General features: G+C 44.7%; 1 protein-coding gene across 1 annotated transcript; it reads right to left on the bottom strand.

Moving 5' to 3' along the window:
* Positions 1-25666: 25666 nt before the first annotated feature.
* Positions 25667-49380, bottom strand: GFI1 (growth factor independent 1 transcriptional repressor). Its single transcript, XM_033151601.1, has 6 exons — positions 49114-49380; positions 48314-48511; positions 36252-36658; positions 34598-34735; positions 30375-30540; positions 25667-27280 (listed from the first exon to the last, which is right to left on the bottom strand). Exons 1-6 carry the CDS (start codon positions 49226-49228, stop codon positions 27102-27104), a joined length of 1203 nt encoding a protein of 400 aa, XP_033007492.1. The 5' UTR covers positions 49229-49380; the 3' UTR covers positions 25667-27101.
* Between the last annotated feature and the right edge of the window lie 12156 nt (positions 49381-61536).

Below are 61536 nucleotides of genomic sequence, written 5' to 3'. Positions count from 1 at the left end.
TATATGTTGGAAGACGCCCAGAGTGACGGGGACAATCCAGTCAGATGGCCAGGGTACAAATAATAGTAACAATAATAGCATTATTGTTGTTTTAAACATTGTGATATATCACCAACTAAACATCACAATGCACCCATTTATTGAAATGTCTGAAATAAGGATGGAACTATGTGGACGCGGGTGGGGCTGTGGGTTAAACCACAGAGCCTAGGGCTTGCCGATCGGAAGGTCAGCGGTTCGAATCCCCACGACTGGGTGAGCTCCCGTTGCTCGGTCCCAGCTCCTGCCCACCTAGCAGTTCGAAAGCACGGCAAAGTGCAAGTAGATAATTAGGTACCGCTCTGGTGGGAAGGTAAACAGTGTTTCCGTGCACTGCTCTGGTTCGCCAGAAGCGGCTTAGACATGCTGGCCACATGACCCAGAAGCTGTACGCCCGCTCCCTCAGCCAGTAAAGCGAGATGAGCGCCGCAACCCCAGAGTCGTCCGCGACTGGACCTAATGGTCAGGGATCCCTTTACCTTTATGTAGAGGCTAATGGGGTAAAGTCCAGGCAACTGCTACTGCTTAGGGGTTTAAAAATGGTAGATATTTAATTACCTTTAACATATTGTTAAAACTGCCATTTTATAATAAAGAGCAACTGGGCAGCAGGAATCATTAGAGAAGCGATGACCACCTTCACAACTTTTCCCACAGCACAATTTTTTACACAGTGCATGCACACACCGGGATTCAAGATATACTGCCATGTTGAATATTAAGAAACCGTTACCACAATGCGCACTTCAAGTCGATTTGAAACAATGTCGGGCCATTGGAGGCCATTGGCAATGCAAGAGAACGGTCCACACACACACACACACACACACACACACACACACTGAGGTGTGAACAGAGACAGGGTTCCAAATCCTGAGCGTGGTGTCACAGGGTGTGGTATCCTTGGCAGATTTTGAGACTTTTGGCATGAAGCTTGGGAGAGCTGAGAAAAGTCAGAGCAATCTTGGCTGCCTGGCCTGAAGGCAGGCTGGGAGATATGCCTTAGATTCCAGGGCTGCACTTCTGTGGGGGACAAGACCCTCTTGAGATGACCATGCTGTAAGATCCAGACTTCCTCCATCTGAATTCAGATGTAAATATGTGAATAAATTGTATTTCTTAAAGCTACGACAGACTCCGCAGCATGGTCATTTCTCCGAAGGAGCACAGACCCTGGTTGAGGAATTAGGGTGGCCAAAACAATATACAGTAGAACCTCTACTTACAACCATAATCTTTTCTGGAGGTCCGGTCATAACTAGAAACGTGCATAGGTAGAGGCACACTTTTCCATAGAAAGTAATGGAAAAGTAAATTGATCCGTTCTAGACGATGAAAAACACCCCCTAAAACAGCAATTTAACACGGAGTTTACCATCTAACGAGGCCATAGATCCATAAAATGAAGGCAATAATCAGCTCCGGGCTGCTGGAAAGGACTCTGTTCATATCTAGAGGAAAGCTCTTAAGTCAAAGCACCTACTGAAGGTCATAACTGGAATAGTACATAAGCAGAGCCGTACGTAAGTCGAGGTTCCACTGTAATGTCAGGTCAGTAACAGGTGAGTGTGGCTAGTCAAAAACTGGTTGCACAAGCCAAATTGGCCAGCCTGGTGGGCCGGGGGTTTCTCACACCTGGCCTAGACAACACTGTACTAGACTGATCAAAGACCTGTCTCAGTGTCCACAATAAATAGAAACTGTACAGACCACTGTGGTGCTAATTTAATAAAATGAGACGGCATCTGTGCAGAACAAGCCCAAAATGGAGACGAAACTGCCTATTTGTTTAGGGACAAGCATGCATTTCTCTTTACTCTAGAGTCAATGACACTTTGTCAGGCCTGACTGAGCTCCAGGAAGTTTGAGAAAAGGTTCAGATTTAACTATCAAATTCACAGCAAGATTTAGCCTCTAGCTTCCTATGAAAAATTCAATAAATAATAAGTCAACAGTGCGAGGGCAAAAAGGAGCCCCGCATCACCAGTCCTTTTCACACAGAGGCTTTGAAAACATTCCTTTTTGACACAGATGCATATTTTGAGGTCTTCATTACCCAGCTCTCCAGTAAAATAGCCATGGGCAAGAAGCACTTCATCTGCTCTTTACGCTAGTCTGGAATTCCCTAAAAAGCAGAGTGCGTATGAGGGAGAAACTTGGCCCCATAAATTTCTCTAAGGACACTATTTGAGACGCACACCTGCTTGAGAGTAGGCCCCACTACACTCATAGAGACTTGTGTCTGAGTAAACATGCACAAGACCATGTCTTAAACATCTTACAGAATATAGAGAAATCATTCCCCTGACAATGAACAGTGAATACTATTCAGGTTTGGGGGACTTCCTTTGCACCTACTGTTATGTAGTAAGAAACACAGAAAGCTGCCTTATTTGTCAGTCTAACCATTACACAAATCTGATGATGAGACTGCATTGGGGATACAGTGTACCGTTCTGGTTGCCTCACCTCAAAAACGATATTATGGAGCGGCCGGGGGAGGGGTCAGAAAAGAGCAACCAAAATGATCAAGGGGATGGAGCAACTCTGCTATGAGGAAAGGTTACAACAGTTGGGTTTTGTTTTGTTTTTTAGTTTAGAGAAAAGGCGAGTAAGAGGAGACACGATAGAGCAATTTTCACGGTTTTGAACGAAGTAAATCGCCCTCTCCTGTAACAATTGAACTCGGGAATATTCAGTGAAGCTGAATTGTTGGGAGGTTCAGGATAAGCAAGGAAGTACTTCTTCATACCATTTCCCAGTAAGCTTTAACCTTACTACAAGGCCACCACATATGATAAAAAGAACCTTCTTTCTCTTTACATTTCCAACCCTTGTTTGATTTAGATTTATACATTTTTGCCAGTTTACTCGGTGTTAGATACCAACGATATATTTTCATATAATTTTCTCTTAAACCATAACATGCTGTAAATTTTATATCTATATTCCACAATCATTCCCATGCTTCCATATCTATATTATGACCGATATCTATTGCCCAGTGTTTCATGGAGGATTTTACTTCCTCATCCTTTGTATCCCATTCCAATAATATTTTAGACAACACTTTTACATTACATTCCAACAGGTCTCCCTCCAGTTGTGATATTTGTTCCCCAAACCCTCGTATCCTATCTTTCTTAAATACTTCATTCAAATGGTGATATTGTAACCATGTTAATTTCCCAGATACAGTGGTGCCCCGCTAGACGAAAATAATTCGTTCTGCGAAAATTTTCGTCTAGCGGGGTTTTTCGTCTAGCGAAGCAGCAATGACAGCCGCGCTTTCGCTAGACAAAAAAAAAAAAGATGAAAAATTTTTGTCTTGTGAGGCAGCCCCATAGACAAATTCCTCTTGCGGGACAGCCTTCCGCTAGACGAATGCCTTCGTCTAGCGAGTTTTTCGTCTTGCGAGGCATTCGTCTAGCGGGGCACCACTGTAATTCCTTAAATTCTTTTAATTGGAAGTACTTCTTCATATAGAGGATTGCTAAACTATTCCCACATTTCACAGGGTTGGAATAGATGATCCTCAGGGTCCCTTCCAATTCACAATTCTATGGTATGTGATGTGGAACTCACTGCCACAAGATGTGGTGACGAACTCGGGTGGCATTAAAAGAGGATTAGACAAACTCATGGGGGATAAGGCTATCCACAGTGCATGCCTCTGAATACCAGCTGCTGGGAAACAGAAACAGGGAGAGTGTTGTTGCGCTCAGGTCCTGCATTTGGGGTTACCATAGGCGTCGGGTCAGTCACTGTGAGAACAGGATGCTGAAATAAATGTGGCTGGGGTCCAATTCAGTTGGCTCATCTTATGTAACCCAGTATGGCCAACTCTGCCAGTGGCTCTCCAAGAGATTTCTCATCACCTGCTACTGCCCCTAAATCATTTGTGTGCACGCAGCCAGGGTTGCTCATCCGCTGCTGCACATGAGGTCCTTGATTCCCCACTTCCCTGTCAGAGAAAACACCCTGTTCAAACTGCCAATTGCCCCTAGGATGCCAAATCCAAAGGGATGCATACTCTGTCCACTGGCTTAGGGCACTAAGGACCAGGGACACAGGTGGCGCTGTGGTCTAAACCACTGAGCACTCTTGGGCTTGCCGATCAGTAGGTTGGCAGTTCGAAGCCCCGCGACGGGGTGAGCTCGTGTTGCTCTGTCCCAGCTCCTGCCAACCTAGCAGTTCAAAAGCACACCAGTGCAAGCAGATAAATAGGTACCACTGCGGTGGGAAGGTAAACAGCATTTCCGTGTGCTCTGGCTTCTGTTACAGTGTCCCGTTGCGCCAGAAGTGGTTTAGTCGTGCTGGCCATATGACCCAGGAAGCTGTCTGTGGACAAATGCTGGCTCCCCCCGGCCTGAAAGCACGATGAGCACCGCAACCCTTTGACTGAACTTAACCGTCCTGGGGTCCTTTACCTTTACCTTTTTACTAAGAAAAAAAATAGAAAATTCTTTTCAGTAGCACCTTAGAGACCAACTGTGTTTGTTCTTGGTATGAGCTTTCGTGTGCATGCACACTTCTTCAGATACCAATGGCAGACCAACACGGCTACCCACCTGTAACTTTTTACTAAGGACCACTTCAAGACTGCTCCTACTACCTCCCTGGAAGAACTTCATGGCAGCTGCTCCAATGCCAGTTTTTGTCTTTATTAATGACTTGGATGAAGGAATGGAGGGGGATGCTCATCAAATTTGCAGATGGCACCAAACTGGGAGGGGTAGCTAATGCCGCAAAAGACAATCAGAATTCAAAATGACCTTAACAGATTGGAGACCTGGGCCCAAGCTAACAAAATGAATTTCTTTCTTTTTTTAAACATTTTATTAATTTTCCAATAAAAACCAGCCAATTAACATATCCATCTAATCATAATAATCCAATTAAAAACAATAAAATAAAATTAAAAACAACCAAATTACAATCAAATTATTAATTATTAATTTTTCTGGGACGCCCCATAGTCTGAACCTTGAAGCATCTCCAATATCTTCTTCCTGATTTGTTGTTATTCTCAAATTTTCCACATTCCGATCTTGACACTTTGTAGTTCATAGTTCTCCGTCCCTGGGTATGCGATTCTCAATCATGTCAGAAATCATAAATCTTTTCATCTACCAGGTACAGCTTTATTTGTATATATTCCAATGTCTGTTTGCCTGCACACCTTTTCCTGACTCCGTTCCATTCTTCCAGTCCAAGCTGTAGTCTAAATCTGTCCTCTGAAGTCCAAATCTATCCTTTGAAATTTAGCAACTGCCAAGTTATTTCAATCAGGGCTGTTATCCAAGCCTTAAGATTTATTGACAAAATAATTTCCACCTTGTTTCTTAGGCAAACTGTCTGCAATATTGCAATATAAATGAGCTGTATTCCACAAATATAAATAATTGGGCAATTGATCAGCTTTTCTGGAGACTACACAGTCCCCCCCCCCCCAGGCCCTAGAGCGGGGGCTGCTAGTCATCCATTAAGCCTTCTCTCTCACTCATAATGAAGAAATTCTGCAAACAGCTGTGCTATGTGTTGTCTCAAATTATTATCTCAAATCATTATAAAGTTAGCTAACAAAATGAATTTCAACAGGGATGAATGTTAAGGTTCTGCACTTAGGCAGGAAGGACCAGATGCACAAATATTAAATGGGGAACACCTTCCTTACATGCAGTACATGTCAAAAGGATCTAGGGGTCTTAGTGGACCACAAGCTTAACATGAGACAACAGTGTGATGCGGCAGCAAAAAAAGCTGTGTGGTGTAGTGGTTAAGAGTGGTAGACTCGTAATCTGGGGAACCGGGTTCGTGTCTCTGCTCCTCCACATGCAGCTGCTGGGTGACCTTGGGATAGTCACACTTCTCTGAAGTCTCTCAGCCCCACTCACCTCACAGAGTGTTTGTTGTGGGGGAGGAAGGGAAAGGGGAATGTTAACCGCTTTGAGACTCCTTCGGTTAGTGATAAAGCGGGATATCAAATCCAAACTCTTCTTCTTCTTCTAATGCTATTCTAGACTGCATCAAGTGTCCAGATCAAGGGAAGTAATAGTACCACTCTGCAGGCAGTAAGATCTCTGGCCCACTATCTGAGTGACCTGACGAACCCAATGCAAAGAAGAGCCTTTACACTTGCCCGCTTCCACTCCATTCCTACAGCATTCCTACAGGGTATATTTTCCAACACTCCTCCTGATCTTCGCCTTTGTCCGTGCAACAGGGGAAAGATAGAGGACTTTATTCACTTTTTCTTTCACTGCTCTTTATATGACTCAATAAGACCAAGGCTCTTCCTATTAATTCCCCCATCCATCGTCTTGGAAGATGACTGTATGAAATACTTATTGGTGGACGCCAACCCCATGGTTTCCCGCGGTGTGGCCATCTATATTTTGCAGGCCCTGAAACTCAGGGCCACCTCGATAGGTTAACTTTTTAAAGCCCTGGACTTTTGTAAATATTCTGAAATACCCATAGCCACATGATTTATTACTGCTTTTACCATATCTTGTTTCATCTACCATGATTTTATACCTGTTGTTTAGCAAATGTAGCTAACATATTTTGTATAACTGTGGCAGGTTTCTGCCTGAATTTTTTTTATGTGCTATGGCCAATTGGCTAACGCAATAAACTTTGATTTGTAATAGTACCACTCTATTCTGCCTTGGTCAGACCACACCCGGAACACTGTGTCTAATTCTAGGCATCACAATTTAAGAAGAATATTGACAAGCTGGAACATGTGCAGAGGAGGGTGACCAAGATGAAAAGCATTTGAAGGAGCTAGGTATGTTTAGCCTGGGAAAGAGGCGAATGAGAAGAGATATGATAGCCATCTTCAAATATCTCAAGGGCTGTCACATAGAAGAAGGAGCATGCTTGTTTTCTCCTGTTCTGGAGGGTAGGACTTGAACCAATGGCTTTAGGTTGCAAGAAAGGAGATTCCGGCTAAACTATGAAAAAACTTTCTGACAGTAAGAGCTGTTTGACAGTGGGGCAATCTCCATCGGGAGGTTGTAGACTCTCCTTCCTTGGAGGTTTTTAAGCAGAGGTTGGATGGCCATCTGTCATGGGTGCTTTAGCTGAGATTCCTGCATTGCAGGGGGTTGGACTAGATGACCCTTGTGGTCCCTTCCAACTCTACAGTTCTATGATTCTATGATTCCTCTTTTCTTTAGATTGGTATTTCTGACTATACATTCCTCAGTGGAACAGACCGCTTTCAAAGGTGGGCAGATTCTCTTTCATTAAGACATTCGTAAGCAGAGGCTGGGTAGACACCTGTGAGAAGTGTGTTACTTGCAATGAATGGAGGTTGGGCTAGGTGACCTTTGAGAAATCTTCCAACTCTACGAATCTGGCAGGTCCAAGGTGTGTCATTGTACTGGTGCTTCTTAAATGAGAATCTCTCTCTCTCTCTCTCTCTCTCTCTCTCTCTCTCTCTCTCTCTCTCTCTCTTAAAGCCACGGGCTTCAGGGGAAGTTGTGACCTTCCACACATAACACCCAGTAGGAAAGATATTGAGACATCTTCATCTATGGTGCAACACTCCTGATTTCAGCAGAATTGCAGTAGCAACTGTGTACTTGGCACATCCAACTGCAAGGAGCCTTTACATGGGAGACTGTGCTCACACCCATGTACACACAGGGGCAAGGGGGGGGGGGACTTGAACAGGAGAGACATTGATCCTAATGGCCTGGGTGAAGTTCCCGTTGCTCGGTCCCAGCTCCTGCCCACCTAGCAGTTCAAAAGCACATCAAAGTGCAAGTAGATAAATAGGGACCGCTCCAGTGGGAAGGTAAACGGCGTTTCCGTGCGCTGCTCTGGTTCGCCAGAAGCGGCTGTCATGCTGGCCACATGACCTGGAAGCTGTCTGCGGACAAACAGGGGCTCCCTCGGCCTATAGAGTGAGATGAGCGCCGCAACCCCAGAGTCGGACACGACTGGACCTGATGGTCAGGGGTCCCTTTAACGGGCAAAAGAAACAAGGGCTGCATCGTGCAGTTCAGCAAAATTAAGAGCACTGTACGGCAGGGAGAACTTGTGTCTTTCCAGGGATTGCTGGACTCAGCTCCCATCTGCCCCAAGGCAGCGTAGCCAAATGGTCAGAGTTAGAAGAGCAGCATCTCAGAGTTATAACAGCAGCTGCAGATTTCCCATCCCTGCTGTAATTACGCTCTTCCTTTATTCACAACGTAACATTCATTAACAACCCGGAGGGCTCCACATTTGCCAAGCTGCAACAAAACATGTCTCTCCCGTATCAGTCTCCACAGCCACAGCAGGTGCTGAAACCACCCATCAGTTTGACTTCACCCCCAAAGGCGCACTTCTCCATTGTCTCCCGAAACAGGCAGATGCCAACCATCAATATGAGAACACAGGAAGGGCTCTACAGGATCAGGCCACAGGCATTCTGGTCCATTATCCTGTTTTCACAGTGGCCAGATACCTATGGGAAGCCACGGCACTTTGACCACTTAGGATTCCCAGCAATTGGTAAACAGAGGCATAGTGCCTCTGACAGCCGAGGGAGAACATAGTGCAGGTAGTCATCAGCAACAATAGCCTTATCAATATTTTGTTTTGTTTTAATGGGAGGGCAAATTAGTTGCTTCTCTTGTCTGTCCTGAATCTTTGTCCATATTCAGCTTTACAGGACGGGCCTGAGCTGTAGTATTATGAGAGAGAGAGGAAAACTCCTATCTATCAACTTTCTCTATTAACTGTTCAGTAGTGCATACCTTGTTGTCTTTGTCCATGGAGTTAGACAGCACCCAGACAGCATCTTAAAAAGCAGAGACATCACCTTGCCGACAAAGGTCCGTATAGTTAAAGCTATGGTTTTCTCAGTAGTAATGTATGGAAGTGAGAGCTGGACCATAAAGAAGACTGATCACCGTAGAATTGATGATTTTGAATTATGGTGCTGGAGGAGACTCTTGGGAGTCCCATGGACTGCAAAAGATCAAACTTATCCATCCTTAAAGAAATCAGCCCTGAGTGCTCACTGGAAGGACAGATCCTGAAGTTGAGGCTCCAGTACTTTGGCCACCTCATGAGAAGAGAAGACTCCCTAGAAAAGACCCTGATGTTGGGAAAGATGGAGGGCACAAGGAGAAGGGGACAACAGAGGATGAGATGGTTGGACAGTGTTCTCGAAGCGACTAGCATGAGCTTGGCCAAACTGTGGGAGGCAGTGAAGGATAGGTGTGCCTGGCGTGCTCTGGTCCATGGGGTCACAAAGAGTTGGACACAACTGAACGACTGAACAACAACAAAGTGCATACCCTGCTGTGTTGTGTCAGTGTCACAAGTTGATCCGACGCACCGGCTGAGATTGAAACATGGCTTATTTAAACAACAACAACCCACCCTTACCCATGCTGGGTGCTATGTGTTCAGTGTCACATTAAACTGGGTCACTTAGTACCCTAGAACGGTACCCACCTGAGCCACAGAGCCCTAGGATGCTGATGGATGCATAGGAGCTGAAATCCCAATTTAAATGTGAAGCTGTTTGTAGAACATGCCACATGGCAAAGCAAATTTAGTGACGCACTGAAATCAGGCCATTGTGGCAATGTCACAAATGCTGGGGAAAGCCAATGCTGACAAATGTCAATAATTATCATACAAATCAAACGCGGCACAGATGTGGATGGAGGCTGCACAAGTTGCATGGAGAACTGGAGAACTTATCTGTCCTGCTACACATTCCAGCCACCCGCTATCCCGCCACCCGTTATCAAAAACCTACTTGGTATTAATGAATTCACTATCACGGAATCGTGTAAGTTCAAAGCCTTCAGAGGAGGAACCTGCACAGCAATTTTTGTACATATCATTTTGAGTCTGATCACATCAACTGTGACATCGACATCGACATCATCTTAAGATCAGGGTGTGTCAACTTGGTGACAAAATGCAAGCCTTTGTGAGATCATCACACTTTGATTGTTTTTGTTTTAATAAGAATGCAAATCACTTCACTTGTAAATCTGAAAGTGCAAAAATCTCTTTGGAAGATTGATCTGAATCCTCAGACTATGGCGTAACTTTCTCAAAGCTCTATTTGAACTGCTTGCCATTCATCAACCTCACCTGCAGCAACCTAGCTAAACCAAAGAACGTGGATTCAAGCCACTTGGTCCCCATTAATTTCAGTGAGATTCAATTGGCTTAAAGCCAAGTGCTCTGGTATTGCTGCATTGTGGGATTGGGCTCTGTGAAAGGACTATAATTCTTTGCCAGACCTTTGCCATGGATTATGGGGGTTAAGCCTCCTGGCATTGTTGTGTGACTGCTGTCTTTTAGAGCACTACATTAATGTAATGAGTTTCAAGCGTGAAGAAATGACCCAACTAATAAGATAGCGTAAATCCTTCTCTACAATGACTTTGTGTGTGTCATGCTTACAGCTGGGTCCACTCTTATCTTAGAGGAAAAGAAGAAAATCAAGAGCAGCAGTTCCCAATGGCACAGAAACTAGGAAGGAGAAATGACTGAGAAGATTGTCCGTTACTGATAAACCAATTGAAGTGGTTAGTAGAGGAGAATGTAGCAATCACCCTGCCTGCAACAGGCAAAAACTTCACTTTCTTTCAGGTTAACTGAGCATATGTGTTACAATAAAGCACCATATACCCAATTCTTTTATAATTCCATTTACACTACCAGTGTTGCTAAATCCACTTAAGTTGTGTAAATAAAATTGCTGGAGGTAATCAAATAGATTGTTACATAAAGAATAAAGTGGCAATCTAGATTTTCTTTTTTACAACATGACAGAGAACATGCATTTGAAGCCATATTATACAAACAAACTTCCATTCAGATTAGCCTAAATGACAGCTGAGGCTGTGAAAATCGCACCAGTCATAAATTGTTGTTGTTGTTGTTGTTCAGTCGTTCAGTCATGTCCGACTCTTCGTGACCCCATGGACCAGAGCACGCCAGGCACGCCTATCCTTCACTGCCTCTCGCAGTTTGGCCAAACTCATGTTAGTAGCTTCGAGAACACTGTCCAACCATCCCATCCTCTGTCGTCCCCTTCTCCTTGTGCCCTCCATCTTTCCATCTTTCCCAACATCAGGGTCATTCAAAAGCATCAATTCTTCGGCGATCAGCCTTCTTGATGGTCCAGCTCATAAATAAGGCGTGCCAATTGTTTCAGTGGCACTGGCTGTTTGCCTATCCATATTTTGATGTGCTTATGATAGTCAAGCACTTCTGACACCAATGAGCTGCTGACTTGATAGCAATGAATGTTCACAAACATTCCAAGTACTCAAAGGACAACATTTCAAAAGAGGTTAAAAACATTGTTTTGTGAGAGAACCATGGAACACATGCCTGTAACAAACTGAGACAGCAGAACACTGAGACATTCCTAATAGTTAATGTAGGCTAAATCCTATATCCACTTAATCTGTGCTCAACAAAACTTATTTCTGAGCAAAGGACTGTACTCTGAAGTTACTCTGAAGTTAAAACAACAACAACAACAACAACAACAACAACAACAACAACAACAACAACAACATTATCCCAAGTGGAATTGGCAACAAGAGGTGTTGAGGAAGAGGGCTGACTCCACTGCTAGGTCCTCTCTATTGGTGGAGTCTGGCAGATTTACCTGGCATCATGGTTTTTTAAACTGAAAACTTAGAATTGCCCAGTGGTAATTCTAAAGGGCACACAACCATAACACAACCGTGCATTTTTCCTGTTTGTGCATACATGTCTCCTTGTTTGGAGTCATACTCTGTGACATTTAGAAGTCTGCCCAGAGTGACAGAAAAATCTGCAGAACTGGAAAGTTCACACAGCACTCATGCAGAAGAGCCTTATAAATGTGGATTCTGTGGGTACAATGGCGGACCTACATTGGAGTTCATCAACATATGGAGGGCTAATGGTTTCCACTCCTGGTTTAGGAGATCTTAGACGTCATTTTATACTGATCCTTAAACTCTTGCTTGCAGCAGCACACTGAAACCAATTTGCACACGAAACTCTCTGCACATGCGAAACACGTTATTGATGAAGACAGGTGGGGCAAAAGGCTGAGTAAGTATGGAAAGGGGTTCTGTGTTCAAAAAGGTCTGAGAGACACAGGTCTAAGTGACCCAAGCCAAGAGCCAAGCATTACCCAGAGAGAGTTGCCATATGTCCTGAAGTTTCCGGACACATCTGGAAAACTTCAGCCGGCAGCCTGTCTGGGAAAATCTGGATTTATGGCAGCCCATGGCAGCTGTGTCATTGTTGCCGATTTTCCATTAAAATAGCTCAAAAACAGCATTTTTTGGTGCAATTTTGTCAAAAAAAAGCTCAACAACTTTGTCCCCCTCCCCCCCTCATAAAAAAGCTCTACAACAGGTTTTCACTTCCTGGTCCCAGGAACTCCAAGATTACATTTATTTAGTACATGCCTTGGCTGAGATCTAACTTTGATTGAAAGTTGGGAACAATCCGGTAATAGCCCTTTGACTTTCCTCGTAGCTCGAGATCTTCATAAAATGTCTCTACATTTCACGGGCAAATATTGACATTGCAATCCAACTGACTGAAAATGTTTGGTTTGCGCCAGATGTGTCGCGTGGTACATCTTGGAAACATTAGCTAAAGGAGTGATTTGGGAACATAAAACGTTGGGTGGGTATGTTGACTTTGCTGAACTGTTTGCATTATGTTCCTATCACGAGATGATGACATGAGAATTTTAACAATTAAAAATCTAAGCCAGGTATCTAATCTGCAGCACTTTAAAAGTCAACACATCCTCACAGTGGAAAGATACATTGTTTTCAAAAATTAAAACCTCCAAGGGGAAAAATCAGAATCCGTGTACAATGGTACCTCGACTTACGAAATTAATCCTTTCTGAAGGCGCGCTCGTAAGTCGAAATCTTCGTAAGTCGAAGGCGCCATCTCGGAACGGGAAAAAAATTCGGAAGTTGAAAAAAGCGCATTCAAATTTTCGTAAGTCGAGGTATCGTGCCGCCGCTTTCCCTTCGCAAGTCGAAAATTTCGGAAACAGCGGCCATTTTTTCACTTCCGGAGGTCATTCGGAGGTCGAAAAATATGGAAGTTGAGTCGCTTGTAAGTCGAGGTACCACTGTAGTTTGTTACGGGTGCTAAAAGTTGTTAGGAGACCCCTATTCCTTTCACAGAGCTAAAATTGCCAGAAATCTTAGGAAGAGGGATTGATTGTTCAACCCACACTGGAAAACGTAGCTTTCTGGAGGAAATAAGGATCTAACAACTCTCAGCATCCTTAACAAACTACACTTCCCAGGATTCTCTGGGGGAAGGCATGGCTGTTTAAAGTGGTATTATATAGATGGAGCCATAATTTAACACTGCTAAATGGATAATGTTCTCCACCACCTCTGAGGCCCAATTAAGGTGCCCAGGAAGGACCATGTAGCAATGAGAAAAATGGCTAGAGGGCTCAGAGATAAAACCAGGGGCAGCAGCTGCTGCTGCCCATCACCCTCTGCAACCTGGGACAGTTGTACCATTGTGTCTAATGGTAGGGACAACCCTGAACATAGAAGACTATTGAGGTAGTGAAGTGAGGAATCTAAATGTCACTGCTTCCAGTGATCAGTGCACCCCAATGAGCAATGTTCAGGCAAAGCTGGCTTTGAAATGTACATTCGTTTAAAACCTACAGTATAGCATGTGTTGATTGACCGACTGGCCAATTGGTTGATTGGTGTTGTCTCTGTGTTTTGCTTTGTTTTTGTAAATATTTTTTATTAAAGATTTTCTTGATTTACAAAGGTATGTGTAATGTCTCTCTCGTATTTTTCCCATGTTACATTTTTACAAATCAGTTTCGTTTGTTGAGACATTAGGAAGAAAAGGGGGGGAAGGAGTTGGGCGGGATGGGGAGATGGGTGGGTGTGGGTTGACGAGGTTTCTACTTTACTTAGTATATATGTAGGGTTTGGTGTCAGCGTTGTTTGTGCAGGTTCTCTGTTGTTCGCTTGTGCTCCTTTGGTGGTGGTGTTGTCACTGTGTTAGCAGATTTTTAAAATCGTGGCACGCTAACGAAACACGCAAACTTTTTAGAGTTGTTCATTCTTCAGCAAATAGAAACAGAGCTATAAGATCAGATACAAAAAAGCCACAAAGCCAACATTATCCCCGCCACATTGCTACAATGGCAGGATATGCTCCAGTCAGGGTTGCCATTTAGGGAGGGCAGGAAGCAGTCCCCCCCCCACCCAGAGGTGAGATCACCTGCGATTATTCTTCAGAAACACCCATATCTGGTTGGTAAGAGGCATAAGAAAGGAACCACAATAAATGCCATGACTTAAAATACATTGCTTATTTCCCCCACCCGCCCAATTTATCTTGAATTTAACCCCAATGTTATCTTGGAAGCTTTCTTTGAATCTTGGCACATCTGCTGTAATCTTTTCTTTCCCCCCTCTACAGCAGATTTTCTGGCCCTCCAGATTTTGTTGGACTATTGGACATGGTGGCTGAGTCCAATGGGAGTTGGGAGTCTGGGAACATCCAAAATACCACGGGTTCCTCATCCGTGCTCTACAGAAACTTTAAATGACATCCCTTGTGTAAGGCACAAGTGCCACAAACCCAGCAGCAGGTAAACAAGGAGCAAACAACCTCTCTGTACTTTTTTCTTTCTTTCGGAAGGGATGTTGAATGCATAGTTGGTTTCCATTTGCAGTGCTAAGCCTGCAAACGTTTTAGGCTTTAATTACGGAAATATAACTTAATCTTTTTAGCAATCCAGTATTTTATACCCAAGGACCATCCTATGTAGCACATTCCCTAAACGTTGAAGTTTCTGTTAATTCTGGAGAAAATATTCAAAATAAGAGCTTTCCAAGCCTAACAGTTGAATTAATTAGCATTGGAAGTAACAATATTATTTAATCATTTTTGCCTGCGATTCCTTAAGAGAGGGGGGGGGAATGCTCTTTTTTTTCTTGGCCTGAATTTTCCTTGTTAGCTGAGCCTGCAGAGACTGGGCTGTTCTCTTTCCTCACCGACACCTTTCTTTATTTCCTGTGTGATTTTCCATCCCATGCAATTTCTTTCTGTTGTGAGCCAATTTGCGGTGGCAAGGCAGTTTAGGTGTCCCAAACTGGAAGGGGCCCTCCTCAGCACTTCATTTCCTTACAGGTTTAGCAATCTCTAGATTGATTTTGTGGCCGGTAAAGATAGCGTGATTGCTCCGTTGTCCGTTTGTCACCTCTCCTTTGATTCCAGCCCAACGGTGATGTGTTCTAAGAACATGTATTTCCTCCATGGTTTCTTCCCCAATCCGAGTTGCATCACTATGCTTCAAAGAGGATGGGATGCAGCCGTTGCCCGTTGCCTTTCTGTTTTGCTGCCCTCGTGTCACCTTTTCTTCTAAACCCACTGGATTCTGTGCATTGCCCCTCTCCAGGGGTGGCTGAATCTGTCCGTTTTGGTTTCTCACAGGTTCTAAATTTTCCATTCCTAAACTCAGTTCTCCACATCACGTTACAGCTTTGGTTGTTTTTTTAAAATGGCTCTCATTTGCATTTTACCGTGAATTTCTCCTAACGATAAACCTTCTTCTGCAGTTTTGCCTAAAATGCACATTTTTGCAAAGTGACTTTCTCTAGCATGATGCATTTGTGTGTATTATTTTCACTAATAGATGCATTTGTACACTTTACCCTACCTAATTCACTCTTCAGTATATGCATTTTTGTACATATTACTTGACTGTAGTGTAGAACAATGTTGCAAAGTTCAGAGAAGTGCCAAATTCGAGAAATGGCTGTGTATTGGTTTGTTTATTGTTTCAGAAAGTGAATTTAGAAACATCATCTGCAAATGTGAACCGAATCAGATCTTTCCTCCATTCTTAGTCCTCACTGCTCTTTTTCTTTAGCTTTTGTCCACTGGCTTTATTATTGACCCACATTCCACCCAAATATGTATTAGCGCATTTCTCTGTTTTGTGAATGGTGTGGTGTGCTTTCATTTGGGCTTCTATCCTTTTGCCATTTTGAGTGTCCATTTGATGTGTCAGGTTTGAGAAACTCTTTCATAGAATGTGATTTACCGCATATGGCTGACAATTCCTCGTGACAGGTCTTCTTAAGACTCTTTCAGTGTCATCTACAAGTATAACATAAGCTAGGACACTTTTTAAAAGGCTGCTTATTTCTGCTCAAGCTGGAACTACTGAACTGGGTTAAGTGTAAAGCAATAATAATAATAATAATAATAATAATAATAATAATAATAATAATAATAATTTTGTTCCCCACCCATCTGGCTGGGTTTCCCCAGCCACTCTGGGTGGCTTCCAACAAAGATTAAAAATACTTTAAAATGTCACACATTAAAAACTTCCCTAAACAGGGCTGCCTTCAGATGTCTTCTAAACGTCAGGTAGTTGTTTATCTCTTTGACATCTGAAGGGAGGACGTTCCACATGGCGGGAGGCTGGTCCATTATGACAAACTTGAGTCCACCATCAGCCAGCACTACCTGCCTCGATTGCATCCTATGAATGGAGCCCAAGTAAGTCCTTCCTTTGATTTCACTGTGCATTACACATAACATCTGTTAGCTAGACCGAGGCCTCAATGCCCAACCAAGCCACTTTCTGAATTTTCGCAAACATCTGCACTCTTGACTATTAGGTGGGGAGGGTATGAAACAGTGTGTGGATTGGAAAAAAGTAGACATCTGGCTGAGAAAAAGAAATGAGGCAAATTTCCTTTACGGATACAGAATCCTCAGTTGCAGGTCAGTAGTTGCATTTCTACAAGACTCAGCAGCAGAATTGGGACCCAATGTACTCATCAGTGTGTACATCCTCAATTCCCCAAGTGTGTGTTTATATGTGGTCTAAACCACTGAGCCTCTTGGGCGATGGGGTGAGCTTGCGTTGCTCTGTCCCAGCTCCTGCCAACCTAGCACTTTGAAAGCACACCAGTGCAAGTAGATAACTAGGTACCACTGCAGCGGGAAGGTAAATGGCGTTTCTGTGCACTCTGGCTTCTGTCACAGTGTTTTGTTGTGCCAGAAGCGGTTTAGTTATGCTGGCCACATGACCCGGAAAGCTGTCTGTGGACAAACGCCGGCTCCCTCAGCCTGAAAGCAAGATGAGCCCATAGTCACCTTTGACTGGACTTAAACCATCCATGGGTCCTTTACCTTTACCTTACTTATAAATGCTATTAAAAGTCCTTCAAGTAAATACCTATGGAACTAGGAAGAGAATTTTAAAGGACTAGTTTGCAGAAAGGTTCCAGTGCTAGCTATCTTTAGTTGGGCAAATATTTTATTAGATTTTATTAGATTTATACACCACCCTTCGTCAAAAGATCTCAGGGCAGTTCACAAGATAAACAAATCCCATTTTGGATCCTTCCCATAACCTAGTCACACATGGAACCTGGGATCTCTTTTCCTAGGACATAGCCTGTCCTTAATTCAGCGTTGCGCGGACTATTCAGTTAGCACAGGTTCAACACCGTACATTAGGCCTGCATAACCTGTCAGCCACTAAGCCAAACACAGCCCACCGGCCAGTGGAGGCTGGTGCCCATTGAGACTGGTGGGGAAGAAGGCAGAAAGGCCAACAGAAAGTGAAGCCAGAGTCAATGACAGGCAGAGCCAACAAATCCTAGATTTGTCCCCATCCTCCTCTACAAGGAGCAACGCTGAGAGGCAGTGCCACTCCTGGGATTGGATGTAAATAAGGAGGCAGGCAAGTGTGGCTGGCTGGGGGCAGACTGAAGTTGGTGGGGCAGGGCCTCATTCACCGCAATGTACCAGCTTCCTGTGGGATGTAAAAGGACAGGGGCAGTCAAACCCAACTTCCTTATATGGAACTCTACAGTTGGGGGTGAACTCTACAGTTGGGAGCTTCCAACTGTAGTGTATATGCCGAGTCTCCATGTCGCTGGTCAGTTGTCGTGTCTATCTCTAAGACAGTTTAAAAGCAGCATTATTAAAATGCACCGTTGGCACTAGGCCAAAAGTAAAAAGAGGGACTTTCTCTCAAAAGGAGAAAGTCACCATATGTATGTTATTTAGTAACTTTTAAGCCTGCCTCTAGGATCCTTGTGTGACTAGATGATTACTTGTAAGTAAACGTTTTACACTTTACCAAAGACTGTGAAGTGTCTTATTGAAAGAGGGATAAAAAGGGGAAGACACCAGGACAATATTTTTAAGACTCTAGCGAGTCTATGCAAACTATCTGCTGCGCATATGAAGTAAAAAGGGAATGTTAGCTCTGCTGATATTATCGAGCTTGTAAACGCAAGTTGGGATAGGATATCTAAAACAATATATCCTCTCCCACATCCCTCAACATTCCCACACTTCCATGGGCACTAGCCATATATTGGGGGTTTACCTAGGCCCCCATAAATGTCCACCTCTTGACACCTGCCTAGAGCTGCAAAAACAGGGAGTTTTTCAAAGGAAGCTTGATGACTTGCACTCAGCGAGGTGAATCATAAGTTGTGTAGCACAGGTCTGGCCTGTGAATTGGCACCGCTAGGACAGGAAGTGCTAAACCAGCACATCCTCTGTTCTGGGTAAAAGGGGGGGGGACCACACCAGGACTTCACAGCTGGTTTTGGTGTCTGTACCATGCACAGGCACTGGGCACTGGAGAGTATGTGCCTGCATGATAGGGTAAGCCCGACTGAATTCAAGGTGTTTCTTCTGAATAAATATTCAAAGGACGAACACTGCACAATCATTTTAAGTATTTCATTCGGTGAGCTGGTGTGCTATACCTGATGGTAACCCTTCAGACGTCTCTCAGCTGGGAACATGACTAAGTTTGGATCTATTAAATTTTTATATAACATCTTATTGATTTTCCAAAAATAAAAAACAACAACAAAACAAATACAAAACAAAACAAATTGACTTCCCTCTAATCCCTTCCGTGGTTCTATTATTTATCAAGATACTGTACTGCATGTCCATTGTTAAATTTGTAACATATTTAAATCACCTGTTATCCATTCATCATAAAATTACAAGTAATCTTAAAACCCTGCTAATGTATTAACCTGCGTACATTGCTTCTGTATACATACAATAAGCAGCTTCCATTCTTCCACAGTTATCAAGAGAAGGCATTCAAGTCTGTAACGATTTGGAAACACTGGGCAATGGTATCCCATTCAGTAGATCAGCCAGTTAAAGGATTGCCACTTGAACAATGGAACTTCCCCTTCTACTCCCTCTACATTAAAAGTCTCATGCTCTACCAAATGAGCTATCCAACATAGCTGTTGTGGCAAACTAACGTAATAACACATGCTCCTGTGTTCACGCTAAACCGTGGTTTGGTTTAACGTGATGTGCGAAATCAGGCCTATATCTGACATGAAGACATAGTGGGCACCTGTAAAGGAAACCTTGTCGGTCACCTTAGATAATTGGATTTAGAACACATAGGAGTTGACTCCTAGGGGCCGAGGTCCCTTCACACACCCCTTATTATTATTATTATTAATTATTATTATTATTATTATTATTATTATTATTATTATTATTATTATTATTTTGAGAGAGGGCCAGCCCCCGCAAAAAAGCTGATGGACATGGCCATTCAATTGATGCATCTTGTGATTGATTATGTGAGTCAGGGCTTACCTGCCCACCCCTCCAATATTTTGTTCAATTTGGCAACCCTGTAACAAGAGTGTGGATAAAAGGCAGAGCAGGATGAGGGCACAGAAGTAGCAGTTAAGGTGAAAAATGGTCACTGACCAACATCAAAACCACACGTGTTGGGTGGTGTGTGTGTGTGTGTGTGTGTGTGTGTGTTTTTCTGTCATTTGTTCAGCTGCTTTGTGTGAATTTCAAACCATATATGAAGGGAATATTTCCTGCTGTCTTATTTCAAGTTCTGTATCTTGTGCATGCTACCCGGGGAGCAAAAGCGGAGATTGAAACCCAAACATTAACAGATCCTTTTAATTTCCAGGTGTTCTCCTTGCTTTTCTCTTGGTTGCGCAGAAGAAACTAATCATCAGAATGCTGGGGCAGTTGCCCAGTGAAATTGCTGCCTTTCTTATTTTTTTTTACTGAAAGATTTTATGGCCAACACTAAGTTAATCTTTGTCAGGCAATGGGCAGTAAATATCCCTGCTAGATGTGTGCCTGACGTTTTTTTTATAGATTCAGGCTTCCACAACCACCCCCAGCTTGGTATTTGCTCTCCTTGGCATTTATATGCATATAACGAACAGGTGTGATGATAAAGATTGATCAGATGAACTGGAGTCCAAACTAGATGAGATGCCAGGGGATGCAGGCTTATTTTCAAAAATAAAAAATGAAGAATGAAATGAATGTGCCTTTCCCCTGTGGCTGGGAAGCCAGCTGGGAGAGCCCAATTTTGACTTGGGGGGGGGGGTTCTGCACCCCCTCTCCCATGCTGCTGCTGGTCTTATCAGTTTCACAGCCCCCTGCAGGTGCGCTTCAGTAATAATAATAATAAAAAAACGCAACTGTTGGAAGGCTGATCACTGGCATCCAGGTGTCTCGGATAACCCGGGCAACCCAGCGCCAAGAGTGAAAGGCAAATTCTGGCCAACCACAGCGGTGTCCATTCAGCCACCACTTTATTTATCCCTTATATGGAAGGGAGTAGAAGCATGCCTTCAGGGACATGAGTGGGGCAGTGACTTAACTTCTGTTGCCTTTCTGCCCAACTACCAAGGCCAGTGGTTGAGGCAGTAGGGCCCATTAAGCAGCCTGGAACCTTGAGCACCTAAGTGCTTGGTAGCACTGGCCGAGAAGCTGCTCACCGTTTAAATATTCCCCCAGTGCCCTGGAATACCTGACAACAGTGTTGCTGCTGTGTCGTTTGGGGAAATTAAAATGGCAGGTAGCTTCCCACATCCAGCTGCTGTTGCCAAATGTGCCTGTGGCCAGGAGCTAGGGGCAAATCATGGCATATTGCTGCCTGCAGAAAGGTGAAGGTGCCGTGTACACATTTGGGAAGCTGACTGGAGCGGCGGTTGAATCTTACTCGAACTGTGGCTGTGTCCTCCATCGTATGGGAGGGCAGCAGGACAACCAATAGGGTGCAGGGCAAGTTGTATCCTCCTTGGAGCTACTCCCCACCCACTCCCTGAGGCCCCACTTCCTACTGGTTAAAGGTTGGGTGGACACTGGCCATGACAGTGGACAGGAGAGCACCAGTGTGGGCAAGGCCAGGACAGCGTCCCATCACAGGACATTTCTAGCCCTGCTCCAGAACCTGGAGCTGACCCAGAATGAGCCACATGCTTCGTATCAACAAACAGAAAATTTTTAACGCTAGCAATATAAAAAATTCCATTTTCTGTCAGGATCAAATGATAACATCATCAAGCAATGGGCGGTTTCTTTGTTGTCCGTTCTTTCCCTCTGCTCTTCTGTTCCTCCCCTTCCCCATCCCGTCTCGTGCATTTCAAATCAATCAGGTGAAATCCACCTTGTTCTCCTGTGCCCTGAATCATGATAGCTCAGCGCACTCGATAGGTAATTTAATCACTGTTGGCGTGAATGAACACAAGCTCAAATTAGCTCCTGAAAGGGTTAGTCTTTCTGAGATAGCTCTGCTTTTCCACTCTTGTGTGGCCACAGAGCTTCACCAACTGGCTAGCTGGAGGGGCCATAAAAAATTCAGTGAGAGACATAAAGGTGTGCACAGCCGGTTGTCTCCTCTTACCTTTTCCTTCAGTTACTCTGGCAGACAAAAGGTATGGAACCTGCTTCATGAATAATGAGCCACATAATATAGGCAATGCATTTTTAATGCAACCAAGTAATAACATTAAGGAAGATATTTGCAATCTTCAAATTTCACACTGTAACAGCCTCAATAATTTGTTCTGATTCCTACCTGCTTAGATTCTTACGATATTTCCCAGCACCATTTTTCACTGCAAAAAGGTTGTTTTTTTTTAAACAGCAGTTTTGCATGTGACTTTTTTTTCCCTGTCAGGGTGCAATAATACCGACTGCAGACATTCCTCCTGCTTAACCGCGACTGATATTTCAAAGTAGTTCTGTTGTGATTGAGGTTTTAACATTGGTTTTCTTGACTTGGTCTTATTGTGTTGCTGGGGTTTTCTTTTCGTTTTGTTTGTGAAACAACCTTGGTATTTCCACATGAAAGGGCAATACGTAAATTCTTTTAATAAACAATGAAAATAGAGACACTCACCTGCATTGCAAAGAGATGACCCAGTAAACTACATCCAAAAGAGGAAAAAGAAGTGAGCACGTGCCACAACTGCTTTGAAAGGTTGCCACATGAATTAGATTTTTAAAATGTCTCACATCATGGACTTTAATATTGGGAGACACAGGGAGAGTGTTGATCTGAATCCACACTAGGGATTTGGTGTGCTTAGGATTTTAATGCAAATCTGTTTCAAACTTTCCTAAACACTGTATGTGCCAAAACACAGCTACTCTGTGACAGCTGCACTTCTCTTAATTTTTTGATGTGGTTTTCCAACCAAATTAAGAGAGAGAGAGAGAGAGAGAGAGAGAGAGAGAGAGAGAGAGTGATAGGGGAAAGTGTGTATTGAAATGCATATACAGGTGAAACTCGAAAAATTAAAATATCGTGGAAAAGTCCATTTATGTAAGCAATTGTTTTCATTAGCTACTGGAGTATAATATATGAGATAGACTCATGACATGCAAAGCGAGATATGTGAAGCCTTTGTTTGTTATAATTGTGATGATTATGGCGTAATGCTGGTGAAAACCCCAAAGTTGAAATTGTTAATTTGGGGTTCTCATCAGCTGTACTCCATAATCATCACAATTATAACAAATAAAGACTTGACATATCTTGCTTTGCATGTCATGAGTCTATCTCATGTATTAGTTTCACCTTTTAAGTTGAATTACTGAAAGGAATGAAGCTTCCCACGATATTCTAATTTTTTGAGTTTCACCTGTATTCATGAAAATGATATATAAAATGCATTATGTTTGGGGAAATTGCTTGCAAAAAACGTGTCTTATCAGGCAGAAATGTATTAAAGATGTGTTTATTAAGATGAATCCTTTTTTAAAATGCTAATGGAATTTATATCAAAAGGCCGTCTTGTGCAGATAGGTGGAGAACTGGACACTGCAAAAATGAGAAATGGAAAATTGACAGATTTGTCCATCCTAAATCCATAAATTTTTCCATTAGGAGTGTGGCACATTCTGACAAATTATGTAGCCAGAGCTTGCAGACAACTGGAGGCTGTCATGTAGATAAGGACCTTTATTTAAACTTTTTTTTTTATCAGTAACAGTGTGAACACCAGTTTTCATCCCAAGCCCCTACAGAACAAGGCGGCCATAGTTCTCAAAAGGAGAACCATGTCATTTAGTGCCTTAGGACAACACAACTGGAAGTGCAGAATTAGATCAAGAAAGGATCAGGTGGTTTGAATAGGACAGGCATAGGCAAACTCGGCCCTCCAGCTGTTTTGGGACTACAATTCCCATCATCCCTGACCACTGGTCCTGTTAGCTAGGGATGATGGGAGTTGTTGTCCCGAAACCCCTGGAGGGCCGAGTTTGCCTATGCCTGGAATAGGATTTTGTTGCATTTTCCTTTGTGTTGACTATCCATACTGCCCTCCAAATGCAGGAAATCTGTGCTGGTTTAGTGGATATCCTGAGTGTAGAACTTCAAGACCTGGGAGCAGGAGTTATGTGTGTTCAAAGCCCCATGTATAGAAAAATCTTATGGTATGGCCCTCCTGAAAGTGTACTGTTTCAGAATGCCTAGCGAGGTGATGTGATTGAATATTTCACATCAGAAAAACTTATTTGCACTAATCTGTCATGGGGGACTAGAGGGCAGGCTAGACTTAGATCCCTGACAGGCTAGCTTTCCACAAGCGGGGCACATTGAAATATTCCATCTCCCACAGAACTCCCAGGCATTTTTTTTTTTTTTTACAAAACTGTATATCTTTGTTATTACAGAACTAGAAGTGATGCCTCCCTGGGCTTTCTTTTTCTCTCATGTGCCATGTCTTTTGGATTGTAAGTCTGAAGGCATGATCTGTCTTGATACCAATCTCTGTCCGCTGGTCTGCTTAGCACCTGATGTTGCGCAGTCCCCTGGTTACTACTTCACACATGATCTCCTGGCTATCTCAGGTTAACAGAACCCCATTTCAGCACTCCCAGCCTGATACCTTGGCAATCTATCACAGGGTTTCTCAAACTTGAGTCTCCAGCTGTTTTTTAGACTACAACTCCCATCATCCCTAGCTAGCAGAACCAGTGGTCAAGGATGATAGGAATTGTAGTCCAAAAACAGCTAGAGACCCAAGTTTGGGAAGCCCTGATCTATTATAAAAATGAACCGTGTCTCGAACGAGCAAAGTGGGACTATTCAGACTCTCCTAGTTAAATGGGTTTATTACACTAAATCAAGAATTGCTAATTATTAATCATGATTTTTTAAACAAAAACAAAAAGAAACGCCTGGAGGTTCTGCTAGGAATTAGTTGAGCTAGGCTGCAGATGGGCAACCAGATATTATTGGACTGCAGTTCCCATCTGTCCCGGTCAGCAGCGCCAATGGCCAGGGATGATGGGCATTATATTCCAGCTAAATCTGAGAGCCACAGTTCTGCATCCCTAAACTTGGCCGTCTCCTCTTACGTGTGATCAGTGATCACCCCCAGTCCTAAACAACTCAGCGTTCATTTCTCTGAGCTTTCCACATGCTAAGCCAAAGAAAGCCAAAAGTGTGGGTGTAAATCCAGCCCTTCTCCGAACCCTGTGCTTCTTTATGTCTCTTTTCTCGTTCTCAAAAAAATGTGTCACATCCTGGTAATATGCTGAAATAGCTTCCTTCGCATGCTCTCTAAGCCTGTATCATTGCCACGTAGGTTACATGCGCACAGCTTGCGGAGGAGATCAAAAGACTGCAACCCTACACCAATTTACCGGAGAGTAAGCCCCTACTGAAGCCAACGGGACTTGCTTCTGAATAGGTACGTATCGGGTTGCACCCTAGAAAAAGAATCTGCTTATCTATGATCCTGCTCAGCCGAGACCGCTCTGGCTGATTTTTTTTTTTTAATCATGTGGAATATAAACTCCTGTCAAGGCAGTGACTGCATTGTCGAGGAGGAGGACACCGCTGTGGGGGAATCAGATCATTTTGCAGTGCAGCTGTCCATACCTTTGTACTAAGTGGCACTATCTTGGTATATAGATAGATAGATAGATAGATAGATAGATAGATAGATAGATAGATAGATAGTATAGGGTATGTGGGGTCCACAGGCTGATAGGACTCCAACTCTGGCACTGATTTGACATGAATATGCCTGTCAAAGTGTGGCCTTAAAGAGACACCTTTTTGGCTGATTTGCACTTTGTCTTCCTCCCAGCTTCAGTGTTCTGTCTTGTTTTTTGTTTTTTTGTCTGATCGTACAGCAAGCTTTGTTAACTGATTTGCTGTAATTCCTACACCATTGGGGAAAAGAAGTCCATTGATTTGTGGACCTGATTTCCAAGTAAATTCATCTAGAATCGCACCTCTGGTTTGGTTAATACGTCCTGTTGAAATAAATACTGCTTCTGAGGATCCTCGGGACTTTATTAATTTAAAACATTATTCCAATAAATATGCATCAATGAACATAAGACACACTGTAAAATCTAAATAAAGGCATTTACAATCCTATCTATAAAGTAAAAAGAGTTTCTTCCCCCCACCCCTGCCCACAATGAGGTATGCACAGGATTAGTTAAGGCAAATTCATACTATACCAAACTGATTCTAATTTATGGGTCCTTCCAGGCACGAAACCATCTGAGAGCATATAACCTAAATATTCAGTCCAGAGTAACAGGAGCTCCTCAGCCATTTCTCACCTACTGGTTATCCAATCACAGAATGCCAATGACATTTAAAAGCAAAAAATCTGTCCTCGTCCCTTATTTCTGCCCTCTTCAACTCAAGGGCAAACTTCAACAATTTTTAATAATAAGGCTCTTCCAAACAGGTGCAAAGGAAAAGCCATACATGCAGCACACAAAAACCCAGGACATAAAGTAGGTAGACTGAAATTCTTGGATAGGAGCATTGTGTTGTCCTAAAAGTTGTAAAACCCTGGCATGATGGGATCTACTGGAGATTAACACTTGGCCTGGGTGTGCAACGAAGACTAAAACTTGGAGATGACATCTTGGTGAAACACAGCATGGAACATGTGGGGAATGCCAGACTCTGCACAACTTCTAAATGCTGACCTCCAACTTATTCAGGCATTCTCAACCAGGACTAGGCAAGGTTGGCTGGAGTAGCCAAGGGTCTCTTTCTCTCAGTTGGAAAAATGTATTGAGCCACACTCCCAAATTTGCAGCCTAGGACCAATTAGCTGGGAGCAATCCTAGGAAGCTGCCTAATAGGAGCTCTATAAACTCTGGAAAAGGCAGGGCCTTGAGGTCCCAGGTCCAAATAATCGATGAAAACCAGTCACAAGTTGTTAAACGGTAGAAAATCAAATACAGTCACTCTCTCTCTCCTTTGTCAAGCTGCTCAGTGTGTTGACCATGTAAACTCAGGTAGTTTAGATTTCCCAGATAAAAAATAACTTTCAGGAAATCAAGGGTTAGCTGGGAAATTCATTTTTAAAGGACTTTCTGGTTCATAGGCACCAGTAGCTTATGTATACAAAGACTTCGGGGGCTTTAAGGCGGTGGGGTGTGCATGTTATATTTCCAGTGTTTAATTTTAAAGGAAGAGACACGGGGGGGGGAGACTTCACCCCACCTTCCTTCAGCCTTGGCATTCCATTTTCATTCCAAGACCTTTCGGTGAAGTTCTACAAAATGCTGGCCAGTCTGCTCTGGCTTCCTGTTTAGTGAGAACATGGCAGGAAGTGGCCAGTCAAGAGAGGCGGGGGCAGGAAAAGGGCAGCCCACCAAGGGAGGGGGGAAAGTCTATTGTCATAGTGTTTTGGGGGTTTCCTGGGTACCCTCCCCCTCCCCGCCAAGATTCTGCATGGCTCTCATTTCAGACCATGTTGCGTCTCTCGGTGCCTCCGCAAATCCACTTTTCTCTGGAAGCCTTTGCCACACAGATCGCAGCCAAAGGGCTTGAAGCCAGTGTGCTTCCGACTATGGGTGATGAGATTGGAGCTCTGGCTGAAGGCTTTGCCACACACCTGGCACTTGTGGGGCTTCTCACCTGCGGATTACAAAAGGATGGGCACAAAGTTACAACAACGTAGCACCGTTAGAAAACCAGCTTGAAAAGTCCAATAGAAAATGTCACTCCCAGATATCCAATGATGGTGGGTGACTTGGAATAAATACTAAAGATAGCATAAGGCTGCCATACGTCCGGACATTACTGGGATTTCAAAAGGCGGACAACTGGGGGGGGGGTTCCCAAAAGGCAGCTCTTTTTCCTGGATCTTAGGCAAGTTAATTGGAGAATTGTGTTTTTGTAAATCATCATCATCATCATCATCAAACCCTCGACTCAACAAATTTGGGCTTTGTCTAAAAAAAGCTGAACAACTTTCGGGGTGCCCTGGTTTTTACTTTTTGAAATGTGGCAACCTTAGGATAGGATCCTTAAGATCCCTGTGCTAATTTTAATCACCCTAGTTTAGGACAAGTACCAGCCACTCTCTGACAAGGCACAACTGGAAGAAGGAGACAAGGGAGCCCTCACACTACCCTTTCAGGTAACTCAGAGCTTGGCAATGATGTCCGGGTTGAGAGGGTGCAGCTCCTAAACAGCCAGCTCAATGGGGATTTCAGCTCTCAGACTTAGGAAGCTATCCTTTCCTTCCCTGAAGCATCCTTGGCAAACTACTGACCAGGAAACCTTTGCAGGAGAAGATTTCCACCTTCTTCCCCTAAGCAGCTCGTTCTTAATTGCTCACCTCCTCTTCAGATGAAAAGAGCATTTCAGTAGCCCCAGTCTCAGTGCAGCTGGATTGTTCGTTTCTATTTCCAATTGCACAAATAATTTCCTCTCCCAAACATGCACACAGATAGTGGCCCTAGTTGCTCACTAAGCTTTGGAAAGTGGAAGAACCTGATTTAAAAATCCGGGCACTGCCCTCGTCCTAACCACAGACGGCCTTTTTTCTTTCACTGCCTCCTTCCCTGTCTCTGAAATGTTAATGGTCACGCTTCCTGGGGAAATAATTGTGCAGCCATTTGTTCACGTTGCGAGGTTTTGCTGAGGAGCATCTAGTTTTCCATCAACACACGCTCAAAATAAGTGGCATGATTAGCACACTTTGAAACTGTGACAAGCTATTGGTTTCTAAAAACCAATAAAAGTTCACAAAAATGGGGCAAGACATGGGTGGAGAATGGAGTTAGCAATGCGGAGATGGACAATATCAGTGACGCTCTTGCAATCAGATTGCACATGGAAACTCACAACAGCAATGACCACAAATTGCATTTTCCATGTTGTAATATGCGGCATTTTTTCACACTGGCCATACAGAATGACATAAAACTTTGAACCAAAAGACTCTCTCCTAACTGGGTGAATGGACATGAAAATGGCAATTTAAGCAAGTGCAAAGTCATGCAGAAATCCTTATTTCATATATCCGTCAATGGGATTTAAGCTGGCACTGATTGAAAAGAGATCTTGCATTTGTGGTGGGTGGCCGAATGAAAATGCCGATCCAGTGTGGTACTGCTGTGAAAAAGACAGATTCCATGTTGGGAATCATTAAGATACGATGGAACCACCTACACAATGCCCTTATACAAAACTATGGTGCAACCACCCTTATAATACAGTGCACAGCTGAATATTTTAGAGCTGGAAAAGAGCAGCCAAAATATCAGGGGGCTGGAGCAACTAGGAGAAACAGATTTGGGATTTTTTTAGCTTAGAAAAATTGTGAGTGATAGGGAAGACGGTGGACAGAGAGACCATTTACTCCCTCTCTCAAAAGTACCGGAATGAGGATTATCTGATGAAGCTAAATTGCTAAATAGTAAAGTTTGCTACCACAAGATGTAGTGCTGGACCAACGTAGACAGTCTTAATAAGGGATTAAGCGTATTCATGGTGAATAAGCCTCTCAATGTCCACTAGCCATAATGGTTAAGCATCGCGTCCAATAACTGAGGCAACATGCCTCTGACTATCAGTTGCCAAACAGCAAATGGCAGGAGAGGGCCTATTGCCCTCACCTCCTGCTTATGGGCTTTCCATAGTCATCTGGTTGGCCATTGTAGGAAACGGGTTGGACTCTATAGATCTCTGCAAATCTCTCCTTCTGTTTTTTTTTTGTATGGGGGGATAATACCTTTGTAATTTACTCTTGCTTCAGTGGATACAGAAGGCTGCTGGGTCAGAAGACATACCTACTGAGAAAAGCTCCATTTAAATCTGCAGCATGTTCTGTTTGTCTTTCTCCTAGCAGTTCCTCAGCTATTCAATTTGCGTTTTTCGTTTGTTTCCATGTTCCCCAGAAACTCAAGATCATTGAGCCTTGCCTACCACTGAAAATAGCCCTCAAACAGTTTGATTGGAAAAACTCAATAATACACAGGAGAGCTCCAGAGCAAGTATCAAGACTGACTGTTGGGATCTGCATCCTCCAACTTTCTGGCTGGGCCTACCATTAGGCTGAACGAAATGCGCTCATCAGGCAGCAAATGCTGGGGGGCAGGGATTGGTAGCGACATCAGCTGAATTCTATACACATGCAATGGGGAGGGCGCCATCTTGTTTCTTGCCTCAGGAGTGTGGGTAGAAACAACAGTACGAAGGGGAAATTGACATTCATTGCTCCAGTGCTTCCCCCTCCCTAAACATTTTGTGAATCTAAGTTTGGTCTCATTGAGGGGCAGTATTTCAATATGAGTAGGAAAATGAGAGTACCCCTAAACATTTTTTTCCAGAGGGGGGAAGCACTGCATTGCTCTGTCCAGTGGCTCTTTCTGCCCCTGGCATGTGGCCCTCAGAATGCTGCCTAGAAAGGAATGTGGTCCTCACGTTGAAAAACATTTGCCACCTCTGCTTTAAAGGAAGAGCTGAAGAGGGCTTGCATTCGTTTCTTGTCTTTCTAAAACTACTTGTACCTTGGAGAGACAAAATAAATCTGTCAACAAGTCCACCCTGCTTTCCCGGTGTCACTCTGGAGGAAACCAGCGGATAAAGATGTCCATTTATCCCAACAGCAGGGGGTGGGAGAGGTATCAGATAGATAGATAGATAGATAGATAGATAGATAGATAGATAGATAGATAGATAGATTCTGGGAAGCCAAGAGGGATGTAGTGATGATTCTCACCTGTATGGATGAAAGTGTGCTTCTTCATGTCGGATTTCTGGTGAAATCTCTTCCCACAGTACTGGCATGGATAAGGCCGGGTGTCTGAGTGGATGAGAAGATGGGTGGACAAAGTGGAGGACCTCTTGAAGCTCTTACCACAGATCTTACAATCAAAGCTCCGCTCCTGCCAAGAGAAAGCAGGACCTTCATGCAGATGCACCATCTTCTTCATTTAATGCATTTAGAACATCTGTTCATAACTATCCACTTACATAGAAGCAGCTTTCAAAGAAATCTGATAACTGATTTCCCCCCCCCCTTTGTTTAAGAAGATTTACGTACCGCTTAAAGGCGCTTATATAAAATAATATAAAATATTCACAAGGAAAAAACACGTTGGAATAATACAATTATCAAAATATAGATTAAAACCCAAAGTTCTGGAAGCAGCTATCCAATAATTAAAAAATACATTTATGGTTATTCTTGCCTAAACAAAACTCAGAATTATTCAAAATAATCCAGATGTACGATGGCCATTTGCCCTGTCACAAAATATAGATCCCATAGTGACTGCATTGGATGGGGGGGGGATGCCTGAAGTTGCCTCCTTCTTCAAACCTGGGACTTTACTTATATGTCATTATATTGAAATGTTCTGTTTTATCAAGTAATTTTTTTCCCCGAACCATGAAAACATCCCCAAACCACTCTGGAGATACTGAGAATTGAACCAGGGAACATCTGCTTGTGCTCCACAGGTTTTACATGTGTATTACAGAAAGAGTTACGGTACATTTTGTGATGAAAAGCCTTTACTTAATGTCCGTCCTTCCAGTTCCAGTTTAAAAAAGCACCTAGAGTTTTCAAGTAGGTGTCTTTTTGTCACCAGGGTCAAGAAAATCTATGTACATTTATTTCCCACTCGATCCACACCATACATTTAAAGTGCACCCAACACACATGATGACCCTCAAGAATCCAGGGAACCGTAGTTTCCCCCTCACAGAGCCAGAATCCCCGGAACTTTTGACAAACTACAGTTCCCAGGATTCTTTAGCGGAAGTCATACACTTTATTTTTTTTTTTTTTAATAAGAATTTATTGGCATTTTTCTATAACAACATATACCCACACCCACACCTACAATTAAACAAATGCAGAACACATAGAACAAATACAAACAGTGTCAAGTTTTCTTATTGCATCTTTCTAGAAAAAAAAAAAAAATTCTATTTCCATATCTTGACTGTTGACTTCCCCTGCCTTTTCACCTTCGAGTTTATATCCTAAATCTATTTTATAACCATTTCTCCTAAAAAAGAAAAAAGAAATTAAATTCAGTTGTATAATTACAGTCAATTATATCTTCAACGTTTTACTCAAAATACATCTCTACATCTTGATCTCAATCCTCTTATTCCATAAACTTAATCCACTTAAATTTACTTTACTTATACTCCACCTCGCTGATCTTCACAGCTCATTCGATCAAATCTATCTCTTCTATCCTTAAGATTGCTGCTAATAACATGATAACTAGAAATATCTCCTTTCATGTTCAAATAAAAAATATAACAGAAAATTGTTGACAGTATTCACCCTCCGATTTCAGTTTACCATATCAGGCCACCTTAAGTTTTACTTATTGCTTCACCCCACACCCCCTCTGTCCATTATTCTTCTCCTGGTGGTTTCAACCCTAAACTTCCATGTATCTTCCCTCTCCAAACGTCCACAGATCCAGGCACAGTCCAAACCTCTCCTTGCCACGAGTTCAGAGGTATCCATCTCATCATCTCTCAGCTTCTTCGGTTCTTTGTGACATTCCTTTTCTTCTTGTAAATACCTTAATTCTCTGTCCCTGGCCCCCGAGCTCACACCTCGGGGACTGGATATAAAAAATCTTGACATCGCCTTGGGGCTGCCACCCCCAGAAAGCGAATTTCTTCTCCGAAGTAGCTCACTCATCAATCCTCTCAGCTCCTTGGCAAGGCATTCTTCCAAAGTGTCAAAAGTTTTGAAAGCCTCCTCTGTGGGCAATTGGTTCCATTTCAGACCCCCACACAAGACTTTGACTTTTCTACAAAGCAGTTCCACCTTCAAGGCAGTGAGTCTCTGTTCATCCGTTAGTCCAGAGTTCAATACCAGTTCAAGGACGAAGCCCAACATACTGGCAGAGGAGGAGGAAGTGGGTGTCATATTTCTACTCCCCTCTTTGTTCGTCGCCATTTTCCTGAGCTGGAGCGCAAATACCGCAACTTTAAATGGAGATATTTTCCTCTAATTAGCTTCCCGAAAGAAAAATTTGCCAGTCTCATGTGTCAATTTTAAATACATTATAGCCAGTTCTGTAGCAGTAATCACTCAGATTGGTTAGATTCTTGAGCTCGAAGGGAGGGAGGCAGGCTGCCCTTCTCCTTCCCCCCGGATCGTCCCAAAAGCACGATTTCACTCAAATTCTTTACTCACGACCACCGGGTTCCTTTAGCTCCATTCTTCACAGGTAGAACTTAGACGCTCACCGCGGGCTCTGTCGCCGCATTTGCATCCCGGTTGGGGCATGTCCCCGAAGCCCGGCTCCGGTTGTCCCTTCACCCCCACTCCCCCTTTACAGGGGGAGCGAGGGAAGGGTTCGGAGCCTCCGCGGGCGCTGCCGGGGAGCCCAGGGTGCGGGACGCTCTTCCCGCACCCCAACCGGAGCCCCGCTTTGCGGTAGCGGGGCTCCTGACCCCCGGGATGGACAGGGCGCTTCGGACCCGAAGCAGCCCTCGACCACCCGGCGATTGCGTCGCCGCCGGAAGTCGGAAGTCATACACTTTAAATGTGTGTTGAATATGCTTTAAACTTATGGTTTAGATCTGCTGTCCCCCCCCCCAAAAAAAACTTCAACAGTGTTAAAGAAAGAGTGAAGCTTTTGAAGGGTGCATAATTTGGAATGGTTGGGGGACAATAACTCTAATGCATACCCACACATCCCACTCACACACGAAATCAAAATTCACTACAGCCAATCAAAGACAAACAACCACACCCTAGGCCACCCCCAACCTCTCTCACCACCAAAGAAATACAAGTGAATAGTAAAGAGAACACACGCAAGTGACGCTGACACAAAACCCCACACATACACTAAGTAGAATAGAAGCATTGCCACCTGACCCCACCCCACTCACCACTCTCCCCACCACCACCACCACTCTGCTCCTTTTCTTCCTAATGTAACACTAATGCAGGCTTCCTCAACCTCGGCCCTCCAGATGTTTTGAGACTACAATTCCCATCATCCCTGACCACTGGTCCTGCTAGCTAGGGATCATGGGAGTTGTAGGCCAAAAACATCTGGAGGGCCGAGGGTGAGGGAGCCTGCACTAATGTCTCACAACAAATGAAACTGATATGCAGGAAATGTAACTTGAAAAAAGAGACATTGCACATTCTTTTGTAAACCAAGAAATCTTTAATTAAAATACTATTTTTTAAAAAAGAACTCTAATGGCATGGCAGGAGCGGGGAGGGAAGAGAAATTTACTTAAGATTTAAACTTGGGTCTCCAGCTGTTTTTGGACTACAACTCCCATCATCCCCAGCCAGCAGAACCAATGGTCAAGGATGGTGGGAACTGTAGTCCAAAAACAGCTGGAGACCCAAGTTTGGGAAACTCTGATGTAGATAGTGAGACACTGAATAATTAATGGATGTACAGTGGTACCTTGGTTTAAGAACAGCTTAGTTTATGAACAACTTGGATTAAGAATGCTGCAAACCCAGAAGTAGGTGTTCTGGTTTGTGAACTTTGCCTTGGAATAAGAACATGTTTCGCTTCCTGTTGAGTGTGTTCCATTTGTAAATTGAGTCCCCTGCTGCTATGGGAAAGCACGCCTTGGTTTAAGAACGCTTTGGTTTAAGAACGGACTTCCGGAATGGATTAAGTTCACAAACCAAGGTACCACTGTAGGCTACATCCATTAATTCTTCATTGTCTGTATGACGTTCTCCTTCGATCACTGCCTTCCCACACTTTCCCCTCCCTCAATCCAGATTTCCTCGCACCCTCTCTTGTTTCAGAGTATCCCTGGTATGAATAAATCTGGACTGAGGGAGGGGAAAGTGTGGGGAGGAAGTGCTTTGGAGAAGAACATCAGAGAATTAACAGAGGTACAGAAAGCTGGCTCTTCACATTAAGCCACCGTGTGGATGAGCCCTCTCCAACCACTCGCCACCTCCCCTGGGGTTCTCACCTGTGAGTGCACAGCTTTATGCTGCTCCAGGCTAACTGCATGGCCAAATGTCTTGCCACACATTTCACAAGCAAAGGGCCTGGTGCCGCTGTGTGAACGACGAACATGCACCTCCAGGCCGTGGGGAGTGGAGAAGACCTGAGAAGCAGCGGGGAAGACAAAGAGAATTATGAAAAGTATCTGAAGAAGTGTGCATGCACACGAAAGCTCATACCAAGAACAAACTCAGTTGGTCTCTAAGGTGCTACTGGAAAGAATTTTCTATTTTGTTTCGACTATGGCAGACCAGCACGGCTACCCACCTGTAAAGAGAATTATGGTTCAGGAAGGGCTGAAGCTCACAGCAGGTCCTGAACCTAAGATATCAGAGCTGCTTAGGAGAGTGTTTCCCCCATGGAGGTACTGCCAATTAACATTACTGGGTATTGCTGCCATCAGGGTGGGGCAGGTGTCAATGGCCCCAGTCAGCAGAATGAGCAAGAGGGTTCGCAGCCACAGCTCATTTGAAACAAATGAGGCAATGCATGTTACCATCTAAAGAGCAGGGGCCCTCATAAGACAATTAAGTCCAGAGCCTAATATTACCTAGTTGCAGTGGTGTAGCATGGGTTACGAGTGCCTGGGGCCACATGGAGGGAAACGGATGAGGCACGCATGCACATTCAACTGCCTAATAGTGCCTGTGTCACCCAGATCGTAGCCACAGAAATAAGAAAAGAAGAGTCATTTCGCTGACCAGGGAGGTCACTTCCTGGTTCACATGGAGAAGCCTTTTTCAACAGAGCTCAGTGACAAAAGCGCACAGCTGTTTTGAGGCAGCACCAGGTGCTGAAATTTTACGCTCCTAACAATTTTGCATCCGGGGAAACTACCTCTGCGCCCCCCCCCAATGCTACACCACTGCCTAGTTGTGCCACTGTTACTTCAAGCTGAAATGCTGATCGACAAGTATGTAGTCTGCTGTAATAATCATTACTGTTTTGTCTATCTGTATATATCTATCCGATACTGCTTCATATGCAGTTTATGATTTTAGGTGTGTGTGTGTATGTGTGTGTGTGTGTGTGTGTGTGTGTGTGTGTGTGTATAACTATATATATTCATGTGTAGCAGGATTTTTTCATTGTCTAAGTTGATTGATGATTTAGAAATGCTACAAACAGCTTAGAGTGTCTGTGACAAAAGCAAAGATTAGAAATGTTACAAAAAAGGACAATTGTGAAGTCCAGCCAGACCTGCAAAATGCTATTTATTGGTCAGTGAAGTATACTATGTCTAGGATCAGAGACAGCAGGCCTCTGAATTTCAGTTGCTGGGGAACAACAGTGAAAGAGGGATTTTGCCGTCACGTCCTGTTTTGGGGCTTCCGAGAGGCATTGGGTTGGCCACTGTAGGAACCAGGATGTTGGGATCGTGGGCAAGAATCTACTTATGTTCGTAAGAGCTATCTGAACAATTAATATGCCATGGCTCTACCTTCCCCGTACAAGCTTCCTAGTCACACATCCTTAAATTAAGCAATAAAGAGGGACCTGTCTCTGCCCAAGCCTTCGGACCTCACCACCCCTAAATAACCCCCCCCAAAAGCTGGCTGAGTGGAGTAGGGTGGAACAGAGGAATACCACCAAAGGGGGGCATAGAATATGGTCCATACCTTGCTGCATTTGACACACTTGTAGGAACCAGTGCTGATTAACAGGGGGCGACAGAGGAGCTCTGATTCCAGTTTGATGCTACTTGCACTCTTCTCCTGTTGGATTCCAGGTGGGGCTTCCACGTAGATCCCAGAGGCTGCTGCTGGCCGCTCAAAGAGTCCAGAGGAGCCAAAGTCACCATAGAGTCCCAGCGCTGAGCTGCGCTCCGATCCATAGAGAGCGGCCTCAGATCCCCTCTCGCAGAAGAGACCAAGGGATGAGTTACGTTCCAGACCTGGGCAGGGCCTGTAGCTCTGTACCAAATGTCTCAGCTCAGAATTCCCAAGGCTACTCCAGGCATAGGGTTTCAAGGGCACCGAGAAGGGGGGGGCCTCATCCAAGGAAGGGCAGATGGAGCGCTCAGAGGCTGTCGAGACACAAATTGAGTGGAGGTAGTTAAACAGGGTTCACACAGAACATGCACTCGACCTCTTTGTTGTGTTAGCTCTTTAGTATATAGGGTGCTTCCAGGTGAGGGTCTTATCTTACAAATAGTTTGTGCAGATCCTGTTTCTCTTTGTTCATGATCAACATTAGTGTCTACATACTTCATTTTCTCCAGTCATGCTATTCACTGCTATACCACCACTTGACAGCTACACCATGGGGTGGAGCTTGATGGAATGTGTCCGGTCTGAGTTTCTTTGTTCCGTATTATTATTATTATTATTATTATTATTATTATTATTATTATTCTGCCCATCTGACTGGGTTACCCCAGCTACTCTGGGAAGCTTCCAACAAATTAATATGCAGTAAGACACCAAACATTAAAAACTTCCCTACACAGGGCTGCCTTCAGATGTCTTCTAAAAGTCAGGTAATTGTTTATTTCCTTGGCATCTAATGGGAGGGTGTTCTACAGGGCAGGTGCAACTACCGAGAAGGCCCTCCTGTCTGGTTCAATCACTTCTCTTCCATTCTTTTCCATATATGCTCCATATATATCACACATTTCCTCAGGGACCGCCTCTTTCTATATGAATCTACCCAGAACCTAAGATCATCTTCTGAGGCTCTCCTTCGTGTGCCTCCTCCTCAAGAGGTCTGGAGGGTGGCAACACGAGAACGGGCCTCCTCTGTGGTGGCTCCCCGTCTGTGGAATGCTCTCCCCAGGGAAGTTCGCCTGGCGCCTTCATTATACACCTTTAGGCACCAGGCAAAAACGTTCCTTTTTAACCAGGCCTTTGATTGATTTGATTGACAACCTATGTCCTTTTAAAATGTGGGGTTTTTTTGGGGGGGTGTTATTGCGTTTTTGTTTTTATTTTTATTACGTATTTTGTGGTTAGTGCTAAGAAGCTTCCATACCAGCAGTGGCTGCAGAGGCACAATGGGGTTTTTTTTACTCATCATATTTGCCATGGAAGAGGAATATCCAGATAAGACAAAGCAACATAAAGACATTTTGTTTGTGGCATCCTTGTGTGAACAGTGTAAAAAAACAACACCTGTGTGCATGAGCAGCACCCATTTCACACTGAATGTCACTAAGGGCTGCAGTTCATGTGAGACAGAGCTACTCCCTCCCTCTCATTCACCCACAGGTTGAAATAAGTTCAGATGTATTTGACCGAACAATAATACACTTCTGCTGTCATTAAGCCTAAAAGCTCTGTCGAAATTAACATGAAACAGTAAGGAAGCAAGCCCTCCTGGAGATAATAGAATAGACAATAACAAGAAGCTCTGCTAGTCAAGCATTTCAACAACAGCTTCATAACAGTCGGCTCATTTTAGAAACTACCGGAGTTTTTCACGGGTTTAGTGGCAACGGCTGCAAGGAACAGCCAAACGTTTTACATCTTCATTTTGCTCCGCACAAAGCTACTTTAAAATTCACACTCTTGCGCTGTCCAGTTCATAAACATTTGAGATTAAAAGGACAGTTCTTTGCGCTGATTTCTGGGACAAAACTAGGGAACGGTGAGGCCAATTCTGTCATTCATGAGTCTCATCTCAAACCTGTTTCCTTGCAAAAAATCATTCAGGAGTGAATCATTTCCCCCGTTTTTCAGTTATATGAGTGATTAGGAGCACAGCGCCACCATTTTGGAAAGAAAGAAAAAACATAACACAAGGCGCTGATCTCATTTTGGAGACAATCTAAGAATTTGCACAGTTGCAGATGCTTTCAACCACATCAGATTTATTTTGGTAATTCCGCCCCCCCTTTATAAACCGCCCTTCGCTAATAAAGATCACAGGGTGATTCACAATTAATCATAAAAACAAATGCAATAAATGTGTGTAGTCTGCTAACCCAGAAAAATGAAGTACAAGCCCAAGAATATAAACTCCTGGGAACAGGATGAGGGCAAGTAAGTCAAACCATTACTCTGACACCATGCAGAACGCCTTGGTAAACAAGTACATCTTTAGCTGGCAATGAAAACTCCATGTTGAAGATGACTGATGCACTTCCAGTAGAGGGAAGTTCCACAAATAGGGTGCTGCCACAGAGAAGCATAGAATCTTAGAGCTGGAAGGGGACCCAAAGGTCATCTAGTCCAACCCCCTCCAATGCAGGAATCTCAGCTAAAAGGCCCTGTCCCATCAGCGGGACCATGAGAACGGCCTCCCCATGTAGATCCCAAGGTCCAGGTTGGCAGATGAAGGGAGATGTTTTAGATACTGAAAACCTCTGGGAGAAAAAGGGATGCAACTTTCCAAATCAATGGCAACATTTGAAAATGCCAAGCTAGATTATAAGGTCTCAGGCAGTAAGGGAGAGAATACTTGCTCTTACAAAAATACCAGTAGTTATAGCTATATTAAAGTATGGTTTGCTTTTTAAAGATCTCCCTTATTTATGACCAGGTGACTCAAGAGTCAAACTTTTCCTAGACCACAACATTTTAAGCTGTAGGCGTGGCAAGGGGGTTGCATTTTTTTTCCCTTGGTTTGCCTTGAGGTTGAAAACAGCAGGTTGAAAACTAGAATGTCACTGAGGAAGGCAAGGTGCTCCTTCTCCTTGACATGCTAGTGTTCTACCTGCGGAAAATTTATTTGTAGGAGAAGGGTTCAAACATTCAGGCTTCCATCCCTTATGCATTTGTGTTTATAACCTTTACCAAATGGTCTCTGGGCAGCTTACAAATTACCTGGCAGGGAGACCCACTGATCTCAGGTGGCCTTACTTCTGAGTAGATGAGCCTAGTATTGCACTGCCACCCTCCCACCTGCAGCATCAGCCAAGGAAGCTTTGACCACTTGATGCTGATTTGGGGGGGGGGCATATTTGGATGCCTCCATTTTGCTTCTGAGGGACGCAGGTGGTGCTGTGGGTTAAACCACAGAGCCTAGGGCTTGCTGATCAGAAGGTCGGTGGCTCGAATCCCTGCGACGGGGTGAGCTCCCGTTGCTCAGTCCCTGCTCCTGCCAACCTAGCAGTTCGAAAGCACTACGTGCAAGTAGATAAATAGGTACCGCTCCGGCGGGAAGGTAAACGGCGTTTCCATGCACTGCTCTGGTTTGCTAGAAGTGGCTTAGTCATGCTAGCCACATGACCCGGAAGCTGTATGCCGGCTCCCTCGGCCAGTAAAGTGAGATGAGCGCTGCAACCCCATCTGCGACTGGACCTAACGGTCAGGGGTCCCTTTAGCTTTACCTTTTATTTTGCTTCTAGCGTTGAAGTCTTGCAAAAGTTCACTTGAATCATTTTAAATCCTAATCAGCCCAGTAATGGCATTGCCTGACTTATCTAGAGGTTCTTGCCCTGTGATTCCACAAGATCGTGTCTGCTGCATGATCAGTCTTAGTGAAATAAATGCATAGCAATTGTGGCACCAGATGCAGCTCTCTTCTTGTGCTTCTGTCACAGATAGATTATTCTTTCTAAGCCTCGAATGCTTCCTCCCCTAGATCAGTGGTTTTCAACCAGTGTGCCGTGGCACCCTTGGGTGTCTTGAATGATGGTCAGGGGTGCCGCAGGCAACACTGGTCTCTGTCCCTCTTTCCTTCCCTCCCTCCTCTGATGCCGTCTCACATCTCTGCCTCCCAAAGGCTTGCACAGCAGTTTGTTGCAACAGCCCTGGCTGCAAGCTCCCCAGACAAATAGTGCCTCTGGGGCTGGCCAGGGGCTGCTTCCTAGGCCCTTGTGGGGCAGTGGGAGGAGACACCTCTCTTTGGGGTAGGGGGGCAGCTCAGAGACCAGGGGCGGCAGCAGTAGTTGCCTGGAGGACTCCCAAGGAGAGGGGAGAGGAGAGGAGGCTGAGGGAACACTCCACAAGGGAGGGTGTTTGGAAAAGGGTGAGAGGCTGCCGGCTCTGCAGGCAAGAGGTGACACAACTGGGTTCCTGAGCCCCACAGGGGTGCTGCAGAAAGAATGGAGCTGGTCAAGGCAGCCATGGACTCAGAAAGGTTGAAAACCTCTGCTCTAGGTAGTACACCGATTACTACTCTGAAAGCCATGTGGAATTGCAGGCTATTACCAGCGCCTGTTGGCTCATGCGGCGTTGTTAGTGAATGCCTGTCCTGTTCTTATCTACAAAAAAAGCTTCTTCCACAGCAATAATTATGTACACACACATACACACACATACCACAACATAACATAACAGCAGTACCTCGGTTCCATAACTTGAATATGCAAGTATTGATTGGTTTGGGCAAAGTGCACACTGGGGTTATACTCGACTCCCCTCCCCCCATACACACACACACACACGATCAGTGCTTTTTAAAAATAATTAAATAAAAAGGGGAAAAGGTGCCAGTGCTCACTATAAAGTTATTACAGTAAATGCCCCACACTTGAAACATTTTTGGGGTGTGACGGTACTGCGTACCCTTGAGTACCCCCATAAGAAAGAAAGGGCACTGCCTGAGGTGATATTTTTAACCTAACTTGCGCCACTTCATGCCCTGTGTATTCCCTAGAAGTCGGACATATTTTTACATGGAAAGAAACCACACACAGTAAGAGATGTTTTTAACCTCAATAAATCAGAGGGACAGCTGTTCTGTAATGTTTCAAGCCCTGTCACGTTGCGACTTTATTTTATTTTGAACAGAGGGGTTTTATTGAAATGCCATTTTTGTTGGTTAGACCCTCCCAATTAAAATGTAAAAGAAGCTGGGAATATAATGCTACACATCGAAATACAGTGGTACCGCGGGTTACAGATGCTTCAGGTTACAGACGCTTCAGGTTACAGACTCCGCTAACCCAGAAATAGTACCTCGGGGTAAGAACTTTACCTCAGGATGAGAACAGAAATCGCACGGTGGCAGCGGGAGGCCCCATTAGCTAAAGTGGTACCTCAGGTTAAGAACAGTTTCAGGTTAATAACGGACCTCCAGAACAAATTCAGTTATTAACCCGAGGTACCACTGTATTTGGTGCCTAACCATGACCCAAACTCTGAATTTGAATACCAAAAGGTATTCATTATTAATAAATAAAAATAGTGTTTGTGGGAGGGGGCATTGTTGCTTTTTGTTTTGTTTTCTGTTTTATTTATTTGTGCTTTTATCCTGTATTTTTTATCTCGTGAATTTCACTGAGATTTTCAGATGAAGGGCGGAGTATAAATTTAATAAATAAATAATAAATAATAACTATTTCGTGCTAGCCTTACTTTTGAGTAGTTAGGTTGACATTAATAAATGTGACTAGCTTAGGTTCATTGATTTAAGTGGGTTTACCCTGCATAGGAAAAGGCGAACCACAGCCGAAAATATATATTTGTACTGTTACGGCCTTGAAGGTGTGAATACATTAAGGTTTTTGTTTCTGTTCATGCCTGCAATATGTTTTGAGTTAAAGGGAAAATACGCATTGGGGGTTATTACAGATTTCAGACACTACTCTTATATTATTAACAGTGGTCCAGTTTCATAAGTTTTACATGAAATGGAGTCAAATCAAATGTCATATGTTATCTGACTCCATTTCATGTAAAAAAATAAAAATGCTACATGTAAGAGATACATCTAATTGTGTTTTTAAATCCCCCAACACCTTGTAGTTCACATTATTAGCTAATTTTAGCAAGGTGCATATTTAAAGCACATGCACACACATAATAATCATAGGAAAAATACAAGATAAAATGTTGCAGTAGAAAACTCAGTTTACAAGAAACCATCAACTAACTCCTGAATTATTATTTATCAGACTGATAATCCAATAACAAGTAATAATCAACGGTTTAATAGAGAGGGGAATGAAGAAATGCAATTAAGTCCACTGAGAATAAAAATAATTGTAATAAGAAAAATGGCCGTAGCTTAATAATATTCTATCTGCCCCACTTTCTGCAAGTACAGGAAAGGGTAATAAAACAATTATAGAGGCAAAGAAAGAAAGAAAGAAAGAAAGAAAGAAAGAAAGAAAGAAAGAAAGAAAGAAAAACTTTAAGCAATGTCTTTAAAAGTGAATACAGTAGAGCAAAATTGAATCGAAAGGGAAAGGGGTATGAATTGATTGAGCCAGCAGGTTGTTGTTTTTTTTACATTTTTATTACAGCCTAAGGTTTGTGCTCTGCTTTGACAAAAACAATTTTGCAGTAGTGATATTTTTCTCACACTCAGGCACCCACTGGGTCCCATTTTGATCATTTGAGCATGGTGTGTGTGTGTGTGAGAGAGAGAGAGAGGGGGGGGGCTAAGCCCTTAGTGCCATTAGGTGAGTGTGTTTGGGCACTGGGATGCTCTTCCCCAATAAATCAGTACAATAAAAGCCAATCACTAGGCAGAAGGAGAAAGCCAACCCTCAGTGTCAGATTTGGGGGTATGGTTAAAGGAGTTAATTATTAAATTTACATCTAATAAGATAAATTACATTACATTTTTACCTCTACAGTGGGCACTGTTTGAGTATTTTGCCTGAAGAAACAACAATGTCTTACATCACCTCCAATTTTAAGAAGGTTATCATATGTACCTTCCTTTTTGGTTTATTATTATTATTATTATTATTATTATTAACATTTATTGCCCAGTCTTCTCCAGCAGGTTCCAGGGTGGGTTACAAGGATGTGAAATTCAGAATTAAAAACAGGTCAAGCAAAAGTCTAACACCCACCTTGGTGAGATGTCACACACACACACACACACACACACACACATTCCCCCAAGATCTGTTTTGTTGGGGGAAAACCAGAAGGCGGCAACTTTACTATTCTCAGCATTCACCACAGTGTCGCTTCATCGGTGGAAATGCTGTCAGCAATTTCCGTTTCTGAGCAAAACTGAAAACAAACACTACACAAAAAAAGTCCAAATGAACTGTTCTATCTTGTACTTTCTGTCAAATGGGCCAAAAGTTCAGCTTGATTTGCCAGCGCCATATGGACCAACGGCAAGCTGACTAGAAATATTGGATGATTTAGGAGGCAGCTCAAGCTTTGGGAATCTCATCATCAGGAGTACACCAGAGATATATTCTATCTCTGATCATGAGAGAGGTCTCTGATCACTGAGCGAGCAATGCAGCAAGGCTAGCTGCTGTCAGTCTGGATCTGGCAAGCAGTCAGACACTAAGAGAAACTATCTTCATCAATCATCATAAGTTTTGTAAACTCCTAATTCAGTCCTATTACTGTAAGCACGACTTTGGCCCCTTGCAACTGCTTTTGATATTCTCGAGGCTGGCCTTCTTGCTTTCAAAGGGCTCTTGAATGCTCTTGATGGATATTATTTTGGACAAGCAAGGATGCTAATTTTGTAGAAGTTGTACGAATACATCAGTGACATCCAGGCACATGACTAAACACATGAAGCCACAGAACTAGATTTACAGAGAAACTATATGTGGAGAATCAATGCATTGTGTGCAAGCCAATCAGATGGGTGGGGTGTTGCTGCTGCTGCTGCTGTTGTTAGCACACACATTTTCCTCCTAATTGTATGCCTTCAGTTCATTTGTCTTTACTTCTAGGATCACCTCATCGCATATATGCCCACTTAACTGCTTTGATCTGCAGAACTGGCACTGTTACAGGTAACACATAATATTTGTTAATTCACTCGTAAGAAATTTATCTTTTAGTGTGGCAGCTCCGAAACTTTGGAACTCCTTGCCTATTGACATCCGACTGGCATCTTCACTGTTCTCTTTTCGGCACTTGCTAAAAACATTTTAGGCAAGCTAGACATGTAGAAGTTGACCTGTGTTTTAGCAAGTTCTTTGCTGAACCGTTTATTTTATTTTGGGGTTGCTGGTTTCTTTAAAATTCTTGATTTTAACTTTGCCCTTTATTGACAATGTTAGTGTTTTACACTGCTTGGAGGTATTATTCACAATCAAGCAGTGTTTTGTTAAATAAAGACATGCAATGCCACCAAACTCTCGGGGTTGTTGTGAGGATAAAATTGGGGGCACCTGGAGGTCCTGGAAGGACAGGCAGGCTAAAAATGTAAGTATAGATTTCTAAATTGTATTTTAGTGGGAGACCGGAAGAAAGAGCTGAGTCTTCATTTTCCTCTTGTGGATCCCTGGAAGGATCTATTCCTTCGCGCCCTGAAAACAAACAGTAACTAATATCCATGGTGTGTTACTCATCCTTCCTTCTGAATAGCCATAAAAGATTTTCATAGCCTAGCAAGTAATATTTAAAAGTCTGGAAGGATAAAGTGAGGTGAGTATAACTCCATCATTATCGCTACACTATTCAGCTGTTCCTACCATCAGATTAAAACAATCATAGTTGTCAATAGGAATGTATATATGGATACATAAAGCATACACAAGAATGTGTATCTACATCTGTATATTACCCATCACAATCCTAGGCAAGATGACTGAGATTAATGAGAAATAAAGTCCACTGTGTTCAGAGGGGCTGAACCCCAAATAATAATAATAACAACAATAAAAACAACAATAATTATTATTTGTTTGTTTGTTTGTTTGTTTGTTTGTTTGTTTGCCACCCAGTCACTCTGGACAGCTTCCAACAACTTAAAACATCAAGAGCGAAGTAAAACATCAAACATTAAAAAGGTAAAGTGTGCAGAGGAGTCTAGTCTGAAACAGGGGCGTAGCAAGGGGGCGGGAGGGCGGTACGCCCTGGGTTCCATAATGGAGGGGGTGACAAATTATCAAGGAACATTTTTTTCGGGAAAATTAAAAAAAAATTGAAAATGCCTGCTCCGAAGGTCTTATCTTACTATACTAGGGATTATATAGCTATATATGAAATTTCATGCATATCGGTTAATATCTTGACCCTCCTCCACCAAAATAGCTGTTCACTTGGCTGTTTTCCTATGTCATGAAGGCTGGAATTTCAGTTCAGAGAACACTTACTGTTCCCAATCCTAACCTTGTGGAAAGCCATCTAATTAGACTTTAATTTGATTTTGAGATACTTTTAGGAGGTAATTTAATTATTGTTTGATTTTATACCAATGTTATGTATCTAATGTTAGCCACCCTGAGCCCGACTTTGGCTGGGGAGGGTGGGATATAAATAAAAGTTTTTTTTTATTACTTGTTATTATTCCTTTGTAAGAAAATATGAAATAATGTATAACCTTTTTTGCAGGGGGGGGAATCAATTGGGAGGGGGGTTGACAAGAAATTTTCCGCACCAGGTACCACCTGACATTCCCATGCCGGGGTGGGGGGTGACAAAAAGTTTTTTTGCCCCGGGTACCAATTTACTTTGCTACGCCCCTGGTCTGAAATCATGCTGTTGCACATTTATATCATAAGCTTAGACAGGCAGTGGAAGCTGGCACTATGTTCCTTTTGGTTGTGATTGCTTGAAGTGCCACAGAAATGTTGCAAACCGGAGTCCCTTGTTGTAGCCTATGAAACAGGTGGTGATTTTTGGGGGGTGGGGGTGGGGGGAGGAGATGCCTAAGCAGGCAGGCAACAGGCAAGATTCAGAAAACCTATCACCATTTCCTTTGCAACCTTCTCCTCGGAGGAACGAATCACTTTCTTTCCATTTCCTTGAACTCACGACCTGATCAAATTGCAACTACTTTGCAAACCAGGGGGTTGAGAAGGGGCATGGAGGGGCGCGTATTTTTAATATATATTTCCCTGTCTTTCTTTTATGCCTTTTTAATAATCATTTCCCCAGATATACAGCATAAGACATAGCATATTTTATCAATACATGTCAAGTGTCCTTGTCTTTCTTACCGCACAACTACAGTCATTTTAGGGAGAATTGTTCAGTAAGGATTTTGGAGGAAGCCTTCTGAGAGATAATAAAAACAAAACAGCAGTAGCACAATTTTTTTCTGCTTTCTCCCTGCTCCCATTCTCCACTTTTGACCTAGGAGTGATCTCCCTCTCTAGCTTTAAAGCCAACGCCTTTAAGCTACGGTTATTTTTATTTTGGGGGTTTTTTTAAAAAAAAAAAATCCGCTTTTATATGACTCCTTCTTTCCTAAAAGGAAAAGAAAAAAGATGCCAGCAAATTGTTCTAAATTGCTCGGGCTGTGTTTCTCAACGCGATCACGGCCGACTGACGCCAAGTGAAGAGTTCAGCTTCCTCTCGGGTCCGACCACATCAAAGGGAAAGGAGAAGCCAGCCAGAGGCTGCGCTGCTCTCGAGGAGAGTCCGTGCGCCCGGATCGAGTCCAGGGGGGCAGGGAGAGGAAGGAAGGGGCTCTTTTGAGAGAGAGAGAGAGAGAAAGAGAGAGAGAGAGAGAGAGAGAGAGAGAGAGAGAGAGAGAGAGAGAGAGAGAGAGAGAGAAAGAAAGAAAGAAAGAAAGAAAGAAAGAAAGAAAGAAAGAAAGAAAGAAAGAAAGAAAAGAGAGAGAGAGAAGAAAGAAAGAAAGAAAGAAAGAAAGAAGGTAGGTTCTACTAATTAGATGAAGACCCCCAATGCACATCGTCCTCTGTAAAGAGTAGTGCAGTTGGGGATTTTTTCACTACGGACTTCATCTGGTCTTAACGGGGATCCACTAACAGGGATGGTATATTTAAGGATCTGGTGACTTCTGTTTCAGTGTATCTGAAGAAGTGTGCATGCACACGAAAGCTCATACCGAGAACAAACTCAGTTGGTCTCTAAGGTGCTACTGGAAAGAATTTTCTATTTTGTTTCGAGGGATGGTATAACTTCGTTTTCTTGCCGCTCAGAGATTTTTTTAAAAAAAAAAAAAAATACCAAGCGGTTGATGATGATGATGATGATGATGATGATGATGATGTAAGGCTGCGTTTGGGGGCTCATTCCCCTGAGTGCGGCTCTGCACTTTTGCCCCGGGTGCCCGATCCTGAGCTCTGTCCCGATCCTTAATGCAGCCGCTAGGAGCATAGGACACAACTGCGCTTTTCTCCGCCCGCGAACTGGAGCGCAGAATTCGTTGCTAAGGATCCCTTACTCGTCATCCCCGCTTCCCTCGGGCAAAAAGAGCTCCCTACCGATACCGGGGCGGGTGGGGTGTGTTCTCCCCCATCCTCGACTAATCCAGATCGACTTCGCGCTCGTCCTGTGGCTACCATACCACCCCCTCCCACCTTGCCCTTTTCAAATATATTAAAAGAAAAATTACTCAGGTAGGCCTACTGTATATTGATTTCCGATGGGGAAATCCAGAGAGTCTCACACCTTTTATGCCTGAATAGCTGAATTTAAAAAAGGAAGAGTTTTCTTTCTTTTCTTCTTCTTTTTTAAGGGGACAATTTGGGTCAGCAAGAAGCGGGCTGTTCTGCGGTTCCTCCTGCCTTTTTTATTAAGAGGTAAAAACGCGCGTCTGAAATCGCGTCTCATTATTATTAACAATGCGCGCAAATCATCGAACGTCTGCAGGCAAAACAGGGTTTCTCTTTCCCCTATCATCACGGCAATGGTCGGAGATGCGGGACAGAGTGGGGGGTGGGGATTAAAATTTGAGACTAAGGGGAGAAATTTAAGGAGGGAAGATGGGGACACACACACACGGAAGTGGGCAGCTGAGATCTTTTACACACATCCCTGGGAGTAAAGCCTGCTAAACGCAACGAAACTGCCAGGACTGGACTCTAAAGCGAGGGCCATAAAACGCTCGGATCCTGTCCCAAAGCAGCCTAGAAACGCGTCCACCACCCAGCCCTTCCGGCAGCTCCTACCTGGGGAAACCGAGGGAGAAGGCGGCCTCCACAAATCCTCCAGCTCGGCGGCTCGGTCGCAGAGGCTGCCCTCGCAGCTGGGAGCCGACTCCGAGGTGCCGTCCGCCCCGTCGGGCAGCTGAGATTCCGGGGAGAAGCGGCCCTGCGAGGGCTCAGGTTCCGGGAGGCCCAGAGGCATCTGCCCTGGAACCTTAGTGTCTGCCAAGGAAGAAAGGGGGAGGAAGGAGAACGATCTCGTGAGAAGTCTGCTTTCCCGTGTACGCCCCGTCGCACAATCCCCATTTACAGGTGCCCGAAGAGAAAGCCAGCCAACTCAAATCCACTTTCCCCCTGTTAGATCAAAAGCGCAGCTACTTCCGTGATAACTACAGATAGATATATTTATCACGCAGTAGCTGCCCTTTTATTCCGCTTGTTCTACCTGTGAAAAAAAGTGGATTTGGGAGACGGGGTAGAGAAAAAGCGGATACTGTATTATTAAAACTATTCCTTAAGGCAATAAGATAAAAAGACACTAATCTAAACGAAAAACGCTTTAAAATAAGATAAAGACTTTTTTCATAATGCAGTAAGATAAAACACGTGATAACTATAGATATATATATGCCTGCGCATCAGGCGTCAAATGGAAAATCATCTCCATTTGCCTATAACTACCACCTCCGGCGACTCGGGTGTTCCGTCGAAAGTAAACCCTGACCCGCCCCTGCCCTCTGGGCGCCTCGGAGGGAAGCGGGTCCGACCGTCCGGTTCCGAGGCGCCCGAGGAATCCGGGCCAAAGAAACCGCTTTGGCTCTCACCTGCGCAGATCTGTGCCAGGACGCTCTCCAGGCTGAGGCTGTACTCCCCGTCGGGGGCTCGGGGCTGGTGGTAGCTGTGCGCCTTCTTGCTCTTCACCAGAAAGGACCTGGGCATGGTGCCTCGCGGGGTGGACGGTGCTCAGTCCTCCGTCTCCTCCTCCTCACGCCTCTCGGGCCACCAGTCCCCGCGGCGCGGGTTGCCTCGGCGCGTCCCGTCGAGCTGCGGCGGCGGCGGCTCTCTCCAAGTCGTCCCCAGTCCTGCGGGAAGTGCTCTGCGAAGAGGTCGGGCGAGCCATTGGTTACCAGGGAATATGCTGGAGGGGGCGGGAGAGGGAGGGAGGGGGGAGGGAGGAGCGTGGCTGACAGGCTGGATGCCTGCGACGGAAAGAGGACGCCTCTACCCTCCGCCAGGTGGCATTCGCGCAGGTGGTCAGACAGCCAGCTCACCTGTCAACCGCAGCAGCCCTGCTTTTTTCGAGGTGAACGCACGGGCTTCTCCCCGCTCCCATTTCATCCTCACACAAACCCTTCGAGAAAGGTGATGCTGAGAGAGAAGCGGGGGGCACCCCGTGAGCTTCCTGGTCCGAATTCCAACCCCGCTCCCCGGGTCCTGCTGCGGCACTCCAACCACTAAGTATTCTCTCCTACAGGTTGCGACTTGTTCCAGAAATCGACCGCGCGAGACAAAGGAAGTATGCTTTCTCCCTTCTGTTCTCCTCTCCCTCAATATTCATTCATTCATCCATTCATTCATTCATTCTCTGGCCTGGCCCCCGAAGGCTACTTCACATGTTAATGGGGAGAGGAGTGGGTGGGGCGTTATTGCGGGAGAGGGCCAAATTCTCCTCGCAAGGTTCAGAGGTTTCCTCTTGGACAAGCGCGCAAAAAGCCCAAGAGGCGGTGGCTGACGCAGATCTTCAAAGAAACAACCGCAAAGTTTGGATCCCCACCACTTATCTAAACTCTGCAGTACCCGATTCTCTGTCTCTGTCTCTGTCTCTCTCTCTTTGGGGGTGCAATCAGCGACCCAGCATTGGTTGTGGTTCGGGCGCGGTAAAAGCAAACTCTCTAGCAACGTGGCCGAGAAAAAGGGCTTAAACACCCCTATTCCTTTCTCACGATTAATCAAACAGATTTCCCTCTCCTTCCTTCCTTCCTCCCCCCCCCCCCACTCCTGTAACCAAGGCTCAGTCATCCCCAGAGCCCTGGCATTAATGGACTAACTTTGGTCCGCTCATTTCAAGAGGTAGATCTTGAAATGAAAGCCCCCTCTGCTTTTGGCCGAGAAAACAGGCCGAGGGAATCGCGCGGGCCCGTACCTGCCCGCGATCCTATTAGTCAAGCCCGCTCCGAAGCAAGTCTCGTTGTTTGTAATGCAATTTGCTCCCGGTGAGCCGCATAGAACCACAGAGTTGTAGAGCTGGAAGGGACCCTGAATGTCGTCTAGTCCAACCCTCTACAATGCAGGATTTCCCTCCCGACGTGGAACTCGAACCCAGGACCCTGATATTAAGTGTCTCATGCTCTACGTGTCTAGTTTAGCCTATCTCTCCTAAAACCAGCGCGGCCGCTGACACTGATTCGCCCAACAGGTCTCTGGTGAGACAAATCAGCTGGCCAAGAGGCTGTGAACATCTCTGCGCAAGAGCTTCCAGAGAACTGGTCGATATTTCTGAGGAGATCCAGAATTGTGTGGATTTTTTGGCGGGGGGGGGGGGCTCAATCCTTCCAATGAGGGGAGTAAAGCACCATGCGGGACAAAATGGGGAATATCTCCTCCGCATCTTTTAAGTTGTTGGGGAGTGTCGAGCTCCAAAGTTTGCGCCCTAGCTTTTAAATGCTGACCAAGTTTGTCTGGATCCAAACAATGGTCTCGTGGCCTTTGTCGCTCTGCAGGGCGAATTTCCAAATGCAGACCAGTGCAAGGCCATGATCCTCAGAGAGGTGAGCTCAGAATAGCAACCGAAGAGTCAAAATCCACCCTATGATACCTTAAAGACATCGCATTTATTGCGTGTCGTGAACTTTCCTGGGATGCAGCCCACGCAGGAGGGGTGACAACCCTAACAAACTAGACAGAGGGGATGAGGACGAATATTATATATTAGGAACAGTAGAAAAGGGATTGATCGCCTATCAATGAGTATTGTGATTGATCTGTTGAAAAACAACAACAACACCCGGAACACAGTCGCGAATACTGCCCTGCCAGCCGGATCTGCTACAAATTGCATATTATAAACTGCAGTTGGATTATATTGCTAAATGTACTAGAATAATTTTATTTATTGCACTCCAATCCTAAAGTGGGTACAGTTAACCTCCCCCTGGGATTTGCTTTCAAAAAGTGGAATTCAATGTAGCGTTGAACAGCTGTTGTATCGTAGACCTTAGTTCTAATTTATAGCAGAGTGAAGGGACGGAGGGAATCTGACGTTTAAAATGGATTTTTATTTTTGATTTTACAAAGGCAATGTCTACAAACAACATTTTATTGTGCCATAAATCTGTCTCCTCTCACACTTGCGGCTGTTCAGATTCCACCCAATAAATATGTTATCATGGTGTTCTCCAAATAGCTTCTTATGCTTCAACTATTTTATTGTAAGCCGCCCCGATAATTGTCTTGAAAGGTGGCGTATGAATCCTAATAGTAAATATGCAGACTTCATGGGCAAGATCCAGGCACAAACAACTAAACATTTTTAACATGCCATTTAGTCTAATGAAGGACACCTTGAATTCTCTTTTTAAAATCACTGTAAACTTTGGCTAGATCGTTTGACCGCCTTTTTCCTCTCTGGAGGCATAGTTATGCGAGTCAGTTAATTCCCATCATTAAAGCTGTGTTTCCAATGGTGACGTGTCCTTTCTTTAGCTGATTCTGCAGATTATTTTTGAATTGGGATTTCGTGTCGCTACTGAAGCCCCCAATGAGCCCCCCAGTTCGATCCCAACGCGCGTTAACTCGGAAGTAAGACTCACTGTTCCGTGGAGTTTTTGCTCCCGAGCTTGCATTTGAGAATGCAGGGTCAATCGTTCACGGGGGTGGGCTTTTTCTCCCCTTTCCAACTTCTACTGGTGGAAAAATATCCTTCTCTTTTGGCTGAAAATTAATGCGCAACCACCACCGCTCCCTCAACCAAAAATAAACGTGGGCTGCGTGATTTATTTATTTATGTTCCTCAGATAAGAAATAGTGATTGAAAGGGTAATAACTCATTGCTTCACCCAGTTTGCCTGCGGGTGAAACGCAAAATAGGTTGGCTGAAGGCTGCGGAGGAGTGACTTAAATTAGGATTTAGGGACCTTGGGGGAATATGAACCGTTAGAAGAACCTCGAGAAACGATTAAACTCTTTCTCTTTTTTTGGAGGGGGAGGGAACTGTAGAACAGTCGCGATTTTATTTTCTTGCAGGAACTGGCAGATACGCGGCGTGTACTTTATGGAAAACCAACCAGCATTTTGGTTATGTAGACCGGATGCCCGGGCAAAGTTTTTATTTCATGGGGCACCTAAATAAGGATTGAATCTGAAGCTAGGACGGGGAGGAGGTGCAGAGAGGCGGGGGAGAGTCCCCCCACCCCAAGTCAGCCTCGAATTCATCGAAACGTCACGCACTTTTTATTATCTCCGTGTCCTGTCCTGTTGAACAGGAGGGGTTTAAGAGAAATTGCTGGAGTTGAAAAGTTAGTTTAGTTTGAAGATAGCGGCAAAAATCTGGTCCCGCCTCCACGTCCCAGCAATTCGCCACTGCCCTGCTCCTGAGCATTTTCTGTCTAGTTTCGATTTTTTTTGTTTTAAGCAAATAAATGAACGTGTGTTGAGCCCGCACGGTGTCTATCCATATACAACCACTTTGTCTTTAGGGGGTTTGTGGCAGGTGGAATGAAATTGCAAGGGGCTGGACTAGGGGATCCCTTCCATAGCTGTCAACTTTTTTTCCTTTTTTTTAAGGGAAATTCCCTTATTCCCAATAGGATTCCTCGCAAGAAAATGAAAAAGTTGACAGCTATGAATTCCCTTCCAGTTATACTTTTCTATGAAATCCATAGACTAGACTTGGCCAGGGTCGCTGGATTCAAAGTGCCGAGCTCTCAGGGGTTCAGAAAAGCTGAACAGACTACAGTACAAGCGTCAGGAGCATAGTACAAACTTAGGCGCGTTTACCAGAGAACGAGTCTCATAAGGAAAACATGGTTGCATATTTCGATTATTATTATTTTTTACGCATTTGCATTGAGTGCATCCGGGCACGAACCGCGGGACTTCCCCTCTGCACAAATCCCACTGCAGGAGCTGGGTGATGCGCTTGCGGGATGCGCCCTTCCGCGGGTTTCTAAGAAAGGGTTTCTCCTTCCCAGGAAAAACAGTGATAAGAAAAAAAGCAGCCCTGACTGATTAGGCTACTACAAGATGCTGGATCTTGTGATCTGAATGCCTGAAGCAGGAGAAATGCTGGTCACTCTTATATATGTGCAGAGTCCCGAATAGGCTTTTGCAAATAATAAAAAATGGAGGATAATAACCTTTTGCCCACACGAATTATTTTAATATTTTTTTTAAATGTCCAGGCGGCCCATTCCGCTTGGGAAAGTCTGGCCTCCGGCACAGATCTAACTGGAACTGCGCGGGGTGCTGCCAAAGACACCAGTTATGCTAGATTGCACACCCCACCCCGCAAAAGTGCAATATTTGCAAACCATTGCCAGATTACAGGTAACGTGCTTTTGCGCGGCTCCCGTTCCTGCTCAAACTTTTAAACATGATTTTAGTTTTTAGCTTGGCTGGTCGTGATGTAAACACCAACGTTTACGCGCATACACATATGTAGTATGTGCGTGTGCGGAGTGGCTGCAAGCTTGCGCTTTTGGAAAGAGCTGGCCGCATCCTGTCCATTTCAAAAGGGAGGCATCAAAGGCAGCTGGGAGGCCGGATCTACGGGCTTTGTTGTTGTTGTTTCTGCTGCCGTTTTACTGCTGGTGGGAGAATTTCCCGGTCGCTTCACCTGCCTCTCCATTCATCCTTGAGAAGGAGACGCAGAAGCGGAAAGTGGGGACCGAAAATCAAAGCGCCTTGATAGATTGGTTGACTTATGTGCGCCAGCCTCCTCCTCCCTCGCCTTTGCCCTCTATTGATTCGTTGGAAGAAAAGCAGGAGCAGCGCCAGATTAGATATTTCCGAGAGAGAGAGAGAGAGAGAGAGAGCGCAATGTTTTTGGTAGGAAAATGGGGAGGGCAGGAGTGGCAGCTTGGCCCCACGACCGTGGGTGCCCGGGGCCGTGGGTGCCATGCAGCGTGCATGGCCCTGGCGCCGAAATTGGTGGGTGCCCGGCCCCTCCATGAGGAATTTTGTGGGTGCTCAGGCACCCAGGGCCCCGGCACCTATAGGGGAGGGGGTCTCGCGTGCGCCTTGGATTCCATTGTCTTTGAAGAGCCATTTCCAGCATAGCGCAGGGCTTTAACTATGCGGACAAAGGTCCGTATAGTTAAAGCTATGGTTTTCCCAGTACTGTAGTGATGTATGGAAGTGAGAGCTGGACCATAAAGAAGGCTGATCACAGAAGAAATGGTGCTTTTGAATTATGGTGCTGCGTGCTGGAGGAAACTCTTGAGAGTCCCATGAACTGCAAGAAGATCAAACCTATCCATTCTTAAGGAAAAACAACAACAACAAAAAATCCTTCCAGCAGCACTTTAGAGACCAACTAAGTTTGTTCTTGGTATGAGCTTTTGTGTGCATGCACACTTCTTCAGATACACTGAAACAGAAGTCACCAGACCCTTATATATAGTGAGAGAGTGGGGAGGGGTTATTACTCAGAAGGGTGGTGGGAATGGGTGATCGGCAGATAGGAATCAGCCCTGAGTGCTCACTGGAAGGACAGATCCTGAAGCTGAGGCTCCAATACTTTGGCCACCTCATGAGAAGAGAAGACTCCCTGGAAAAGACCCTGATGCTGGGAAAGATGGAGGGCACAAGGAGAAGGGGACAACAGAGGAGGAGATGGTTGGACAGTATTCTTGAAGCTACCAACATGAGTCTGACCAAACTGTGGAGGCAATGGAAGACAGGAGTGCCTGGCATGCTCTGGTCTATGGGGTCACGAAGAGTCGGACACGACTAAACAACAACAACAACAACAACAACAACAACAACAACAACAACAACAACAACAACATGCAGGGCTGGGAGGCTAATCCAATCCGTTGACAAAGCGTTTCACATCTTTTATCGGCTGTTCCGAGTGCGCTCGGGCCACCTAACCTTCCTTTTTGAATCACTGGTTCAACGGGAAGGCACGCATGAAGCTACAAGGGCGAACGCGAATGTGCCATAACGTGTGAACATCACCCGTGCCATATATATATACAGTACAGTGCGTGGAAATGATTAACACAAAACCTCATTCCCCAGGTTGTTGTCACTGAACCACCTTCGGCGCTGAGTAATTTGGGTCTGTGGTGAACCCCCCTCACCTCCCCCCCCTGCTGATAGGGAAGCCCCCGCCCCGCATCCTCACCCCCCGCCCTGCGGCTGGATTTCGGTTTTCAAACAAAAACAACTCCTTCTTGGTTCCCTCGTCCAGTTTCGCCATTGCACAAACCATCGTTTAAATGAAAGCAGCTCCCAGGGACAAAGTTGGGAGGGTTTGATAGGAGAAGCCTGGATACATTGGTGGGGGAAATGGCTTGGCCCTCTCCGGAGTTGTAATCCTTCTCTCTCTCTCTCTCTCTCCACACAGATACTGTGTGAAACACAGCAGCAAGCTGCTAACAGGAGTAAAGGACCCTCCTTTCTACAGCTTCACCGCTCTAAATCGCCCCCCTCAAAAAATAAAAAAATAAAAAACCATCGTCCGTCCCTAATTTTCTTAAATATACACAGACTTCACAGTCCCCTTAAACAGTGACCTGGGATTTTCTTCGGAATAAGGCAAACCAAGGACTGGTTGCTAAAGAAAAAACCCTGGAAGATGCGCATCTGGCGGTGACACGCGTTTGCTTGTAACGTGTGGCCAGTGGGAGGTGTATGTATGATGGGTCGGATTGGCGCGTGGCCGGAACACAGCTCCCTCCACTTTGCAAGCGCAGGGTGCTGTTGGAGCTTCCAACCACTTTAGGGTTTGGAATCCAGGAAGGCAATTCCTTTCATCGGGAGCCTGATTCGGAGTAAGGTGGGATTTGAAGTCTGGATGCTAGATTGGGGGGGGGGGGGTTTGGAGTAGAATGACCCTCGTGGTCCCTTCCAACTCTACACTTCTATGATTCCATGACTGGCAGAGTTTGCTGCCTTTCCCAAACTGCAAAAGCCTGCTCTAATATAGGAAGCTTCCTCTTGCTAGCGGCGTTGTCCGGGATCCCAGATGGGGGCTCCTCTCCCAGCCCTACCTGCCCCTGCCCCACCCAGACCCTGCCCCATCCCTCCCAAACAAACCCAGAAAGACAAAGAAACCAATGGAGAGAGCGGCAGTGGTGGCGATGCGCTCACCAGTTTCTCTCTCTCTCTCTCTACCCCCAACCACTAATTTACCCTCTTTCTTCGATGAGAAGGGCCGGGCCTGAAGCGTGACCTGGAAAAAAACACTCCCTCTGAGCAGCCTATGATATCTCAGAGCTGGTTGCGATCGTACAAGAACACGGGGTGGGGGGGAGAGAGAGGAGCGAGGTGCGGAATAGGAGCCACGCACTCTGCATATGCTCAGGAGCTAACAGCCACAAAGTTCCTAGGCTGCAAGCAGAACAGGCGCCGAGGCTGAGCTTACCAGCCCTTTTTTGGGGTGTGTGTGTGTGATGTCTCCACTTCCGGGAAGAAGCAGAGTCCGTTTCCCCCCGCTCACACGTGCGTGAAGGCAGCGACGCAAACACGAGTGGGTGGCGCGGAGCCGCCCCCCCCTTTCTTTGCGCTCCCGGGTTCAGAAGAAGGCGGAGAAGGTGAGTGAGTGAGAAGAAGAAGAAGAAGAAGAAGAAGAAGAAGAAGAAGAAGAAGAAGAAGAAGAAGAAGAAGAAGAGGCGCTTCACTTACCATGGAGAAAGGCGATGGAAGGAGATGGTTGCTGACTGCCTCTTGCTTGTCCTCGGGGACCTTCAATACACAGACCCCTTTTCTTCTTCCTCCTCCTCGTCGTCTCTGAAGAATCGGTGACTTGCGCTGGACCTTTTCTTTCTAAACACCCCTCTGAGCTCAGCCCCTGAAACCACAAATTCCACTTCCTGAGCGTTAGTGAGCCTGCTGCTGCTGCTGCTGCAATACCACCAAAATCTTGCTTTTCTTCTTCTTCACCTCCTCCTCCTCTCTCTAAAAGGCGACCCAAAACATAAATAAAATTACAATAAAATAAATCAGCTTGGCCACCTCACTCTTTTCCTTTTGGCCTTTACGGTAGCCTGGCTACACAGGTGTGTCTAGTCAGCTAGGGCTCAGGACCAAAGTGGCCTTGATGGGTTCTGCTGCTGTTCATTTGGCTCTCCTATTCTTACCCCTCGAGGTCTGGCTTCCACTAGCAGGAAGGGCTGCAGATCCAATCAGGGTTGAAAAAATACAGGACACAGTAACCTTCAACATTTAATCTTGCCCTGTTTATTTTGGGTGGTAGCCAGCTATGTGTTGCTCAGAGTAGACCTGTGGACATTAACTTAGTCACATTCATTAATTTCAAGTGGTTCTGCTCTGAGTAAATCTTAGTTGCATACCACTCTTCGCCTTCCTATAATGGCAACGTTTATATATGTGTATATAGATCAAAGATAACCTAAGATCCTTGTGATAAATGTAAGCCTTGAACTAAATTAGAGCAGACCTTGAAATTAATGGGCCTGTGTTATGTCCATGTCCCTGGGTCTATTCTTGAGTACAACTTCCTATATGTACAAACTAAGGCTGCAGTCCTATCCCTATTTACTTGGAAGCCCCATTTAATTCTATAGAACTTAATCTGAGTAACATGGTTGGATTGCACTGTAAATCACTGATGACTCACTGCCTTTAACAGTACGGTACTGCAATCTCTGATATCTCAGGCAAGCCACCTTCACTCTGCCTGCCTAACAGTAGGGCTGGCCCAGATAGCTGGCTCTTGTAAGACAGAAAATTCCAAGTAGGCGGGAGTGATTAATTTTTCCATCTCTTTAACAGCACAGTCCTAGACGTGCTTACTTTGAAATAAGTCCCACTGAACTGAATTGGCTTACTCCCAAGTAGGTGCAGCCTGAGTGGTCAAACTTCTGTGAATGGAATAAATATGCAGACTTCAAGTTACACAGCATTCCTCCTGCATCACGTCAAATGCCTTCTTCCAACTCACTGGCACAGCAAAGAACAGTGTGTGATACTGAAATTAATCTATACACTGGGGGATTTCAGACTACCTTCCCTCAACAAATCCTTTCCACCTATTTTTGTCTAAGGGAACAAAACCCAGTTCAAACTACATTCACCATGTGAAGTCCTCTCACATTACACATTACATGATTATTTTATTATTATTTTAATTTACTCTTTGTTATAGAGCCAGCCCTACCATTAGGCAGAATGAGGCAATTGTCTCAGGTGGCGGATGCTAGGCTTGTGGGGAGAGGGTTGGCATGTCAGTTAGGTACTGGACTGGAGAGGACATACCGTATTTCCCCGTCTATAAGACGCCCCTATGTATAAGATGGCCCCTATTTTTGGGGACTCCGATTTAAGAAAATGGGGGAGATGGCCCCTGTGTATAAGATGCCTACAAATTTTGGACATTTTTTAAAAGGGAAAAAAAACCAAGTCTTATACACGGAAAAATACGGTAATTGTGTGTGCCCTGCATCCTGCTTTACACCACATAATCTAGCCTGTTGCCCCCTCTGGTGTGATGGAGGATGGTGCCCTGTTACAGTGTTGAATTAAGATTCAACTCTTGTGCGCTGGACACAGAAGCTACTAACCAGGCCTCTTGATTCTAACCCTCACCTTGCATGTGCCTACTTGGCTGTAGTAGCTGTGCACCGTACGGCTGAAATTGGCTAGAATGCACATAACATGGTTTTGCAAAGAAGCAGTGCGATGCATTTGTACTGCCCAAATGATGTTGTCACAGAAACTCTGCTGCTGTTTACCAGCAGGGAAGCAACCAGAATTGCAAGCGAGCAAGTGCAATGGGTGACTGGGTATTTTTCCTGTGGAGGTGATGCCAGTAATAGTGTGACTGGATGATGCCCATGACATCTGCGCCACTAATTCCTCGCACGTTCAGCAAGTCTATCTCCAATCCCCCACAAATATACCCACATTACTGCTTGTCTGTGTTATATACAGAAAGGAGGGTCAACCTCACTTGCTACATGCCACACAATCAGCCACCTTCCAAAACTGTACCCCCAGGTGATGCCACACTGCAGCAGGGATAGCCACATCCCTTTCATTGGCAGACAAGGTTCAGCCTTATACTACTAGGCAGTAAATAGGTAGTAGTGTCATTCCCCCACCAGGAAAGGATATTTGTTCTCTCAATATTTCCCCCCACACCCATGAGATTAATAGCACCTTTTCGCCTCTCTAAAACCATATGCGTTCATTTGTAACGCATTACTGATGTGGGCTAGGGAGAGGAAAAAAACCTGTGCACTCTAGCAAAGCTGGTAGCAATACAAGCATCAAGAATATAGCATTTAAATGTCACTGGGAAATAGTTCAAAGCAGAGGTGTCTGAAATCACACCTCCTAGCCAATGTAGGTTTTGCGGGGGTCATAAATGCAGGAGGGGAACCCCAATGTTAGGGGTGCCATACATCCGGAATTTCACGGGTGTGTCTAGGAATTGAGCAGCGAATTAGCGTCTGGGTGCACAACAGAACAAGGAAGTGTGTGTTTGAGCATCACTCTTTGCCTTTTTTTTTAACAAACCCCCTCAAAAGCTCAACAACTATTGTGTCCCGATTTTTACTACTTGAAATATGGCAACCCTGCATCTGTAATTGGTACAGTTGGCTTTTGAAAAGAAGCAGCACTGGTTGAAGCTTACCTGAAACCAGAGTTTCCATAATAAAACCCTCTTCCCAGATATGTGGGAAGATCTCCCCTTCTCCCTGATATGTGGCTACTCGGTGGTGGTGGGGGGGGGGTAACAGGCATTTTTTTTGCACCTACCAAGACTGAGGCACTTTCCTCTGTTATCACACATTAAAGCATATAATCCTCCCAAGAATCCTGGGAACCGTAGTTTACCCCTCACACAGCTACATTTCCCAGCGCCATTAGCAAATCACAGTTACCAGGATTATTTGGGAAGTCAAATGCTTTTCAATGTATGGTGTGTGCACAGTCTGAGAGCCTGCTCCCCTTGAGGTGTGTTGTCCCGTTGCTCCTCTTGGAAGCAAAAATCATTAGCTACTTCAAATAACTAGCACGGACCAAGCAATTTTTCAAGACCTTCCAAGAGTCACCACTAACCACTCAAGGGATTGTCACTTGGTGGCAACATAGTCGGTGGGCTTCAAAACACCTCTTAAAAATTTGTATGTTTTGTCCTGGATCTCCAGCAAGTAAACCCACAAATCGTGGGGTTGGGTTTTTTTGTGTGGTTTTTTTTTTTGGTGTTTTCGGTGGGGGCGGAGGGAGCTCAACAACTTTGGAGTTTTTGCTGGTTGCCTTTTTAAAAAAGCTCAACAATTTTGGGGTCTTCCTAAAAAACAACAACCCCAAAACCTCAATAACTTTTGGGGTGTCCTGGTTTTACTTTTTGAAATATGGCAACCCTCGTTCTGAGCTCCTTGGAGGAGAAGTGGGACAGACTAATAACTAAAAATGAGATATCTGAGAGGGTGCTCTCCCCGTTTTAGTCTCTTCTGGTGCATCTGCTCTATTTTCAACCAACTTGGGGGGGGGGAGTCCAAAGCAGAGCCTAGATAGAGTATAGACAGGTGTGTCAAAACTAGCCTACATGTTACTCCTTTGCCTCTGCCTCCATGGACCACTGGCATGCAGCCCTCTGGAAAGTCGCTCAGAAGGAAATGTGGCCCTCCTGTCAGAAAAGGTTTTGATGCAGCACTTCTGGGTTTAGGCATCATTGGGGGCCAGGCTCAGTTGAGTGGTGCCGGGGCAAAAGCTGCCCTGCCATGATGCGCATGTGCGGTGCAGGGGCTGTCCTGAGGAGGAGCCCAAAGGGGGAAGTAGCCCACTGCAGGCAAATGGTACATTTTCCCATTCAGCTGCAGAAAGCGCCATTATTGGCCTCAGGCCCCACCAGCCACTCTCTCTCAGCAGCTGGGCCTGGTGGGTTCCTCCCCAAACAGCCCTCCATTCTATCACTGCCAAGAGAGACCCATGGGTCGATGGTGTGGCGGCCTTGTGGCGTGGGACTCGGGTGCCTTGTTTGCCTCAGGTAATCCCAGAAATCTTATTTTAGGAAGAAACAAGGACAGGAATTGGAACAGGTCCTCTGGGGA

Source organism: Lacerta agilis, chromosome 6 (assembly GCF_009819535.1).
Source record: "Lacerta agilis isolate rLacAgi1 chromosome 6, rLacAgi1.pri, whole genome shotgun sequence".
NCBI classification, from domain to species: domain Eukaryota; kingdom Metazoa; phylum Chordata; class Lepidosauria; order Squamata; family Lacertidae; genus Lacerta; species Lacerta agilis.
Note: the sequence above shows the minus strand (reverse complement) of the source record. Positions and strands in the feature narration are given on the sequence as shown.

Excerpts from the sequence above, each read along its gene's own strand:
- GFI1 (XM_033151601.1), bottom strand. The coding sequence starts at position 49,228 with ATGCCCAGGTCCTTTCTGGTGAAGAGCAAGAAGGCGCACAGCTACCAC. Across the intron at positions 34,736-36,251 it reads AGTGTGTCAAATGCAGCAAG|GTCTTCTCCACTCCCCACGG; the intron begins GTATGGACCATA and ends GCTGCTTCTCAG. Across the intron at positions 27,281-30,374 it reads GCACACTTTCATCCATACAG|GTGAGAAGCCCCACAAGTGC; the intron begins GTGAGAATCATC and ends TGTAATCCGCAG.